Here is a 71,912-nt window from a genome sequence, read left to right as displayed (position 1 = left end):
GGGGAGGGAAGGAATTCAATCCATAATAGTTCATCTTCATAAAAACCTTAGCTCCCGGAACCTTCAGCTCTCTCTCTCTCTCTCTCTCTCCCTCCCTCCCACTCTCTCTCTCTCTCTCTCTCTCCCCCAAAGCCCAAGCTGTAGCCCTCTCTCTGGAGAGAACAAAACCTCCTCAGCGCGCACCTTCAGAATCCGTCACCCGTTGTCCGTGTCTGGCTCTAAAGCTGAACAGAGGAGTAACGGTCGGCTGGCTCGGAATTGGGTGGTGTCTGCTGGCCCCTCTGCGGCCTGGCTCCGTGTCCGGTTGCAATGCAGACTGCCCGCAGCTGTGCGATAGGTGGGCCCAGCTGGCCAGGGCCTAGCAACTCCTTTAGGAGAGTGTGGCGAGGACACAGCCTTCCGCCCCGTTCTCCGCACGCCATCGCCAAGCCAGGCTTCCTGTTGTTTCTGACACAGATGAACCACGCGCATGAGAAGGTGTCTGCAGCCTGAGCGGAGCCAACTTGCCCGCACAGTGGGGCGGAGAGAGGTGCTGGCTTCCTATTTTCACTTCATCCATCAGAAGCAGCTGCACGGGGAGCCAGGCCCCAGAGTTGCCGCTTCTACTGCCTCTCTTGAATTGGAGACTGCTAGTCCTTTCTCGCCATGGCTGAACTGACTGGGAAGTGCCTTGTTAACTCCTCCAACACTCCCTCCTCAAAACTCTCCAAATCGGCGGTGCCCGGAGCGAGGAGGGCATGTGGCACGGCACCTGGCACTGTGGCATGCTTGCTACAGACCGGTGCTTCTCCACCTGCCTCATGCCACCCCTTTCAGGCAGCTCCTCATGTGGCGGTGACCCCCAGCCATACAATTATTTCCATTGCTGCTTCACAACTGTCATTGTGCTCCTGTGATGAATCTTCATGTAAATGTCTGATAGACAGGATGTGTTTTCATTGTTACCGATTGAACATCATTAAAGCACAGTGATGGATCACAAAATCAATATGTAAGTGTGTATTGTGAAATTTATTTCTAATGACAAATAAATGAGATTTTTGTCTCGAAGCATGGTGTAGCATGGGGAACAGTCTTCACACCGGGTACCCGTATGTGGGCGTATCTGCATGTGTGCAGACCCCCCTGGAGATGGATAGAGGAGTGGTATCTCGGTCCCTAAGACCATTGGAAATATGTGTCTTCCGATGGTCTTAGGTGACCCCTGTGAAAGGGTCGTTCGACCCCCAGGTTAAGACCCGCTGTCCTAGCTGTTCTTGTCAGCTGCGGTCCAGACAGACTGCGCGCACAGAACACTGCGCGCACAGAACACTGCGCGCACAGAACACTGCGCGCACAGAACACTGCGCGCACAGAACACTGCGCGCACAGAACACTGCGCGCACAGAACACTGCGCGCACAGAACACTGCGCGCACAGAACACTGCGCGCACAGAACACTGCGCGCACAGAACACTGCGCGCACAGAACACTGCGCGCACAGAACACTGCGCGCACAGAACACTGCGCGCACAGAACACTGCGCGCACAGAACACTGCGCGCACAGAACACTGCGCGCACAGAACACTGCGCGCGGCCGCATCGGGGCCTTCCCAGCTCTCCTGATGTTGGCGCCCGCGTCCACCCCTCCCGTCGAGGGCCTGCCTCCCTTTGCACAAGCGTGGTGTCCTTTTCCACGGTCTATGCCTTCACCGTCCCTGCTTCCACAGGGCACTCTGGAGACACTTCTCAAAGACCCCATATCCACTAGTCTTTACCAACACCGCCGGTCGGTGAAACGCCTCCTGATTCACGGTCCAGCTTTCACAGGACAGACAGGCCACGGCGGGGGTCACATGCACCTCAGTCCTCACAGTGACCTCGGTGCTCTTTGACACCGGACGGGTTTTCTGTACTCCATTTGCCCAGTGTCATCAGCTCCCTGACTTCTTGATCGCTGCTTCCACGAACTTTAATTGTGGATCCAAATCAAATGAAACAGCATCCAATGGGTGGAGTCGGAATCCTGGAGAGCAGTCTTTGCCGCTCAGCGGGCTCCTGCCCTGGGGAGACTCCGAAGAGTTCTGTCCTTCCAGCCCTCCTCCCTTCTTTCTTCCTTGCTCCTGCTCCATGCGGTCCAGAGGCCGAGCAAGCGACTGAAAGCGGAGCCCGTGACAAGCCTTGTCCCTGGCCCAATATCCAACACCGATCGTTTCAGCCACTAACATCAGCTCCAAACTACAAGTTGAGCTTGTTAAAATCTTTCATTTGGCACACGATGGCACGGAATGAAAACGGCCGTTGCCCTTCCTTGCTTCACGGGTGGGGAGTGGCCTGGGATGGTCTGGGATGGTCTCGTTTCTCCCCCAGACTCTTCTCTCCACCCAGCAAGGTCACACCGTCTGCCTTGTCTCTGGGACACTCTCAAATACACAGCATTAGTTTTAACTTGCTGAGTGATCTCTCACAGCTGGTGATGGGCGACGGAAATGGCTAAGCGGTGCCCACCCCCTCTTCAAGTGGGGCACAGGGGACCTGCTGCACCTGGTATTGCTTACATCGCCCTCTGCTGCTGCCCGGGGTCTAGTCTCTTGAGCGCTGGCCTTGGGTTTTCAGGGGGCCCTAGTAGACGGGGGCTTCCTGACCTATCTGCCTAGACTTGAACTTGAGTATCCTTACCATCGTGTTGTGTGTGTGTGTGTGTGTGTGTGTGTGCGCGCGCGCGCGCGTGAGAGAGAGAGAGAGAGATTTAGGACAAATTAACCCTCTGGGCCTCCATTTTCTCATCTGAAACTAAGAATGTTATTACTTTCCTCCTGAAGCTCTTATCTAGATGAGTAGAAATATTCAGCAAAGCCCCCAGGACAGGCGCCCATAGACTGGAGCTCTGCAGGAACGTCCCCGCAAGGATCAGAGGCTTTGGATACAGACCAATTGGATCCAAATCCTGACTCTTCCATTCAGTAACTCACGAGCCAGTAACCGAACGGTCCAGAATGTCCCTTGAACCTCGACCTCCTCATCTTTAAGACAGAGACCGCAAGTGTGGCCAGCTGCCTCGACGTTCAGTGGCTTCCTCTACTGTGAGACCAGAGTAACAGGAGAGTGTGCTGTCGCTCTCACTAAAAAAACAGAGAAGAACTCCGTGGTACATTTTTTGTAGGTGGGGAGAGGAGGGCGGGAAGCAAAAGAGAACTTTAAATTCTCATGGATTTCTCTAGGTTTGGTTTCACGTACACATCGTCTTCAAGCTCAGTCCACCCTGTAGATGTATCATGACTTCCTTTCTCCTTCGGATTGAGTGGGACCCACTGTCGGACACACCACTGACCTGGGTCATTTCCACCCTTGTGACCAGAGCTGCAATGGCTGACCCAAGCCACTGCCATCAGGCCCTTTGGTCTCCCAGCAGCCCTGTGCATGTGATGCAGTAGACCTGTTCTTCGGGGCGGATCTTGAGGTGGGCAGGCAGCCTCGTCTGCCTCACTGCGAGGGAACTGCAGACTCACGAGGTGGGCGGCCCAGCGCGCCGCTCACTCTGATCCTGCCTTCTCCTACCCTGACGAGCTCCCAGGAAGGACACCTTGTGACATAAGCTGGGCCAGGCTGCAGGAGGTAAGAGCAGAGCCCAGCCTCCCTGCAACCTGGCTGTGGGAGGAGCGGGGAGCAGGCCCTCCTTTCTGTGTGGCCTCTTGCCTGGACCTCCCTGCTTTCTGGCCATTCTGTCGCCACGGTCATCTGAGAGCACAAGGCTGGCCACACTCTGCAGACTGAACTCCCCCAGGGGCTCTCCAAGGAAACCCCGCAGCATGCGGCACTGTGTACCCTTCAAGCCCCGCTCCCACTGCCCCCACCCGCCACCCCCAAGGCACCGTTAGCTCTGGTCAGCGGCAGGGCAGGTCTCTCTATCCACCCCCGCAGGCGAAGCAGTTCCCCCCCTCCACCCCACCCCGTCTCCATGCCTTCCTGTCCTTCACCCCTCTGCGGGCACACCCTTCTCTCCAGAGCCCCCTCTGTGGTTGCCCCAGGCTAACGCTTCTCATCCTGAGCTTTGCTTGCTCAGAAGCCGTCCATAGTCTCTGCGGGGAGAGTCGGGGTCAGTTGTTGGTTCTCCCTCAACCTTGCACCACGGGGGGAAAGACAGGGCTTTCGACTCTCATACAGAGTTCCAGTCTCAGAAATTCACAGGGCAGGATAGGATCCCTAAGCGTCAACATCGACTCGATGGCAGTGAGATTGCTTTTATTTTTTGAGTCCTTGTACATCCCTCCCCGGGGACCACCCCAAAACCTAAACCCAATGGCCATCCAACCGATGCTGACTCATCTCGACCCTCTGTTGGGTGCCGAGGCTGTCAATCTTTACAGGAGCAGACAGCCTCACCTGTCTCCCAGAGTCGCTGGCGGGTTTGAACCAGCCACCTTGTGGTTAGCAGTCCCAAGCTTGCCCGACCTAAAACAGAGCCCATCGAGGGGGGTGGGTCTACAGCTGTCGGGACACCTGATGGCCAGCAGGTGAGCCAGCAGGAGCGTTTGCCGAGCTTCGGGTCGGCCAAAGCACCTGCTCTTCACGGCGCTGATGTCTGAGCGGCCTTGTTCAAGGTCAGGAGGTCCAGCCCTATTGCAGGCTTCGCAGGGACAAGAGGTTCACATCGCTCACTTCCTCTGGAAAAGTACTCGCCCCCCTTTCCCCTACCCAGGGCCCCAGGCTCCCACCTGGCCTGTGACAGCAGGTGGACCAGCCACCCCCACCCCCGTCTGTCGAGGGGGGGCCCTTAGCGCAATCAGATGTGAGTGCTGCGTGTTGCCAGGGAGCAGCCGGCAACAGCTGGCGGAGAAATAAGTCGTGTCCTTGGGAAGGCATGTTCCAGGCCGCTAATTAAATGCTGCTGGGCCGTCTCTTCCTTCCGGGAGCTGCAGAAATGTGCTGAGCGAATGCAGGCAGCGGTGGCCAGGGAGCAGCCGGCTCACGGGCCTGTTAAACCTCCTGGGGTCAGGGGGCAGGAATGAAATCGCTACCCGCCTCCCCAGGGGGTTGGTCGCATAAAGAACATCCCTGGCTGCAGGTTACTCAGCTCAAGAGGCCCAGCTCGGCTGTGACAGGAGACTTCTTGGGGGGGGGGGGTGTGAATACTTTTTAAAAGCTCATGTCTTATTAACATGTACTCACAGTATGGAAACTGAACAGGTCCAGTGGAAGGTGGAAAGAAGCAGCCCACCTCACCTCGCTCCCCGACCACACGTTTGTTCTGCTCTCCCCCTTTCTCCGGGGCGGTGTGGGAACGGTTTCCTTGAAGAGTGCCCCGAGGCTCTCTTATCTTCAGAACATACTTGAACTCTCTCGTCAAGTTGCGATGGCCGAGCGTTGGGCAGCTCGGTCCACAGTTCAAAACCACCAGCCACTCCTCGGGAGAAAGATGGGCCTTTCTGGTAAAGAATCAGTCCCAGAAACTCACAGGCCGCTATGAGTTGGCAGCTACTCAAGGAAGTGAGATTTTGTTTGCAGTCCAAATGCTATCTTTAAAGCTAACATATAAATATATAACATATTTACATATATGCATGCCAATAGCTAGACCTCTATAAATAACTTTGGCCGCCTTTATCTTTCCTCTATTTCCTTTCACCTTCCTCCTGTCCCACTATCATGCTCACCCTCCATTCAGCGCTCAGTAATTCCTCCAGTTGGATATTCCTCCACAGAAGAGTTATGATTCAGCCAAGGTGTAGTACAGCACCGACTAATCACACATCACTCCTCTAGGTCCTGAATGCTCCCCTCGCACACACACACTACCATGACCCAGTTCTACCTTACAAACCTGGCTAGACCGGAGAACACACATTGGTACAGATATGAGCTCCAGACACATGGAATTCAGGGCAGATAAACCCCTTAGGGGCAGCAGTGGGAGTAATGATATCATGAGGGAAGGGGGATGGCCAGGGAGGGGGGAAGCGGGAGAAAGGTGGAACCCATCACAAGGTTGGATATATAACACACACACACACACACACACACACACACACACACACACCCCTCCACCGAAGAGGATGAATAACAGAAATGTGAGTTAAGGGAGACAATGGACAGTGTAATAACAGTAACAATATATAATTGATCAAGGGTTCACGAGGGTGGGAAGGTAGGGATGGTGGGAAAAAGAGGAGCTGATACCAAGGACTGAAGTAGAAAGAAAATGTTTAGGAAATGACGATGGCAACATATGTACAAATGTGTTCGATACAACTGATCTATGGATTGTTATAAGAGCTGTAAGAGCCCCCGATAAAATGGTGTGTAAAAATAACTTTTTTAAAATGCTACCCTGATTTGTAAACTCCTGCCGTGCTTGGGGAAGGGCTGGCGTTAAAATGGAAAGCCCTGAAGGAGACAGACGGAGCCCGCGGCTGCTCGGAAACAAGCCCCATAGAGGAGGGCGCAGGACCACGCAGCATTTCACACTATTGTACACCAGGACTGCTGAGAACTGGAGCCAACTCAGTGGAACTCAGCAACAAATATGAAACTTCAGATTTCATATGACTTTCATTTTAACGGTAGTTTTATCATTTATTTGGTCTTCCCTCTTACTGACAGACATTTAGCAGTTTTCTTTTCTTTGGTGGGGCGGGTAATTCTGATAATTAATGGTAGAATTTAACTAGGTTAAAAGTGATGCACATTTATTAAGACTAATGAATCAACCTACTCCCCCCTCAACGGTGGGTGAGAGCAGCCTACATCCTTGATACTGATAGCACTTATCAAACTCCTTAAGCCATTGCTGGCCTACAGGGTGAACTACGATGACATGCATCTGTCATAAGATTGATTTATGTATTTTTGTGCCTATACCTGAGTTAACAGGTGGGCTCTGTAGAGAAACAAAGCCAATGGAGCGTATATATGTATACGTACAGGGAAGTGTATACCAAGGAGATGGCTCACACAGCTGTAGAGGCAGGTAAGTGCCAAGTGCGTGGGTCAGATGGCAGGTTGGAGGCTTCTCCTGGCTCCGGTAGATAGCTACAGGGAGGGGCTGATGAACCCAAGGCTAGTAAGGCATGGCAAGCTGCTGACGGCAACCAGGATCAGCATGCGTTACATCAGAGCCCTGGCTCAAATCCAAAGAGCTGTACGTCGGATGTGAAGCCAGAGCAGGACCCAGACGCACTACAAGCAAGCGAGCAAGCTTTTCCAAAGCATTCACTTCCATTGGAAGCAGGCCGGACCACTAGGAGATTCATCATGAAGGAGCTACTGCATTTTAACCACCAAACCACTGAGAATCCAGGCTTGGCCAAGCTGACGCAAAACCTGACCTCTCACGATGTCCTGGCCCATTCTGTTTCTTTTTGGGTTTCTTGTTTTTCTATTGTGTGTTGTTGTTAGGTGACTCTGTGTTTATAAATTTGCAGTAAGGAAGCCATCCTAAAAAAATTAAAAATTTAAAAAGGAAAAAAATTAAAGATAAAACTAATACATAAAAATGAAAACTAAAAAACTTAAATTAAAAAATGAAAACAGGGTAAAAATCAAAACAATTTCCTTTGTTTTATTTTATTTATTCATTTTTGGGGGTAAGAAACCGTTTTAAAGACCCTCGTCGTGCTCACGTTACAGAACAGTCATAGTAAGAAAATTAGCTCTTTGGTGAATGTGCTGTCATTTGCTTTGTTTTGATTTTTTTTTTAACCGTAAGTTTTCATTTTGATGTGTAAATCTTCTCTAAGACGGTGGTACCTCGGCAATAGCGAGTCCTTGTCCATCTCCATCCGCATCTGCCCCCATCCCTGGTTGCCTGCCCCTCCCTGCACCCTCGTGATTAGATCCAGACAACGGGCTCCTCCCAGCTCTCCCAGTCCACCTCTTTAGGACTCTCAGCCCTTTCTCACACTTTTATCAACCTCCTAAAACTCGCCCCTCCATTTTGTAACCGGGAAAATCTCAGGGTCCCTCCTACATTTGGGGTGAATTATGAATCACTGTGCGGTCTGCACTGCCTCATCAGACACAGTTTTCAAACGCTTTGCAGTTTGTAATATAAACGTAATGTTTTTTCATTTTCTCAATAAAAATCTACTAACTTGTCCTTCAAAAAACACTGCCTTCGGATTTAGCATGTCCATCATTTCATCCCTAATCTACTCTTGAGAAGCACCTTTCCAATAACAAATTCAATTTTCAAAATGGAATGCTTTGTTTTTTTAAATAAAGGGATTGAGTTGAAAGGGAATGAACTAGAAGCCATTTGTTTGGGGTAAGATGTCCCTGCAGAGAGATTTCAAACCATATAACCTCCAATAAAATTGCTTACAGATTAGAGCAAAGGCAGATTTGGAAAGTTAGCACTCGTTTACCTTTTTGTTCCCCCTTCTTTATAATACGCTCATTCCCCCTTTTAGTAATTAATTAAAGCTGCAAGGTGTTCTTTCAATCATGGAAAATTTATTACGATGCTGGGGAGCCCTTGGATGATCTGTGGTCCAAGCAGAGAGGGCTGGGTTAGGCGGAGCTGCTGGCTGAGCAGTGGGTATGGTGCCTGGGCCTCCCACCTCTGCTCATTAAGAGATGATGTGTGCTACAGCAAGGCTCTCAGATGGAGCGCTGGGGCACTGCAAACGCTTCCTGCAGGAGATGGACATTCAACACCCAGGAGTTAATGAAACAGTTTATGGGGGAGCAGTGGGTTTCTACAAAGAAACAGTCAAACAAAAACACAGAGTTCTTTCTAACTTCACATTCAGATTAGCTAGCTGGTAGCTTGCCTGATGTCGAGACTCGTGAGCTACAGTAGACATGCCCTTACATGACTTATATGTCCTTGCATTTCTAACTCCTGGCGCTTAGTGTTGCTGTTAGTGTAGCCAGCTGACTCATAGCGACCCTGTCTACCACAGTGAAACACCATAGTTGGGTGAGCCTCTGCTTGGGCCACTCTGTCGATCCCTCGTCCCCTTTCTCTCTGGCTCTCGACGTCCCCACGCATGATGTCCTTTCCCAGGGACCGGTCTCTCGTAATAACATGTCGCAAGGACTCAAGACAAAGTCTCATCATTCTCCCTTCCAGAGCTTTCTGGTGGCACTTCTTTCGAGGCAGATCTGTTGGTTCTTCTGGCAGCCCGTGGCTCTTTCGATCTTCTCCACCAGCACCTCAATTCAAATGCATCGATTCTTCTGCGATCAGCCTCGCTCCCTGCACGACTGCAACAAGCTTACGAGGGATTGAAATAACCGTGGTTTGGGTCAGGAGAAACTTACTGCTCAGAGTATCACCCTTACTTTTCAACACCTTCAAGAGGTCTTCTGCAGCAGATTTGCTCAATGCCGAAAATGATGTGCCTCTTGACTGCTGCTCCCGTGTCCGTTGATTGTGTGTTAGGCAAGATGAACTCCTTGACAACCTCAATCGTGCCTCGGTTCTCATGTTGCCCAGTGGTCTAGTTGCAATTCACATTGAAGGCTGCAGTCCTTGATCTTCACCATCTTCTTGTTTTCAGCAAAACTGCATCATCTTTTTTTAAAAATCATTTTATTAGGGGCTCATACAACTCCTATCACAATCCATACATACATCAATTGTGTAACATACATTTAAACATTCAATGCCCTCATCATTCTCAAAGCATTTGCTCTCCACCCAAGCCTCTAGCATCAGCTCCTTATTTTTCCCCTCCCTCCCCACTACCCCTCCTTCACGAACCCTTGATAATTTATAAATTATTATTTTGTCATATCTTGCACTGTCTGACATCTCCCTTCACTCACTTTTCTGTTGTCCGTCTCCCAGGGAGGAGGTTATATGTAGATCCTTGTAATTGGTTCCCCCTTTCCAACCCACCCTCCCTGTATCACCACTCTCACCACTGGCCATGAAGGGATCATCTGTCCTGGATTCCCTGGGTTTCCAGTTCCTATCTGTACCAGTGCACATCCTCTGGTCTAGCCAGATTTGTAAGGTAGAATTGGGATCATGATAGTGGGGGTGGGGGTGAAGAAGCATTTAGGAACTAGAGGAGAGTTATAGCATATCGTTTATGTCTTCCTCCAATACCTCTCAGATTATGTGATCGGCGTGCAGATGGAATAAGCCTGACGCACAGCTTTCCTGATTTTAAGTCACTCAGTGTCCCCTTGTTCTTTTCCAAGGACCACCTCAGTACAGTGAAGTGTTCTGGAATTCCCATTCTTTTCAATGCTATCCACAGTTTGTTAAGGTTCACACAGTCAAATGCCTTCGTGTAGTCAATAAAGCACAAATAAACATTTTTCTGGGATTCTCTGCTTTAAGCTAAGGTCCATCTGGTATCAGCAGTTGTTAAATCATCTTCAGTGAAATTTTACTTGCACGTGATTGATATTAATGAAATGGTTCGATAATTGCTCTGTTATATTGGATCACCTCTCTTTGGAATGAGCACCAATATGGATCTCTTCTGCTCGGTTGGTCAGCTAGCTGTCTTCCACATTTCTTGCCATAGATGAGTGAGTGCTTCCAGTGCGCCATCAGCTTGTTGAAATACTTTAACTGATATTCTGTCGATTCGTGAAGCTTTATTTTTCAGTGCTTTTAGTGAAGCGCGGACTTCTTCCTGTGGTACCATTGATTTTTGGTCACATGCCATTTCTTGAAGTGGTTGAATGTCAACCAATTATTTTTGGTACAGCGACTCTGTGTATTCTTTCCACCAACTTTTGATGCTTCCTGCCTTGTCTAATATTTTGCCCATAGAATCTTTCAAAATTGCAACTCGAAGCTGGATAGGTCCTCAATAAATCCTAAATATGCTCATGAACAATGGGCCAATCAACGCATTAGTCTTCAGAAGGAAAAAAAGAAAAGGCATTTGGGGTGTATTAATAAGTGATCTATTTGTTCAGTCATCCCCCTATAAAGAAGAAGGCAGATAGACAGGCACCGACGTTTCAGAATTCCCTATTTGTGTTTTTAAAAATCAGTACAAACCCAGTGCGGGCCAAAATCAATCAGGATTTGCATAAATCCTGCCAAAGTCTAAAGTTTTCCCTGCCAGTAACTACTAGTGTCACTTAGGAAAACTTGTTTGGTTTCTGGGGTTAGTTTTCCTATCTGAAAAACAGGAATAACAGTATGTTTCTCAAAGTGAAAATGTCCTAGTGTAAAAATCCACCATTTTTAACTCTTACTGTGTATTAACTCTATACTAGCTGTGTGTTCGTTCTCTGTTGCTACACGCAAGACAAATTACTCCCAGACTTGTCTTAAAACAATGAACACCTAGCATCACATAATGTCTGAGTCCAAAATCCCAGGGTGACCTAGCTGGGTGGTCTTAGCCCAAGGTTGTTTGCAGAGTTCCCAACAAGCTGTCAGGTGGGGCTGCAGGCATCTGAAGGCTTGACTGGGGCTAGAACATCCTTGACCATGATGGCGCACTTAAAGGCTACTACTGACAGTGACCCCGGTGTCCTATCAGGTGGACGTCTCCAAAGGGCCGTTTAAATGTTTTCATGACATAGGGTGTCTCCCAGTTAGTGATGGGGGAGAAAACGAGAGCAGTAGAGTCACAATATCTTTCATACCCTCTCTAGGTCATGAGAACACTCCTGCCGCCATGCAAGACCACCATCATCCAGAGGCTGGGATCACGGGGGCCACCTTGGAGGGCGGCTTCCAGGGTGGACCACCAGGAAAAAACGAGCGGAGACAATGACACTGTGTCAATGCTTTCTCATCATCTGCAATTATTTCATACTTATCTGAAGGGTGCCTAAGACTTAAAGGCATGGGGAAGGACACCCTGTTTCATCAGCCTTTCTTATTTGACTCAAATTTGAGTTGGCATTTGTTTTTTTTCCCTGGACTGAATCACACGTCCCTGGAAGTGAATCAGCTGCTCTTCAGTCAGCGGGAAGCTTCTGACACACAGCTGCCGTAATGACTGGTCCCTCGCTTTGCAGGAATTGGTCACATTAGGCCTCTTGCTGTGCTAACACGTCTTCCATTTATCCCCAGGGATGTGCAACCGTTCCTTCAATGGGGGCTTGATCTGGTGCCTGGGAGGCACTTCTTTCCCAAGGATCACAGCATGCCTGTAAGCATCACCCACTGATGGGCAGCTTGCTTCTTGCTTATGAAAGGCACAGAGGTGCTTTGTGAAAAAGCAACATGGCCTCCTGCTTACTCCTCCCGGGCAAATGATTACTAATATCACAACGGCTCTTTCTGCTCGGTCTCTGGGCTTTTGAGCACAAAATCAGCTTTCATGATAATGCGGGGCCACAAGGAACACCTTTGTGAGCACATTTTAAACCGCGCTTACATTCAACACACGTGGTACCAACATGGCAGCGACGACGACGACGACGACGACGACGGAAGAGCGTGCCCAATCTGCACGTGCACAGGTGGTGGTGCAGCGACATCCCACCCGATGCCTGGCTGACCGCAATCAGATGCACGCCAGTTTCCAAAAATGCATTCCAGGTTCGACGAAATGAGAGGCAAGGTAGCTTCGTAAGTTCTTAATCAGTGTTAACAGTCAACGACACAACAATAATACCCTCTGCATGAACAAATCACTCCTTCTCCGTGTGCTTGGCTGCAAAGAGGGTTGGGGATGTGGATGTTGGGGATGGAGGCTCAGGCAGCGGCTGCACCACCTCAGCTGTCACGGGCCTCCTGTGCGGAGTGCCGGACTTCCTTCAGTGTGAGCCTAAAGAAGTGTCTGGTCAGCAGGGAATGAAAAGGTCCTCCCAGGACTGCCTGCCGTCTCCACAGCACCGAAGAGGCAGAAGAGTCTGTGGCATACACCGAGATGTAGAAAGAGAAAGAAGGCAGGTCGCATGTGTGTTCAATTATCCTGGTAGGTGCTCTAATTAATACTCATTTAATGCTCCAGCATTAGACTGCTCCTCACAGGGGTGGCAGTTCAATCTGCCAGCTGCTCTTAGGGAGAAAGATGAGGGTACTCTGCTCCCATAAAGATATGCAGCCTCAGAAGCCCTGCATAGGGTAGATGTGAGTCAAAATCAATTCAATGGCAGGGGCTTTGGGTCCCTCCCAGCCCCCCGCGCCTTGAAGATTTACACCAACCTTGAAATGCAGATTTCATACACATTTTACAGAGGAGAAATGGAGACTCCGAGAAATTTCCGTCTCATGTCCAGACTTTCACAGCTAGAAGGTGACCTGAATGAGGTGTTCCATGAAAGCTTAAGCTGTACACAAAATCCTACCAGGGCACTGTGGGCAAAGAATCCACGTCTGACTAGGTATCGCTCCACTTTCTGTGTAATCCCCGCCTCAGAATCAAATGTCTGCTGGAGCGCCTTCGGAACTCGGCTTAGACAGCAGCAGGCTGCAAGGATAAAGCTATAACGGACATATACCGAGCACATTAATGTTGTCAACAAAACTGCCCCCTGGAACTTCAAAATCACTTAATATGCTCACATGCGTTCAAAGCACACATTGAAGACAACTGCTATGCTGATTACCAATAATTAGAATCTACTCATTAAGGAAAAGTCCCTCGGGGCTTCTACAGAAAAACTCTTCATGGCTTCATTGGAGTCACTCTGTGTCCTTGACAATAATGAAGCCACCATTCTTTTAAAAACCATCGAATCTAAGATTTGCACTCAGTTACATTACCCTTCTCTGCACCAGCCCTCAAGGAAAGAGGTTTGGTTTTATTTAAATGGGACTGTTTTCTGAGAGGTCCAGATCATTGACAGAGCAGCTCCCTTTGGAAGAGGGATAAGAGAAGGAAGAATTTTTGTGTGAAAACTATATCCCCTGAAGTCCCTGCCATTTTTAAAAAAATCATTTTTGGGGTGTCTAGTACAGCTCTTATCACAATTCATAATACATCCATTGTGTCAAGCACATTTGTACATTTGTTGCCATCATCATTCTCAAAACATTTTCTTTCTACTTGAATGCTCACTCTTTCCCTCCCTCGTGAACTCTTGATCATTTATAAATTATTATTTTGTCATGTCTTACAGTCTTTTGTCCCCCCCCCCCTACTTTTCAGTTGTCTGTCCCCCAGGGAGGGGGTTATATGTAGATCCTTGTGATCGGGTCCCCCTTCTACCCCACCGTCCCCTTACCCTCCTGGTATTGCTATTCTCATTATTGATCCTGGGGGGGGGGGGCGGGTTCATGTCCTGTATTCCCTGTGTTTCCAATTCTTATCTGTACCAGTGTACATCCTGTGGTGTAGCCAGATTTATAAGGCAGAATTGGGATCATGATAGGGGTGGGGGGTAAGCATTAAAGAACCAGAGGAAAGGTGTATGTTTCATCATTGCTCTACTGCACCCTGACTGGCTCGTCTCTTTCCTGAGACCCTTCTGTAAGAGGATGTCCAGTGGCCTACAGATGAGCTTGGGTCTCCACTCTGCACTCCCCTCATTCACAAGGATATGATTTTTTGTTCTTTGGTGCCTGATGCCTGATCCCATTGATACCTTGTGATCACACAGGCTGGTGTGCTTCTTTCATGTGGGCTTTGTTGCTTCTGAGCTAGATGGCCACTTGTGTACCTTCAAGGCTTTAAGACCCCAAACACTATATCTTTTGATAGCCGGGCACCATCAGCTTTCTTCACATTTGCTTGTACACCTGCTTTGTCTTCAGTGATTATGTCGGGAAGGTGAGCATCATGGACTGCCAGTTTAGTAGAACAAATGGTCCTTGCATTGAGTACTTGAGTAGAGGGAGGCCCAATGTCCATCTGCTACCTTAGTACTAATCCTACAAATATATGCACATAGATCTAGTTCCCCATCATCATATATAAATATATTTACTTATGTACATGCCTGTATTTAGACCTCTATAAATGTCCTTTGCCTCCTAGTTTTTTCCTCTATTTCCTTTTACTTTCCTCTAGTTCCACTATCATGCTCAGCCTTCATTTGGGTTTCAGTAATTCCTCTCGGTTACATTGCCCTTAATTAAGCCCTACCAGGCCTCCGACACCCTCCTCACCATCAATTTTGGATCACTTGTTGTTCCCTTGTTCCTGGGTTTGGTAACACCACTTCCTTTCCCCTGCCTCTCTCTCCCATGCCCCCGGGAACCACTGGTCCCGTACTTTTCTCCTCCAGATTGTTTATCCTACCTATCTTATCTAGATAGATCTGCAGAGATAATAATATGCACAAAAAAGCCAAGAAAGAGCAAAAGAAAGCAACAAAAGAAAACAACAACAACAACGACACACACAAAAAGAAAAGCCTGTAAACAGTTCAAGTCTGTTTGTTGACCTTTAGGAGTGTTTTCTGGTCAAATATGATGGGGTGTCATGCCCAAGTCCCAAAGTCTATTTTTGGTACTCTCAGAATTTCCTTGCTCTGCTCCCCTTGCTGTTCTGTTGTACACCCTTAATGTTTTGCCTTGGTGTGGTGGGGTCAGATCAGGCACAATTCCTGCTCTGTTTCTCCAGTATTGTCCCCTATTCAGTGAGGGATGTCATGTCTCATAGTGGGGCCAGCCAGAGGGTCCTCTCTGTGCATTAGCTGCTCTGAGCAGGGATATCATCCCGGTAGGCCAGGATGTGCTCCACTCTCTCTTCCTCCCCCTTCAATTGCTCCTGTGTGCTCTGATCAGACATGTCCCTCTCCCTGAGCTGTAGCTTCAGTGCTGTCCTCTGAAGTGAATTCTTCTGGGGGGAGGGGTGGCTGTCCACGTAGTTGGGTTTGAGGCCAGACCCTCAGACCTCTCTATTGGTTCCCTGCTTCATGCCAGTATGTTGCATTCATATCTTGGAGCACCGGGTTGAAGTCTGGTCCCTCTTTTCCGGTGGCAATATAAACAATATCCTCTCCTTGAATGGGTTAGTACCCTACTCCCCCATGATCCATGTCTTTTTTTTCTTCCCCGCCCCCGCTCCATTTTAGTTGGCTACCATATGTATCCCTGGATTTGGTCTGGCCCCTGCCACACTACCTGTTCCTCAGCCCAGGAATGTTTGTATACAGTAGCTTTTCCCCTATGCGTTTGTATTTTTTTAAGCTTGCCTCAGCACACTCATGTACTTGTCCTTTTGTGCTTGGCTTCCTTTGCTTAGCATAATTTCATCCAATTCTTCCTGTGCAGTTATGTGCTTCATGTGTTCCTCGCTGCTTTTTAGCAATACGTAGTACTCCACTGTATGTATGTACCACAGTTTTTTGATCCATTCTTCTGTTGATGGAAATTTGGGTTGTTTCCAACTCCTTGCAATTGTGAACTGTGCCACAATGAACACTGGAGCACAGATGTCTGGCCGTGGTTTGTTTCTTGCCTCTTCTGGGTATATGCCAGTAGGGGGATTGCTGGCTCGTATGGTAGCTCAATTTCCATGTGTTTTAGATATCACCAAATAGATTTCCATAGTGGCTACACATACATACAGGTCCACCAGCAATGGATGAGAGTCCCTATCCACCACAGCCCCTCCATCCCTTGTTGCTTTCTGATTTTTTGAATTGGGCTATCTTTGAGGATGTTAAGTGGTATCACATTGTTGTTTGGATTTGCATTTCTCTTAGGGCTATCGATCAGGTACATTTTCTCATGTGTTTATTGGACATTCAAATTTCTGCCCTTGTGAAACTTCTGTTCAGGTCCTTTGCCCACCTCCTCACTGGGAAATTAGTTTTTTACTTTTTGGAAGTTAGCAGAGAATTGTAGATTGTAGTAATAAGACATTTGTCTGATGTGTCATTGCTAAAGATGTTTTCCCAGTCCATGGGAATCTCTTATTACTTTCAATGTACACAGGTGTTTTATCTTCAGTATATCCCACTTATCAATTTGTGACTCATCTGTATTTGTGTCCTTCCCTATTTCCAATCGGCTGTGTATTCCCTGCGCCAAAGTCCTCAGGTTTATCCCAATTCTCTCATCCATGGCCCTAATCGTTTGGGGTTTTACCTAGAGGTCTATGATCCACCTTTGTGTCTCCCCCAAACATATGCCAAACTTAGCTGCTTGCTACACGTGGTAAATGACTATACACTTGGAGGTCAACAAAAGTAAGTCCAGGGTTATTCTCCCTAAGGGTTATCAGCCATCTAGAGCAATCAGACTGTATAGTCTGTCCCATCCTACATAGGACCAGCTCCCTTCTGATAAGGATAGTAGATTGTTTCCCTGAAGGAGAACCCAGGGAGGTCAAGCAAGCCCACTCAAGGGTGACCAAGGTTAGGCCCCTATCATTAATCTAGGGTCTGCCCATCTTGTCACATGTATACCTCTATTCTCTCCCCTTCCTATCACGTGTACACTGTTAGCTCACCCCCTTCCTGTTACGCTTATGTTCATCGTATATTCCCCTCCTGTTGCTCATCCATTGTACAACCCCTTCCTGTGACGTATACCTTTATCTGTAATTAGTAGGCATGCACGAAACAGCATTCTCTCCTGCTCACTCCCCTGCCCTCTCGGCCCATGCTGTGCACGGATCTGGCTGTTGAGATCATGGCCATCCAGGAGGTGAGCATGCTACCATGAAATGTGTCTGACTTCTTTATTTTACTCTCTCTCCTACCTCTCTCATTCTCTATGACTTTATTATAATCTCTATATAGCTCAACCATACAATTGCACTTACTGAACCCATTATTAGTTGTGGGGGGAAGGCTATCCCCCACACACCTTGAGTTTATTCTTGTGCATGGAGTGAGATAAGGGTATTGCTTCCTTTTTCTGCAGGTAGATATCCATTTTTACTAGTACCACTTGTTGAAGAGGGCATCCGCTTCCCATTTGATATTTTTGGGGCCCCTATCAAAGATCAGTTGTCTGTATGCTGATTTTATTTCTGTGTTTTCAGTTCTTTCCCATTGGTCTGAGTATCTTTCATTATACCAATACGATGTGGTTTTCACAACTGTGGTTGTATAGTATGTGCTAAAGTCAGGTACAGCAAGTCCTCCCACTCTGTTCTTGAGGAGTTGTCTGCTAATTCTGGGCTTCTTCCCTCTCCACTAGAGGAGGCAGAGAACTGCACCAGTGACGTGGAGGACAGCCAAGCAGACTTTAACAAACGTGAACAAAAACATAATAAGGTCATCAGAGAAGCTGAAGAAAACCTAAGAGCTATGTCTGAAGCTATGAATTGGAACAACATTAGAATTATTATTAGCTTACCAGAGGAAGGCACAACAAAGACGTCATCTGCAAAAATAATGAGAGACTTCCTGGAGGAAAACTTCCCCAGCTTAAAGAATGAAAACCAGGCAACCATTCAGGAGGCTGCAAGAAGACCAGTTAGACTGAATCCCAAGAATAAGTCACCAAGGCACATCAGAGTTAAACTATCTAACTTTAAGGAAAAGGAGAAAATCATGAGAGCAGCTAGGGAAAATCAAGCAATCACATATAAAGGTTCCCAAATAAGAATATGCTCAGACCTATCTGTGGATACTATGAAGAGGAGAGAGTGAAGTAACATATTCCATAAATTGAAGGAAAATAATGCAAACCCAAGAATACTCTACCCAGCCAAATTATCCATGAAGATAGATGGAGAAGTAAGAGTCTTTCCAGACAAGGAAAAACTCAAAGAATACATTAGAAGAAACCCAGCCCTACAAAGGATCCTTGCCGACCCAGTATGGGCAGAAGAACAGCACTCACCAAGCACAAATAAGAGACCGCCACTTAGAACAACCACATCCAGAGGGCAACAAAGAGAAGACACGCCCCAAGATAGCATTGACTTAAGGGTGGAAAGAAGTCAAGAAAGAAACACACATACATGTACAACACACTGATAAGAAAGGGAGGTAGGTAAACACCCAACACAAAAGGTATAAGATGACATCACAGAGTCCGCAGATGGAGATAATAACCCTGAATATCAGTGGGCTGAACTCAGGCATTAAAAGACTGAGGCTAGCATACTGGCTTAGAAACAACCCATCAATCTGCTGCCTACAGGAGACACATCTCAAGACTACAGACAAAAATAGACTGAGAATCAAAGGCTGGAGAAGGGCATACCAAGCAAACAGCAATACAAACAAAGCAGGGGTTGCAATCCTTATCTCAGATAAAATCAACCTCAAAGTGCAAACCATAAAAAGAGATAAGGAAATGGGGAACTGATTACAAGGATCCACATGTGACCTCCTCCCTGGGAGATGGACGGCAGAGAAGGGGGCGAAGGGAGACACTGGATAGGGCAAGATATGACAAAATAACAATGTATAAATTACCAAGGGCACATGAGGGAGGGGGGAGTGGGGAGGGAGGGGGAAAAAAAAGAGGACCTGATGCAAAGGGCTTAAGTGGAGAGCAAATGCTTTGAGAATGATTGGGGCAGGGAATGTATGGATGTGCTTTATACAATTGATGCATGTATATGTATGGATTGTGATAAGAGTTGTATGAGCCCCTAATAAAATGTTTTTTAAAAAAAGAGATAAGGAGGGACACTGTATAATGCTCAAGGGAATGGTAGACAAAGAACCACTAAGCACTGTAAACATATATTCCCCAAATGAGAGACACCCTGAATATGTCAACCAAATACTCCAAAAGATGAAAAAAGAAATCACAGCCTCAACAATTATAGTGGGTGACTTCAACACACCACTAGATCACAGGGAAAGAAACTCAACAAGGAGGCTAGAGATCTAAACACCACAATTAGACAATTTGACCTGAAAGATATTTACAGAGCTTTTCATCCTAATGTTTTTTTTTTAATCACACTGTTTTCAAACCCACATGGCACATATTCAAAGACAGACCTAATCCTGGGGCATAAGGCGAATTTGCATAAATTTAAGCACATTGATATCATACAGACCTCTCTCTCTGACCACTGTGCTTTGAGGCTGGAAATCAACAAAAGGAAGACAAAGAAAACAAAAGCAAACAATTGGAGGATGAATAACTCTCTACAGCAAAAGGAGTGCATAGTGGCCCAGATCAGAGATGAAATCAGGAAATTTCTAGGAACCAACGAGAATGAGAACATGAAGCACCAAAACGTGTGGGACACGGCAAAGGCAGTCATCAGAGGAAGTTTCATGGCAATACGTGCACACATGAAAAATGAAGAGAGACTTAAGATTGATATGCTGCCACAAAATTTACAACAACTAGAGCAGAGTCAACAGGCCAATCCATCTAATAGAAAAATTAAAGAAATAATGAAAAACAGGGTTGAGATTCAGAAGAGGAAAAATAAGGAAACTATGGGGGAAAATTAATGCTGCTAAAAGTTGGTTCTTTGAAAGGAAAAACAGAATTGACAGACCACTGGCAACCCTAACCAAAGAAAGGAAGGAACAAATTTTAATAGCAAGGATGAAAGAGGGGAAATTACAACAGAACCTAATGAAATCAAAAGGAAAATTACACAGTACTACGAAGGACTGTACTCCAATGAATTCAACAACTTGGAAGACATGGACAAATTCTTGGAAAAACAATCCCTCCCTAGACTATCCCCAGTGGATGTCAAGAATCTCAACAGACCCATGGCAATAGAAGAAATACACAAGGTTATCAAGAGATTGCCAACAAAAAAACCCCCAAAACCCTGGACCAGATGGCTTCACAGGGTCATTCTACCAAGCATTCAGGGAAAAAGTGACACCAATCCTACATAAACTCTTCCACACACAAAAAAAGATGGCAAACTCCCAAACTCCTTCTATGAAGCTAGTATAACTCTGATACTGAAACCGGGCGGGGATCCCACAAGAATCTAGAACTACAGACCAATATCCCAAATGAACATCAATGCAAAAATCCTTAAGAAAATGCTTGCCAATAGAATACAAAAGTATATAAAACAAATAATTTACCATGACCAAGTGAGATTCATACCAAGGATGCAGGATGGTTCAACATACGAAAGACCAGTGGTATCATTCACCACATTGACATGAAAAACTATTAAGAACCACATGATAGTAATGATAGATGTGGGAAAAGCATTTGACAACATCCAACCAATTCCTGTTTAAGACACTCAAGAGGATAGAAATGGAAGGAAAATTCCTCAAGACAATACAAGGTATATATGAAAAACCAACAGACAACATGATAGTCAATGGAGAAAGGCAAACACAATCCCACTGAAAAAGGGGACCGGACAAGGATGCCCCTTGTCCCCACTCTTACTTAATATCGTGCTGGAGGTTTTAGCTAACAGCATAAGGCAAAGAAAAGACATCAAAGGTATTCCTCTGGGGAAGGAAGAGGTGAAACTAATGTTATTTGCAGATGATATGATTTTATATATGGAAAATCCCAAAAGCTTCAAAAGAGAGTACTGGAAGCAATAGAGGAGTTTGGCAGAGTGGCAGAATACAAGATCAACAAACAGAAGTCCATCAGACTGCTATATATGTCGGATAAGACCACAGAAGAGATTAAAAAAGTTGGTACCCTTCACAATAGCCAAGCACAAATTGAAATATCTAGGAATATACCTGACTAAAAGAACAAAAGATTTATATAACGAAAACTACAGAATACTATAACAAGAAACCTAGAGTGACCTCAACAAATGGAAGGATATCCTATGCTCGTGGATTGGAAGACTCAATATAGTAAAGATGTCAGTTCTGCCCAAGGCACTATATAAGTTTAATGCATTCCCAATAAAATTACCCTCATCTTTCTTCAAAGAAATAGAAAAACTGATTACTACTTCATATGGAGAGGGAAGAAGTCACTGCCATTTTAAGCATATCAGTTTCAAAGAACGTGCTTCTCCAATGATTCTTAAGATTCTTTGGACATTTGTGGAGAACACACTAGAATTTCCCGAGAATGGGCTTCAATCCTTCATTACTGTGAGTCAGGGCTGACTCATGGCGATGCCCGGTCCGAAAGAAGGAAATGTTGCCTGGACCTGAGCCAGCTTCCTAGCCATTTAGGATGAGTGCCACCAACGTAGGACCCTCTTCCAGCACTGTGTGAGGCAATGTCCTGTTGTGATCCAGAACGTTCTTGTTGGCTACTTTTTAGAAGTCAATTCTCAGCCCTTCTCCCTCTAGTCTGTCTTAGTCTAGAACCTCGGATGAAACCTGCCTATGGTGCGTGTGAGCGACCTTGCTGCTATTTGAAATACTTGTGGCCCAGCTGCCCACAGCGCAGCAGCACACATCCATGGGAGGACAAACCGACAAAGCAAAACAAAACAAAACAAAACATGTCACCATCAAGTTGAGTCCCACCCCGGGGGGCCCTCTGGGTTTCCGAGGCTGCGAATGTATATGGAAATCAGACTGCCACATCTCCCCCCCAGATTCCTGGACAGGCTGGGGATTTCAAATCCCCACCTGTGCTACTAGCAGCCGACTGCTTCACCTACTCTACCACTGGGACCTTTTATGAACAAACAGACAGACTTCAAAAAGTTCATGGGAAAACTCCACTATCTTTCTTTTTTTTTCTTCCATTATCTTTCAAGTCCACTTTTCAATGAACTTTTTGAAGACCCCACATCTATCTTAATGCATACATACTATGCTATCACATTAACACCGTGCCTCAAGAAAGACCTTGCAATGTTCTGACCGACTGCAGTGCTGTTCCTCTTGAGCCTGCCATTTCCATCATAGTAAGCCATACCGCTGCCTGACTCAAAATGGCCAAGACTAGTCCCTTTCAGCTCAGTGAAGCCTGGGATAGCAATCCTTAAGAGTTTCATTTCATTTTCACCAACTTCCAATTATCCTACTCATACATGCAGATGATTAATGCGTGCTCACGGCTATTTCTTCTCATTTTGAGTCTTTGCCAGCAAATGAGGGCTCTGGAAGCTTTACTCCAACCATATAATTAGATCCCCTCTACTTTGGGCACCAAATTTTATTTCAAGTGGCACGTGAACCGAGGGCCTCATCTTCTGGCACTGTATCAGACAAGGCTTCCCTACTATACCTAAGACTTCCGGGGGCTAATCTCTCAGAATTGGGCAGCCTGTTCTTTCTTCCTTGTCTGTTCTCAATCTGAAAGCTCTGCACCATGGGTGACCCTGGCATTTGAAAGACTGTTGGCATAGCTTCCAGCATTGCAGCAACACGTAAGCTACCACAGTACCACAAACTGGCAGACAAGTGATAGGGCTTAGCAGTGTTTTGTTGTCAGGTGCAGTGAAGTCGTTCCCAACTCACAGAGACCCTATGCACAACAGAAGGGAGCATGCCTAGTCCTGTACCATCCTCACAATTGTTCAGTGTGAGCCCATTGTTGCAGCCCCCGTGTCAACCTGTCTCATCAAAGGTCTTCCTCTTTTTCACTGCCCCTCAGCTTGCCAATGGGTCATCTGAAATGATATTCAGGATATACTAAACAGGATGCTACCATTTGTATCAAACAATTTTCCCTATAGAAGGGACCGTGACTTGACCCGTCACCAGCTGCTCCATAGTGGTAGCACTTTCGACTGACCCTGGCCGATGCAGGCTGGGCTAATATATTGAAGTCTTCTGTTTCGGGAGTGCTAGGTTGAGTATGCGGAAAGAAGACAAGCCAGGGGTCAGGATAAAGTGTACAAAATTGAGACTGGAGATGGGGCACATGTAGAGGACTGTCTTAAGTGTCTTCTTTATCCAGTGTGGCTTTAAAAAAAATACCCAGTGACTGGCTTTAACAAAAAAATTTATTTGTGCACAGCTGAGGAAGCTGGGAGTCTGAATTCATAACACTAGCCTCAGAAGATGGCTTTCCATTTCTATGGGCTCTCAGGTTACAAGTAGAGCCTAATTTAATATGGTGGAGAGTCAACATTTGGGGGCCTTCATTGCTGATGTAGCACAGCTGCAAATTTATTAATAATTGGAACACAGAATGTAAGTATCTAGGAAAAGGAATCATCAAAAATGAAATGGAGCTCATCAAGATCAATATGAGGCTAACATGGCATTAGTGAGCTAAAATGGACAGCATTAAGTTTCCCCTGGGTCTGTGGGATTCTCAGCACCAAGGACCATGGTCAAAGAGGACATAGTTCACTCTGATTATTCTTGCTAGATGGTAGGAGAGTCCTCAATCCCTGCTCACTTAATCTCTTCTATATTGTCAAAGAGATTGACTCAAAATACAACCAATCCTGTAGATTATAACCAGCCTCATTAACACGCCTGCCACTAATCCTGCCATATTAACCACCACAGAGGTGAGGATTTCTGACACTTAGAAGAATTACATCAGATCATGAAATGTAGGCTATGGTGGTGGTGGTAGTGGGTACACAAATCAATGCATACACACTGTCTACCTCTCATAAAGGCTGCTCAAAGCTTACATGTTGACTGCTGAATGGAAATTCACATAGATGCTCAAGATGACGAAAGAGGCAGAACTCTTATTTTTCGAGCTCAGACAAACACAACCCAGCTCTTAGGGTTCCAAGGGAAGTCAGTCTGGGTGGTAGAGGACCCTTTTCACAGTCCGCGTGGATCCCAGGAGTGTAGGGCCATCTCCACGGGCGAGGTCACAAAACAAGCTACTATACGCAGGAGGGATGCCCCACAAAGCTGAAATCTAAGGCATCTGTGAAGCTCCCTGGAGCCCAGGGAAGAATGTGTCAGAAGGGTGAGGGCTAGGGGTGGCAGGTGTTTGTAGGAGAGCTTTGATGGCTCAGGCACCCAGTAACAGCCAGCGCTCTCAGCAGGGACACCTGGAGCTTGCCAGCTCCCACCACCCAAATCGCTGTGCCTGCTACAGTGTTTCCGTCTGCTACAGCCAACGAGAGCTGCTCCCTCTCCCACCTGCCCAAGGCAGAAGTCACAGATGGGGGCATGCTTCCACATGAGCATGCACAATTATGCCCGGCTCCCCCCGCTCTAACAAGGGCCGAGCGAACACCCGAGGGAGGGAGCGGGCCTGGCAGATAACCGTCCTCCATGCTGGCACACGTATGTAGGTCTCCCCGGAGCAGTTGCCTATCTGTGGCCTCCGGTCTTTTTCGCAGGCCTCCTTGGAACCCAGGCAGTTGAAAAGCACTTGGTTTGATCAGAACACAAGGCAGTCATCACACAGGCTATATTTCAGTAAGAAAATAGCAAGGCTTTATTCATTCACCGGTTCATTTGCATATAGAGACAGCCCTGCTTGCTGGCTAAGTGACAGAGAATCTATGGCGCTCGGGAGCGAAAAGGAGGAGGATCCAGTGATGCTCCCTTGTCACAGCAATAAAATGCAAAATAGAACCAAAGTTAAAGGAACTTAATTAATGCTAGGTATTCCCACAGGGAAAAACGAGAGAACTCGCGGTCCCTCAACGGTTAGAGTGTACATCATTTAAAAATTCAGTTACACTGATCTGTCGGGTCCCCACCTCTCCCAACTTCTCTCTTCTGCTCAGTCCCCTTTGATGCATCCCAGTCTGGAACTGCGGGCACAGGACTGGTGGTCAGAGGCTGCTGCTTTGGGGTCGACAGAGATAAGAGGGAGGCAACAGCATCTTGGAAGACAGGTCACCTGGCTTTGGAGACCCCTACGTGCAGCAGTGCCGCATGTGGAAGTTGACGACATACTCTGCGTTAGTCCTCTGCACGGAAATGGCGAAAGGTTCAAAGGGGTGGAATGTGAAGGCCACGAGGCGACGCACGGTGTGGTTGATGGGGCGACCCAGTAAGCCTGCCTGGATCTCGAACTTGAGCAGACCAGAGTCCCGGGCGTAGAACCTGCCCAGAGTGAGAACAGAGAGAGAGTGATGGGGTTAGTCTTCGCCACCACCTTGCTACCTCCGCCATGGAGGAAAGCTGGCCACTCATTATTCTGCCTCATTAATGCAATCTCCTATCGCGCCAACCCCACGTTATTACCGAAAAGTACAGAGTCACCTTGGTCTAATTAGCTAGTTTTAGGGCACCCGTTAACCAGAGTCGTATTTCAGTCCTGAGTCATCAGGTCGTTTATTTTCCTTAAATGACCTTAAATGTTCCTTAAATGTTGTAGTCCAGAGTATCCCGAAAGCTACTGTCTCAAGGCTGTCCGGCTCAGAGCTGGAAGTAAAGTGCCCACCAGATGCATGATCTTGCATTTTCAGGTAGCTACATAATGAAGATGATGATGATGATGGAGGGGAAGCAGGAGGCAGAATAAGAAGAAAGAAACAGATGAACTTAATTTCAATAACATTTGAAAGTATTAACATATTGCCAAGATAAACAAGGGGGTTTCAAAAAGCTCATTGAAAAATGTAATTAAAAGCTAGTGAAATTTTTGGAGCCGCCCCGTCCTATATATTAACAAGCTATTTCTTATTCTATTTATTTATTTACTTGTACTAAGCTACCAGCCACCCCATGGAAGAAAGACGAAGCTATTTCTATAAAGCTCTGTAGCCTGGGGAGCCCCGTGGCGCAGAGGGACCCTGTCCTACAGGGCTATTGTCAACTGGGCTGGACTCACACTTGTGCATCACACAGAGCGAGGAGAGCAAGACTACAAACTGCTGCCTGTGATTGTGGCTGGGGTGAGACACCAGCAAAGGAAATCGACCAAAAGGTTTCCAAGTGATGGCACTGTCTTCTTCAAATGCCTTCAGCAGCCTGACTTTTCTCATTTTAAGTGAAAAATACGCATTATGAGAAAATCCCACTTTGCTCCAATAGCATTTCCAGTTTTGATGCCCGGGTTCGTCTAGGCCAGGGAGCAGGCAAGGAGGGGGTGCTACCTGTGTGCCGGTGCTCTATCAAGCAAGCCCACGATACGCTGGCATGTGCACGGACACGGTAACCTCGCCCAGGTAACTAACTCTTAGCCCACACATGGCTTGTAATTTAAACATCCGTTGTTTGATTGTTCTTACTCTGACTACAAGTTTGTAGAAGAACATATGGGGGGCTGAGACGACGGTCAATTCCACCCGAGATACAACGGGCACTGTTACCCACACTGCAATGAGACATCAAAGTGGAAGGCAGACCCGTCAAGTAACCAAGACTTCCGACAGTGACCTAACGCAACACATGGGCCTGTTGACATCCTGGCTCCCCAAACGACTGTGAAAAGCACACTACAAGACCACGGGAAATGGGGCACAGACTAGTATTTGATGATAGAGTAGAGCTACAGAAGGCAGCTCCTGCATGCGGCTGAGAGGTGTCCTGTCAGAGAAGGGCAGTTCCAGTGCTTCCCGCTGAGAGAGTGTGCTGCACCCTGTCCAAGGTGGAGAGGACCTTCTCAGCTCCAGGTCAGGGTTCCAGGAAATACTCGAGCAGCCCTGCCAGCGTGATGGGGCCATTTCCTCGACCTGCCCACGCATGGAGCCAGCCGGGTTCCAGACCCAGCAGGGAGAAGGGCGGTCATGACTTGTCCAGAGCGATTCTTGAAAGAGGATCGTTTGCAAGGTTCTACTGATAACACGGCAATAGATATTCCCAAACTCCTCAAAGGGAGGAAACACGGGTTTCTCTGAAACCTACTTATTTCCCAAACTGCCTCTGCATCTTCTAGGTAACATGGGGAATAAAATCATTTATGTCAGACATGGTAAAAAGCCTCAACTCCAAGGACGATGGTGGGCTGATATTAGATTATTAAATGGAAAAGTACTGTTTCCTTCCCTGGATACTTTTCAAGAGGACGACAACAACTTGAATTGGATACTTTGATGAGAAGCAAAAGACAGAACTAGTTAACCTAGGAGATTGGTACCTAAGTGGTCAAGAACACCACATCAGAGAGACAGCCTGCCCTTTCACCCCAGACCGAGGACAGGTGGGGAGAGTCTCCATGGATCGGTGTTTGGGAACAGAAAAGGGGAAACCGGGGCTCTTCAGCCTGCAGCAGCTGGCCAGTAGCAGGCAGGCGTACCTGATAGGATGATCACCACAAGTCTTGGGCCTCTCCATGACTGACACCCACTTGTCATCATAGCTGAAGAGAGAGAGGTCGAGGTAGGGGCTCCCACTGTAGGACTGGGCACTGATGGGGAGCTGCCCCAGCAGCCGGCGCACCGCCTCCGTGTGGCCTCCATACTTGGCATTGATAATAGTGTCTTTGAACCTGAAATAAAGCACCGATGAGGAAGGCTTTGTTAGTGGGTGCAGAGAGCTGCCCTGGATCTGAAATGTATGAGCATGTGTCTAAAAGTAATAGACACTGTAAATTAAAAACGAAACTGAATGAAGACAGCACTCTCACTTCACAAGTCTGGTTAGCTACAAATTCCCCACAAAAGCAAAATACGAAATTAGAAAAGGGGCTGGGAAGATGTGCTCCACTCTCTCCTCTTCCTCCTTCATCTGCTCCCGGAGTCCTGACTATTCTATGGTAACGACCCCTACACTCTCTGACAAACCCAGGAGCTCTTCCCCAGGCGGACAGCCTCGCATTGCCTGAACGGAGTGGACGGACAGAGACTCCTGGAAGAGCAGTCCTCTCTTGGACTCTTCTTGGGGTCTGTTCTAAGTCAGCTTCACCACCCCTCTGGACCAATGGCTCCTTCTTTGGGCGACTAGCTTACCTGTATGCCCGTCGGGCCCTCAGCTTCTAGAAGAACAGCCACACAGACATGGAGTCACCCACCTGGCTTCACTGTGGTCCAAGGGATGGAGGAGCTACGAGTCAGAAGTGACTTGATGATAGTCATCTTGGCTTTTGTGTTTTTTTTCACCCATGAGACAAATACTAAAAACCACACCCTTTGGTCAAGTATTTTACTCTAACCTTCTAGGAATTTATCATAAGAAAGCAATCCCAAATGCATAAAAATCTGTTCAGCCTATAGAGCATTGTTCACAACAATGAAGACGTGGTGAAAGAGAAATCTCTAAGGAAACACAACAATGAAAAACTAATTTTCAAGCAATATATGGTAACAGGGGAGATGCATATTAAAATGCCCAGTTGAAAAAAAGCAGGCTGTAGTACTATAAATACAGTATGATTAAAAACACCAGCTGTGCAGCCGAAGAATGCTCAGATGTTGCAGCTGCGTTGGGTAACGGCACTCTGGATGGTCAGTCTTCTTCCCTTTGCTCTGGTTTAAAAGGAAGAATGCCCGCGTTGGTGTGGCCGCTCGCTCTCTTTACAAATCTACATGTCAAACCCATGAACCTCAAGTGCGGCTTACTTTTAAGGACCCACATTTTAAATTTAAGTCTATACATCACTGCTAAGTTAACAATCAAGGGGAAAATAGCACTTTCTTGTTCTCAATCTAGAGAGGGAACTTGTGAAACTGATGGGATAAGAAGCTTGAACGTGCCTAGCTTTTGCGGCTCTCTGGGCTCTGATTTCTCTCTTCTGAGCCGACTGGGGGTGCTTAATGACCACCACTGCTCCGTCCCACAGCCACTCTCAGATGGGAAGTGGCATCCACAGTCTCAGGGGAGATCGCCAAGTTAAACCGTGAGCCACACAGGATTAACTTCTCTCCCGGTCACTAAGGTGGAGTCAAAGACCCTTGGCGCTTTAGTCTTCAGTCCTTTTCAACAAAGATCTAGAACTACCGTCTCTCCATTCATGTCCCAGCCTGCCCCTCACGTCTTCAAAGGTGAAAGGAGGGGGCGGCCCATGCTTTGTGAGGATCACAGGTAAAGGCACCTGGGAGAGTCTACAGGTTGAGGTAGCCCCTCCTCTTCAGCAGCACCACCCCCACTTCCATTTTCCATGCCCCCGCTGACTTTTTTAAAAAAAACATTTTATTAGGGGCTCATACAACTCTTATCACAATCCACACATATACATACATCAATTGTATAAAGCACATCTGTACATTCTTTGCCCTAATCACTCTCAAAGCATTTGCTCTCCACTTAAGCCCTCTGCATCAGGTCCTCTTTTTTGCCCCCGCTGACTTTTATAGGACAATCAGCCACCTCATGACGTCACCTGCCTTACTGTCACTGTCCAACTACACTTGTCTTAATTCCTAGTCATTTCAAAATATTGATCAATAATCCTTCCAACATCTTGACCGCAGTCATCCTGATCACTCATTCCTAGCCTTTCTCGCTTTGTGGCACTGGACTGGAAAAACTGCAACTCTAGTGAAACTGAAGTCCCTGCCTATTCCATGCCCACACCGTGGTTTCCCCAAAGCTGCGGAAAACCGTATGGCAATGCTCACTGAAATTCATGCACTTGAGGGGGAGTGCTCAGCTAGGGGGAGACAGTGAAGGGGAAGGCGAGAGATGGGCTAGGGCAAACCATGGAAAGGTTTAATATGGTCCGAACTGAAAAAAATGCTGATCTGATCTGTACAACCCCACTTAATTCAGAGGAAAAAGTTAAAAAACAAAACAAACTTGCTCCTGAACCTCAAGTGGGCCCTTATAGTTGAGGGAAACTCGGGCTCCATTTCCAGTCTGGTCAGTGTCTGTCTGTCTGTCTCTCTCTCTCTCTCTCTCTCTCTCTCTGAGATGGTGATGTCCCGTGCCCACTCACAGCTAGTGCATTGCTTCCTGTGTCCCTGGCATGTAGATACCAACGAACGAGGACGCTATCAGGCTCCACCAGCACGTCTTCCCGATACCTAGACCTGGACAGTTGCTGTCCATGCTCCCAAAGCAAGCCAGCCCTGCACCTGCGCATCCCCTTGCTCTGACCCCACCAACAGCACCATTCCCACCATCACAGAGACATGTCCTCCCCTCCCCACTGAAGAACAAAACGAGCAGCACTTATGCGTCACCCGCTGGTGCTCCGTTTTCGGCTCCCCTTTATGGCAAAGCCTGGCAACCAGTTGTCCATGCTGTCCCCAATCTTGCCCCATTCTTCTTAGACCCACCCTCACCACTTCCGGGAAGCTCGTCTTGCCAGGGCAACACATGATCGCCACAGTGTGTTACCAGAAATACAAAGGTTCAGCTTACTCGGCCCCTCACGTGGCTGTGGCTGTGACACAGAAACCACCCGCTCCTCCCTGAGCAAAGCTCCCCACTGGAAGGGCTGTTGTGTTCACCTCTCAACCTGCTCGACTCAGTCCTCGCCACGCCGTTTAGCCTCAACTGACACAATCGTCTTTGATGGTGCTCCCTCACAGCCCGTGTCCCAGCTGCACGCCCACTGTGAGCACCACAGAACAGTGAGTTAGAATCCAGTGCTTACTACCCTCGATGCCACCAGTCACTCCCGGGAGAGAGACCCACAGGGCTTGCTGTGAGTCCACCCCACTGGAGGGCACTGAGTTTGGTCAATGCTTCCTACCTGGTAAGACATTCTGCTCACATCAAACATTTACTGAGGGTCTAGGACATAGGTTCCAAACTCATTTGCCCTATTGCCCCACCTGGCAGGGTGGGGAGCAGGACTGCTCAGTGCTTCCCGAGCAATGAAAAACTCCTTGTACAACAGTCCATAATCCAGGATAAAGTTCAGGGAACTACTTTTGCCGCCCTTCCTGCATGGTCCCAACAACGCCGCCCCCTGCCCCACAGGGGCTGGTATCCCCACCCACTTTAGGAAGCACTGGTCTACGAGGTCCCAAGGAGTCCCTGGCTGGAGCAAACTGCTAGGTGCTCAGGTACTAATGGAAAGGTTAACAGTTCCAATCCAGAGAGGTCCCTCAGAAGAAACGCTATTGAAATTCCCATGGAACATTCTTGTCCAGCCACCCAAAATGCCCAAAGAAGGCCAGGGGGAAGAAGGGGGCTCAGGCCTCTGCAGTGGTCAGCAAAAAGGCCCACAATCTTCTACATTGCAAAGGACAGCCAACAAGCCTCCCTCACTTTCTCCAAGGGCCCGGCTGCCCCCTGCTGTTAACTGGGTGGCAAGGGCCTTGGGCTGCAAGGGTGTTCTTCCCCTGCTGAGTCTGGCTCGACAGTACAGCCCAGAGACACAGCAAACACAGCAACAGTGACTAAGCACTCCGAAGGAGAAGACAGGTGCTGACTAAGGGGTGCACCTACTACGAGACCTCCTGGGTTCATTCCATCACCACCCTGATGAAAAGCAAGACCCCGCTGGGTGACTGCCAAGGGTGGGGACACCACTGAGCTATCTTCCTGCCTACCTTGTGCTTTCAAACGGGAGTATCTTCTCCGGGGGCAAAGCCAGACTGGGCTGGCTAACCCACAGAAAGACCTCACATGATGACAAAGGAGCCCTGGATATGTGGGTGGGAGTGATCAGGTCCATATGCAACCTTGGACATGCCGAGGTCTGCCCAGCCTGGGAGGCGGCATCCTCAGAAGCCGGTCTGTGGCTCAGATTACCCAGCTGGAAACAAACTGGGCTCATAGGTACAGAGCTGGACATGAAAATAAAATGCATCCTTCCACCAATGCCCACTTGGCATCTTGGGTTGAAAACATTGATGTTTTCAGGAGCTGTGGCAAGTCTGCATTCAAAGCCAAGCGCCTTTCCCGTCACGAAGGACAGAGCTCCCTGAAACGGACTCTTACCAAATCACTCCATACTGTATGATTTTAGTCAAGCTTGGGAAAAAGAAGCTTAAAACTATGTGGTCATCTAGATGACATCGTATTTGGATTCTCTGAACCAAGCTAGGATTTTATGATCAGTCAGTTATGGAATCTCTCAGATGGGAAAAAGCCAATGCCCAGCAAGGGGGGGGGGGGCTGTTAGAAAGTGAGAGAAAGCCCTGTGGAGTACAGGTCTGCTCTGACATACATGGGTGGTCATGCATCAGAACAGTCAGCAGTTGTTGATTTATTTTAAAATCCACTCCATGCCAAGGCAGGCATTCTTCTTGGTGTTCAGGAGACACCACATCTACAGCTAGTGGCAGGGAAAATCATTAATTTATCGGACAAGTGTGTCCACCCTGGCTCCCTACAGTGGTACCAGCAGCTGGAGTCGCCCTGTCCAACTCAAACCCTGCAGGCCACTCACTCCTCGGATCCCAGCCCACTGCTCCTGTCTCATCTACACTGCAGCCAAAAGCCCGAGAATGCCTCCAGGGCCCTCTGTCTCTGGTGTCTGTCCACGTCTCCTCCAACTCTGCCCCTTTACATCTGCTCTTCCATTTACCTGCTGCACCCCCCACCGCTACCCCCAGCCACCTGATTGCTCCTTGGCCTCCTGCAAAAGCTTCGGCTCAAGGACCGCCTTCTGCGGAGTTCCTTCATCTGGCTCCTCTATGCTCCCTATTCCCACCGCTCACATGGCAGCAGGTCACACTGTGGCAGCTTGGACGCTGCTGTGGTGCTGAAAGCTAAGGCACCAGTATTTCCAACCCCAGTGGTGCCACCCAAGGGGGACGGGTTTCGCCAGAGCTTCCAGATCAAGTGCGACTAGGAAGACCACTTCTGAGTGACTAGCCACGGAACACCTAATAAGCAGCAGCAGATACGCACCAGAAGGCGAGCCCCTCAGGTCAGAAGGCATACAAAATACCCCTGGAGAGCAAGAGCGGCCTCCTCAAGGCAGAGTCCTCATACGTTGAGTGCCGTGGCAGAGCGAGGCATTTGGGACCATCATTTGCTGACGTGGCCTGGCTCACAATGAGAAGAAACTGCATCCAACGCCCTTTACTGATTAAGGCAGAGACTGCACACAGCACGGCTCCAGACAATAAGAAGTCATCCAAAACGAAAAGGAACGCACACAGACCGACAGCCTACACATTAGTGAATACGTTCGTGAACCACAGTGGACCGGTACTGGCCGTTTTCAGTTAGACAATCACGTGGCCCACAACACTGGGGCCAACAGACTGAAGAAGAGTGGGCTAGTAGTCCTCATCATGAAGACCCTTTCGAGATCGCTCCTGAAGCACACCCGTCTGTGAAAGGATGATGTGCACATCTGCAAGGGAGACCAGTGACAGCCAGACTCCAATGTGCACACTAACTTCCACTGCTCACAAAGGAGCAATGTGGAGTGCTGTTGTTGTTTTCAACCAGCCTCTACTCTCTGATGGCGATCAAGCATGTGCTCAAGATGCATTAATAACTACTGGTGACCGGAATATCAGAAAACAAAGAAGGATAAACAGTTTGAAAACGTGGCCTTGGTGATAGAAATAATGCTTGAGATTGCATGATAGAATTTTGCTGCACAAACGTTGCAAATCCTCTTTTCAATAACATTAACAATGTTTATGTATGTGGAGCTCAATGAAATGCCCAGGAATTAAAGCAACAATATCTTTCAAAGGAGATGACGGAGAAGCTCACTATCATCAGTCAGAACATCATCATCAGGCCTCCTGCAGAACAGACCGCCAACTGCTCATCTACAAGATGAAGCTGAGTAAGATTAAAACAAGTCGATCGGGGACAAAGTACAACCTTGAGCATCCCCCACCTGAAGTTAGAGACCAACTCAGGAACAGATTTGACGCACTGAACACTACAGATAAAAGACCAGATGCGCTGTGAGGTATCCGGCACGAAGCAAGCAAATGGTCAGGAAAGTGACAGGAACAGTTGAGAGCAAGCACAAAGAATGTGAGCAGAGACTGCAACGCGCTCTTGAACAAAGACAAGGAACCAGAAGAAGCGAGCATGAGAAGAGCTGGACAGAAATGTCACAGCACAGGTCACGGGAACACAAACAAAGTACCGTGAAACGTACACACACCGGGAGCTAGGAAAGCAGCAGAAAGAGCTGCAGGAACTTGAGAAAATATTCACAGCTCAGGCTGAAATACTTACGAAGTCTAAGGACAAAATACTGATGGAGGGAACACAGTCACGATACCAAAAAGAGCTGGTCGCGGGCGGCTCAAGCCTGTCAGGAGGGAGCGCACGATCAGAACTGATGGTACTGAAGGAAGAAGGCCAAGCTGCACCGAGACACTGACAAAACACGAGACTCTGGGAGCTGAGCGGCTACCGACAAACGTTCCCGCAGCTGGAAGCGACGCTGGGGGGCTCACTTGTCTCTGCCAAGTTCTGAAGACACTCTCTGGCCAACCAATTGAGTGAGACCCATGTTTGTGCCTATCCAGGAAAAGGTGAGCCCCGTGAATGCAGAAATTATCACACAATAGCATTAATATGACACCCAGACTGTTGCTGAAGATACCCGGTTGCAGGGAAACATCAACAGGGAACTGCCAGAAACACAAGCCAGTCTTAGACTAGGACATGGAATGAGGGGTCTCATTGAAGCATCAGATGAGAGAATGTCAGGGCGATGTTACCTGTGCTTTGGCTATAAAAAGGCATTCGCCTCCACACATTCATGGGTGTATTCCAAATAAAATGCATTTATACATGAAAAAAATGCATTCAACACCATGGATCAGAACAAACTACGACTACACACTGTGAAGCATGGGAATCCCACAACCCTTCATTGTGCTCGTGAGAAACCTGTATATACAAAAAGGAGTTATGTAAACTGAACAAGAGAATATGATGTGGTTTCAATCGTAAAGGTGTACATCAGGGTCGTACATGTTCATCAAACTTAATCTGTATGCTGAACAAATAATCTGAGAGGCTGAAGGATATGAAGAAGCAGCCAGCATCGAGATTGAAGGCTCAATAATAACAAGCAATATGCAGATGACACATTTTGCTAAAAGTGAAGATGACTGGAAGCACTTACTGACGAAGACTAAAGACGGCAGGCAGCCTTCAGCAGAGACCCACCTCCACACGAGGAAACAAACATTCTCACCACCGGATCAGGAAACACCACCGGATCAGGAAACACCACCGGATCAGGAAACACCACCGGATCAGGAAACACCACCGGATCAGGAAACACCACCAGATCAGGAAACACCACCGGATCAGGAAACACCACCGCGAGGAGCGGGGAGAGAACTGAAGTTGTCAAGGACTTCATCTTATTTGGATTTAGAATCGGTGCTCAGGGAACTAGCACACAAGAACCAAAGAACGCATGGTAGACATTACGCTGAGTCAAACGAGTCAGCCATCAAAGGACAAATAGTGGAGAAATAAAGGGCAACGTTGTAAAGGTCAAGAACTGGTTTCCACCTAAAAACAACATTCTTTGAGGGGTGGGGGGGGGAGGTGAACTCATTAACTAGAAGGTAGACAAACATGATGGACTTAGGTGAAGGGGACACAAGAGGGAAGACTATTTCACTGGGCAAATCTGCAGCAAAGGATCTCTCTACAGTGTCGTTCTGAGGACTTTAGGTGCGCCCAGGGCGAGCGATGGCGCTTTCAGTCACCTCGCGTGCAAATGTACCACCGACCGCCAGAAGAAGGAACCAAACTGTAGTGGAAGAACATGCATCTTCCCTAGAAGTGAGATGCTGAAACTTCGCCCCCTGGAGGGGCATCACGCTTGGAAAAGTCTTTGTAAACCCCATAGAGTGACTGCATGGGCCTACACAAAATGTGAGGTGCGTGTGGCCCACCTGAGAAATCAGAAAGCTTATGAACAGTGTAAATAACACGCATGACACCCTTGAGGGAGTAGGACCAGGCAAATAAGGTGCCTGAAACACTAAGCGAGGGGATTGGTCAATTTAGCCATCTCACTAGGTTTTAAGTGAGCCAAGCCCCAGGCAGAAAGGGAGCTCTCAAGACCACCAGGAAGAAAAAGCCATCCGTGGCGCATTCTCTATGGACCTAAGGTCCCGCCCAGGAGACAGAGAGAGCTGTAACACCGTACTGAGAGGGCGAGAAGCTGTGGCAGAGAAGTAGAAGCAGCAGAATGTAGAGGAAGCTGACGGGAGACAATGGGATGGGCTTTGGGACCCACAGAGACTTCGGGTAGGAGATTAGCTGGTGGAGCGGGAGCCTCTGAGCACCTATCAGCAGGGCTCAAAGAGCGAGCCCTTTCCTGGGCAGGAAGAGGTGTGCCCGCAGGCAGTTCTGACTGAGGGACTCCATCCTGAGTTGTTGTCCACCCTGAAGAGCAACCTACTGCTTCCTTAGTGAAGCCCTCAACTCTGAGGGCTGTCGGAGAGCTGGGTGTGACCACCGCAGCAGAGAAGCAGTCAGGTGGTGTCAAACTTGGTATACAAAGGTTGGGATGCAGAGGAATGCCTGACTTCTCCATTACAGCAATCAGCCCGAGCTGCTGACTCTGATCCTCCGTTTTCCCCTGGTGAAGTGAGAGGAGGTCAGCCAGGTGCCCCCGCCAGGCCACTTGTACACCTTCTCCATTAGGCCTATCCTTGACTGGAAGGGGCACTCTCTCTTAATACCGTTTTACTTCCAACAATTTAATTTTGTCCTTAGATGATCCCTCCTGCTTTCATCTGGTCCAGCTGGTGGTCTGTCATCCTGAAACCTCCCTTTACCGTCATCCCCCTAATTCTCTTCCCTCCAGTGTTGGGGCCTTTCTTGGTGTAATGGAGAAGTTTGTCTTCCTGAGGCTTCCTTAGAAAGGATACATGGGAGGTAATGTTCTGAAAAATATATTTTTCTAACTTATTGTTTGGATATAGAATTCTAATTTTTTTTCTTTTTTTTTACTCCCCCCAAAAAACAAGCCTGAGGGCTTAATTCCAATGGCGGCTAGCTTTCAGTGTTGCCGATGGTGACGTCTGATGTCATTCTGAAGTCTTATATTTCTACGTAAAATTTATCTTTTTTCCAAAAGTTTTCTCCTTGTCCCTAAGTGTTTCAAAATGTCCTAATGTTAGGTCTCAGTGTGGGTCTGTTTTTCACTCGCCATCCGTAGGTAATCTAGGATTTAAGTATCTTCAGGCTTCATGATTATTTCTCCAGGGTCAAGAAGCCAACATGATTGGTAGCACTTGGCACGGCAACGGTGGCCAATTTCACCCTGCCAGTGTTATTTTCCTTAAAATCTACTTGGCAAGAAATGTGCACCAAAACCCACCCAACGCACCACCATCTAGTCTGTTCTCAACCCATAGAAATGCGTGTGGCATACCTTCATACGAGTTACCACACAGATAACATAGCTATAGCAACCTTGAGAGGACACACCTCAGGACAACAACGAAGATGCAATGCATGTGGAGTATTCACTACCTCTGTTTTTAACATAATTTAGGGTAAGTACATAAAACTCACTCTTTAAAAACGGCTGTGTTTAACAGTCAGTTTGTAAAATAATTGAACAAGAGATCCTTGTAAAGCTAAGACAAGCCAGTTCCTGCACAGCTTCCAGCCTGGGAATCTGTCCTATATTATTCTTTGATCATTTCCTGTGGGATACAGGTCGTTATCTGTAATCAGGAGGCTTGCATGCCCCAAATATATGTAAGCTTTGGTTAGGAAAAACCTCATGCTCTCTCTCTGCCCCCTCATCTCCCACCTGCACATGGACCACCAAGAGGAGCTGAGGGAGCATGCTACCGTGACATGCGTCTGACTCCTTATGTTACTCTCTCCTCTCTCTCCTCTACTCTTTGACTTTACTATAACCTGTACCTATCATAACCGTACATTTGCGCCTATCAAACCCGTGATTAGTGGGGGGGGGCTTGTTTCTCCCCAATTGCCTCTCCATTGCTCCTGCTGCATAATGAGGCAGATACTGGATCTCCTGGGTTGATCTATTTCAGTGATTCTCAACCTTCCTAATGCCGCGACTTTAATACAGTTCCTCATGTTGTGGTGAGCCCCCCAACCATAAAATTATTTTTGTTGCGGCTTCATAACTGTAATTTTGCTACTGTTATGAATCAGGCGACCCCTGTGAAAGGGTCAGACAACCGCCAAAGGGGTCGTGACCCACAGGCTGAGAACCGCTGATAATTAATTCACTCCCATATTCCTTCACTTCTTGGAGAGTTCCTCAAAAATATCTACTATTTTAAATTTCCCAAAGCATCTACTTTGCTAGAAATGGCCCTGGTTTTGTAGTTTTAGTGGTGGTAATATTTCCCCTTATTCTTTAGTCTGTTGGCAGTGGATTTCCCCCCACAGCTACAATCTCATTGGGGAATGGGTTTTCTTTGTTATGGTAATGAGGAAAGATCCTTGTTGGGTGTGTCTTAAACCAACCTCTCAAATACGAGGTTAACTCATCACGCAGACAGAGGGAGGGGGGGGAGGGAGGGAGAGAGAGAGAGAGAGAGAGAGAGAGAGAGAGAGAGAGAGATATTCCACTGCCGGGAGCAGAAGCTCAAGAGACAGGGCTCTCCTCCCGCTGAGAGAAAGCGTTTCTTACAGCCAGTGGCCTCGGCCCGAATTCCGGTGTCTAGCTTCCTAAACTGTGAGAAAACAATTTTCTGCTTGTCAAAAGTGCCTACTTACGGAATTTTCTGTTGTAGCAGCACTCGCTAACTGAGATACTACGTCAGGATACAGTTTTCTAGAGATATGAATTAACAAATTCAAAACAATATGAAATTTCCAACAGCCTGGTGAGAGTTTGCTCTGTACTGTACATGCCCAATAGTCAATTACCTAACAGCTGTGGTATTTAGTTTCTGACACAGACTGACATTTGAGGAAGGCTTAATAACAACCTGTAATATGCAGATGACACAACCTCGCTTGTTGAAAGCGAGGAAGACGTGAAACACGTGCTGATGAAGAGCAAGGCTGGCAGCCTGCAACATGGGCTATAACTCAACGGAAAGTATACCAAACCCTCACACTGGACCAGTAGGTAGCATCATGATAAATGGAGAAAAGATTGAAGCTGTCAAGGATCTCATCTTATTTGGATCTGCGTTCAGTGCTCATGGAAGCGGCAGTCAAAAGGTCAAAGGATGCACTGCATTGGGTGAATTTGCCACATGAGACCTCTTTAAAGTGTTGAAAAGCACGGATGTTACTTCAAGGACTAGGTGCGCCTGACCCAAGCCGCGACGCTTCCAGTCACCTACTAAGCACAGGACAGTTGGACCCTGGATCAGGGAGCCTGAAGCACAGCCGGTAAAGAATGCTGAAAGAACCAGGGACTGTCAAAAGAACCAGCAGATCTGCCTCGGAAGAAGCGCAGCTCGACTGCGCCTTAGAGGTAAGGCTGGCGAGACCTCATCTCCAATACTCTGGACAGGTTGCCGGAGAGGCCAGCGCCTGGTAAAGGACGCTGTGACTGGTGCAGGGAGAAGCAGCAAGTAAGCAGAAGACCCTCAGAAAGATGGACTTGTGCAGCGGCTGCAAGCCTGCGGCCAGACACAGGAACGAGGCTGAGGCTGAAGCCGGGGCAGGAGCGGGCAGGGAGGGGTCCTTCCGCTGAACAAGGGGCTGCTGCGGGTTGGAACCAATTTTACATCATCTCACAGTAACATGGACCGACAGTCCTTTGCTTCATTTAAAAGAGTGCTTAACCATTTTAGTTTTGAATGCTAATGTTTATCATGCACGGGAAAGTATCGCAAAATTACATCCTCTACCAGGGGTCCTCAAGCTTTCTAAACAGGGGGCCAGTTCACCATCCCTCAGACCCACTGGAGGGCTGGACTATAGTCTAAAAAAAACCTATGAGCAAATTCCTAAGCACACTGCACATATCTTATTTTGAAGTAAAAAAGGGGGGGCAAAAACACCTGGCAGGCAGTATAAATGTCCTCAGTGGCCGCATGTGGCCCACGGGCCGTAGTTTGAGGACCCCTGCGTCTACACTTTAAACTTAATGGCAAAAAAAAAAAATGTATTTAAAGATCAATTAAAAATGAGTGAGGTATATGTAAACTCACTCAAGATTCTGACTCACAGTCACCCTGTTGAATACAACTAACCCAGTGGATTTCCTAGGTCGTAAGTCTTTTACAGGAGTAGAAAACCTCATTTTTCTCTCTCAGAGAGTCTGGTGATCGCAAATTGCTGACGCTATGGTTAGCAGCCAAATTCATGACCAACTACACAACCAGGGATCCTCAAGATCTGTAACTTTTCAAAATCTTTGGGTGATAAGGAACAAAATGTGAAGATCACCAAGCTAGATAAATGTATTTGCTCCTCCTTGGGGCTTCCTGTAATTTCTCTGAAGTCAAGTACATTCTGAAATAATGTTCAGAAAGCTAGCTTCCTCTAATTCCTCTGTAACTTTATTCACTCCGTTCCAGGTCTTGTAAGTGGATTTCATACACAAACCCCCCGCCCTCCTGGAGGTGGCTCTCTAGTGATGTGACATTGTGACTTGAGAGTACCCAGCTTTTGTTGTTTGGTTTCAACCTAATCCCTCAATTCTTTGTTTTTTGTTGATAAATATCTGCTTAATTTCAAAGAGAATTTATTCCAAAATGGAAAAAAAATCTGATCCATATTGTTTCTAGTGACTCTCCTTTACTGAATAGAGACGTTAATAATACAGAAGTTGTGTGCGAACCACAGCAAGAAGGAACAGGTCAGTCCAGGTATCTGAAAATCAGAAGCCATCTCTTTGATACCTAGAACCATCTCTATGAAGCCACTGCATGATTCAGAGGTTTTCCTCACTGGCAGTGAAGCTTATTCTGACTTACCCGCCAACTCTGGTCAGGTCTATCTTGGGAGGGAGACGAAAACACTATCCGTCTGAGGTCAGAAAAGTAGGCCTGTGAAACCTGATGAGCACTGGACTCAACCAATCACTTCATAATAATGCACTAAGATAATTTTTAGAAGCCTTGATTCATAAAGGGACTTTGTTGGCTGCTGGTATCAATGTAGGGTGACCTAAGGGTTTTACAAAGGAAATCCAATTTAAAAGAAGGTCTCTTATTTTAAATTCATCAACTTCTTTAAGGGGAAAACTACTCTCTCCTGCCTGGGGAGTGCAAGCCTGGATGTCAGGCATATGGCCAGGAGGACTGGAGTCTCAGCCTTCAGTATGTCAGCTTCCTCTCAATCCCTCCTGCTCACAGCTCAGCTATGCCTCCTGAACAGAAGTCAAAGTTCAGCCTTCGCTGGGGGTGAGGGGGACTGCCATCTGGCAGGTAGGTGAAGGAGAGGGATCCCCAGCGTCTGATGGTTGGTGGTAGGATGTTCACCCAATCCTCCTGATTTCAAACTTCCTCCACCCCTGTCTTCTGAGTCCCCCAGGCCTCTAACGCCCCACCCCTGACAGAAAGCCACGGTGAGAAGCAGGCTTGGCCCTTGGTGGCTGAGCTCTGCAGGCCGAAGTCCCTGTGGTCTGAGGTCCACTAGTCAGCTAGCCCTCATCCGCTGACTTTCAGATTCCAAATCTGTGTTGATGTTTTCTCTCTCCAATCCACTCTTCTCCCATCCTTTGTTCCTTTCTTTACTGTCAGTTTAATAGGGTTTGGGGTTGAGGCAAAGACAAATGCTTTTGTTTCAACATACCAGCCACGTTTCATCAAAAGGTCTAAAAGGGCTTTCTGACTGATTCAATAAACATTCCAGACCTCGACAGTGGCCTGCTGAAGCTAGAGCAGTAAACAACAAAGATGGACACTGGGTCTTACGGCAGCTCACACACAGTCTCAGTCTAGGTCTCAGTGCAGACAATCTGTGACTCCCACAAGTGGTTCCCTAGGTGCTGAGGGAGCAAGCGACCCGAGAATGCCTCACGCGGTTGAAACAGGCACACGTAACCAAGTCCACGTGGACAGAGGGCATGGCCATTAGCCTACTGCTAGCAAATTTCCTACAGAAAAGCCAAGCCTGTTACATCTGGTGGCACAGCTTACCGGCGCTGGATTTGCCTTGCAAAATTGTTGCTGGAAGCTGAGCAGGGAAACTGGACTTCGCTGTGCAGGGTGGCGTTCCGGAAGAGGTCACAGAAGTTCTCGAAGAGCTCCAAAAGCTCATCCGACGTATTCTCAAAGACGGCAATCACTTCTGTTGTCACCATGTTGTACACGACAAAGAATGACGCCTAGAGGAAGAACAGAGGGCCACTTAAGAGTCGGAATGGACTCCACAGCACCCCCACCCCCCACCAACTTAGGTAGCGGGGTGTAAGTCCACGCCTGGCTCGCTCAGTGTTGGGCGGACAGCCCAGGTCCCCAAATAAAAGCAGCAATACCTCAGTGACAGCACTAGGGCAGGCACACGGCTCCGAGGGGCTCTGGGAAAGGAGGAAGCCTAGGTGGGCCCTGCTCATTAACCGAGAGCCTCCGATTGCCGCATGCTCCCGCTGCACAACACTGCGGAAATTGCCGAGTTGGCCGGCGTAGGCGCATGAAAGGGGTTTCCAGCTTTCATTTCTAACAGGGCAAATTCAATACATTTCTTTCCATGTGTTTATTCTTTATTTGCCCATCCTGAGAGAAAGAACACTTTTTTACAAAATGCCAGATTTAATTTTCTTTCCTGCTGAGAAAGTGATTTGCAGCCTGGAGCTGTCGGTTGGCAAATTATTTTCCCCTCAATGTGTACAGTTGAAAGGTCAGTTGGGGTTATTTCTTTTTCCTTCTTAACATTTCAAACCTGCAGAGCGACCCCTTCAGCACCTGGGGTGCTGGCAGGCTGCAGTCAAGCAGGGTTCTGCTGCAGGACAAACAGAAGATTAGAGGACCAGTTTTCGTTGCTTTCTTCACAAATGTGCTTTTGGCCAAATGTACTTGTCAGACACACTGGAGACTGGTAGCAGATAAGATCAGAGGGGGCGCTGAAGCACATTCAAATGCCACAGGTGGCGGGGTGCGGGCTTTTTCTGAATGGGCCACTAGGCACCTGCCCTCTTCCTCGTACCTCCAGTGTCTGGCTCTGCCTAACAAAGGACGCTCCAGCCACCCCCAATTCTGGCCAGTGACCGTGGCCTTGCGAGCTTCCCACAGGGCTGGACCTGTTTTCAGAGCGTCAGGAGTCGTAGCCCCCCACTCCTGGGATGAGGCTTAAGCCCCACAACCAAGCTGTGGAGCCATTCGGCCACCTGTTTTGCTCATAATTAGTCCCTCTCAGAGCTTATATTACATGGCTTTTGCGGTCACCTGGAAATGAAATTTGGCTGTAAATTAAAAAGGGTGGTGGTAACCCGAGAATAATACCCTTAATATTGCACCGGCTTTGTGTTTGCATGCCCTTTTAACGCATTAGCCTTATTGGAGCCTAGCAAATGTTGGGGGGGGGGGGCAAGGAGGAGCCGGCCAGCTCAGAGACAGGGCTTAGAGTTACCAACGTGGCCAGCAGAGCACGACCCTAGTCAGGTTTCTGGCTACAACTTACTGCCGGCACCAGACCAAAGGAAAAGACGTCACGTTTCAGCAAAGGCAACCAGGGCCATCTCAAATACAACAGCTTATTCATAACAAGGTAATTGTAGCGCAAACCTACATGGAAGACTGGCTCATGTCCTTTTATGGACTGCACACTGTGATCGTATCAGGCCTTCACCAGGGTTTCTCATCATTAGGTGAGTATAAAATTACAGACATATTTACTAGATTCGCCCCCCCGCCAGGTGGGAGGAACACAGGGCAGGAGTGCCAGAAGTCAAGCTCTTAGCTCCCATCTCTTGGGCGGCGTGAAAGAAACCCCGTGTTTGCCCAGGGTAGCGCAGGGAAGGACGCCCTCACTGACAGGAGAGATCCAAGGTGAGACCCAAGGCCCACTACCACCAGTCCTATCACCCCACCACTTTATTTCAGGCACACACACACACACACACACAACACACTACAGTACAAAGAAAACTGGGAAAGAACACTCGGCAGCTGGTGGTTGGGGAAGGCTCCGATGGAGCCTCACTGCCCTGTGCATCCCTTAGTGATAGGAGTCGCTGGATCTATGGGAGCATCAGACTCGGCTGACTTGGTGGGCTACTGGCGTGCTGGCCATCTTGAATGTCCGTGTCATCATCTAAGGAGACGAAGTAGAGACAGGAGACGAGGGAGATAAATGGAACAAAGCTGCAGAAAGGGCAACCTCTTGTTTGGTCAACACCAAAGCAGACAACTTCTCAGAGAGCAATGCCCAGCCTCCAACACATTGCAAACTAAGGTGGTCAACCCCAGAGGGGTGGCAGCTTATTCCTACTTCTCCGCCCCGCCGACAATGTTCACGCACGAGGAAGACCTGCACACTGCGTCCCCACATGTGGGCCCGGCTTGTGGACAGTGTCTTATCACTGTCGGTCAAATGAACTTACCTTACAAGTAAAACGTTGTCGAGAAGTGGGTTGTCATAGACCACGTAATCAAGAAAAGGAGAAGAGGTTTTTAGAGACTGCCGCTGTTAAGGTGTGTTCTTTCCCACTGCCAACCTAAAAAGACCAGCAGGGACAGTCCTACAAGCTCTGGACCGGCTTGTCCATGGGGAGTCCAGACCGTGACCTCCTAGCACTGGGCTTTCATCTCGCAGGCCCTCTGCACCTCACCCAGAGGCAGCCATGTAAATCTCCATGACTCGACACAATCTTTGCGGAACTGCCACCGTTTCTTGCTTTGACGGTGTTTGGATGGAACTCCCCCCGCCCCACCCGCGGCTCTAAGCCAGCCTTCCACCACGTCTCACACGACACAGTCACCCAAATCTCTGAAGTCACCCCAAGGCCCCATGGGCCCTGCAGGGCGATCCAGTCGCTGCCATGTCCTCAGCCCACGTCACTCTTGCAGTGCACCAGACACAGAAGCAGCCACGAGCCACCGACGGACCCGAAGCGCTACGCCTCCTGGGCGTGGCTGCCCGTGACCGAGTGCTTTGAAGAGGCCCATCCCACATCTTCACCGCCTGCCTCACGAGGAACGGGAACACCTGGGAAAGTAACGAAGCCGCAGAAGCAGCAAGGTGGACGCATGGTCCTGCAGGAAACCAGGCCAGGGTGACTGGGCAAGAGGGTCGCTGCAGCCCAGTGTGCAGGACAATGGGGAAGGCGCGTGTCAGTCACTACTGGAACGGCACCGAATCCCACTGGCGCGACTGACCCCATGCATGTGACCTCGTGGAGACTCATTACCTACAGGAGCGGGTGACGGCCGGCAAGGAATGGGCCGACCATGTAGCCAACATATGAAGACAGGGACCCCAGCATCGGGCCTGGCAGAGGATCTCTGGAGAAGCACTCCCTGAAGACAGTGGCGGTGAGAGTTAAGCTTCCCCAGCGCCACAAGCAACTCTGAGGTCACCCATGTTGAGAGTGCACCCATGCTGAGTTCACCTGGACCTTCTCTGCAAGTTGTGCCAACACACCCACTCTAGTTCTTTTGTTTGTACCACGGCTCGAAATCGGTGTTTCCCAGAGTGGGCAATACTGCCCCTTTCCAGGAGGGCACGGTGGCGGCACTGGAACGATAAAGCAGACACTTTATCCTGGATGATGGGCTACGGCACCAATGCTGTTCATTGCCAGAGGGGCATCTTTTTCACAACCTTTTCACTGAAAGGGGTGACAGGCCACGCAGGTCTGAGACCCTATGCTTTCAATGAAGTACTCTGGCACCCCTCCCTGCTTAAAGGTCAACAGTTTGGGGGTTAGCTCCCATTTGCCCAAATATTCACAGGGCCACAGGAGAGCAGAGCTGACTTTAAACTTAAGCGAGTCCCCTCAATTCAACTCAACTAACTACCATCAGTCCTTGTTGGCTCCTAGTGACCCTACAGGACTGGGCAGAACTGCCCCTCTGAGTTTCCAAGACTACCGAAAATGTGTATTTCTCGGGGACTGGCCCTACACAGAGAAAGAGGACTTCCCGTCAAAGGACGGGAGAGCGCCCTCCTACCTGTGACGGGTCCGTGACCCGCAGGGTGACAACGTCCTCGCTGGTATATTTGATAAACAGGTGGTTCTCATCCAAAAGCTGCATCTTCCACATGCGCAGCTGCCGGAGTTGGTCAAAGTACTGGAAGAAGCGCCTCTTGGCCATTGCGCTCCCGTCCTGCTCTGCCCGGCGCCACAAGTACACCAGCAGCCGGTGCTTCAGGGAGTTGATAAAAGGGTCCCTGAAGGGATTGGCCATGCCCGTCTGCCGGTCCCGCTGTACCTCTGGGAACACAGCAGAGACCGTAAGGAGGTCATCCTCGTAGCAGAAGCGGCCAATGGTCCGCACATCAATGAACGTGCCCTCGGGGGTCACCTGGAAGACGTGAATGGTCTGCTGCTGCACCGACAGGATGGCCAGGATGTTCTTGTACAAGTACAGCCCCTGGTTGTGCGACAGGACCACCTTATCACACTTGAACGTGCGAGTGTCACACAAACGGCCCGTGTGCAGGTCAATGATGTGGAGGGAGTAGTCCTCCAGAGGGGAGCGCGGGTTGGGCGTCACCGACTCGCTGTTCCGGTAGACCTCGTAGAAAGGCGGGTGTGGCTCGTCCGGGAGGTAGGCAGCGGAGCCCACAATGACGCAGCGGCAGTCGTCGGTGAAGAGGCTGCACTCCCGGTTCAGGTGCTCGCCGTTGGCCGCCACGTTGGTGATGTGCAGCAGGACAAAAAAGCGTTCAAAGAGCCGCCCCCGGATATTGACTGACCGCTGGTCATTGCCATTGGACAGGATCTCCCCTTCATAGCCCTGCAGTAGGTCCTCGGCCGCCTGGCAGCCCTGGTACTCATAGATTTCCAGAGATGTCTGGTCGGAAGAAAAAGCAATGAAGAAGCGCCCGTCCGGTGAGAATTTTCGCAGGAAGCAGGGCGGCTTCTCCACATTGACCACTGTAAAGTTAGGGAAGACGTTCTGGTGGAGCACCCGGACCTGGTGCCAGTGGGCGCCTGCCCTGCCTGAGCTGATCCGTCGGCGTTCCAGGCGGTGAATGACATTTTGGTTTTGGATTCTCCGAGGTTTGATGGTGGAAGCATGGTGATCCATGATCACATCTCTGCACAGAAGAGAAGGCAAAGCAATTCGAACATCGTTTACCGAAAGAGGAGTGCACACACATCCAACGGACTTCCCTCCTTCTCACCTGAACCTGGGAGCTCCCCAGCTCTTCATTCCGATTTCCAGTCTGAAAACAGGTCTGGCTTCCCGGGACTAACTTGTAAGCATCCTTACTTGGTGGGCATGTCCAACAGACGGATCCTAAAATGGCACAGTGAGCGAAAAGAATCACATTCAAGTTGCGTTCATTCAAAAACACTTCCTGGTCAGCGCCTAGACAGCCCTCACTTTAAAGCCTCCAAGTGTTGAGCCCGGATGAACCTGAAATTCAAAGATGAATCACAGGCCACATAGCTCAGTGGCAGTTAATGACAACCCCTGAGAGGCTACTGCCAAGGAAGGGGGTTCTAATAAGCACTGAGGAGAAAGTGGCGCTCCCCAGCGCTCAGCGGTTCATGGATTCCCGGCCTGTCCGCCCCCAAGCTGTACGTGTGCGCGTTGCTCATCGCCACTTACTAGCTTGATAAGTGAACTGACGGAAGAGACCGATACCTGTGTCTCAGACTAGCCACTGAGTGGCACACACACGAGCCTGATCCTCATAGCTCTGGGAAGGCTTTGGAGATGATATGACACTGGAACCTGGATGTCACGTCAGTAGCCTGCCACACCAAAAGTATCACCATTTCCCACCCCACCCCACTGCTGTTGGGTCAATTCCAAATTACACCGACTTACAGGACAGAAGAGAACTGTCCCATAGGATTCTCGTGGCTGCATCTTTATGGAAGGAGCTGCCATGTTGTTCTCCAGTGGAGTGGCTGATGAGTTCACACCGTGCCGCCACCAAGACTCCTCCTATTCCCCACCGGGTGTAAACAAGTCCCATAGTCTCATAACCATCAAAATCGCCAGGATGCAACCCGATATTACTTAGCATACCCTAACTTGGAAAACACAGTCAATTGACCCCAATGTCAATATGCTGCAATGGCGCTGGGCCACTGAGCAGTTCAAACCCACCAGCTGCTCCAAAGGAGAAAGATGAGGCTGTCTGCTCCCATGAAGATTTACAGTCTCAGAAACTCTGTCACAGTTCTTTTCTGTCCCATGGGATGGCTATGAGTCAGAATTAACTCCATGGCAGTGGATCTAGTTTGGGGATGTCGAGTCAGGAAAACTTGACCACAGAAAAAAGTAACAACAGCAACAACATGAAAATGCTAGGAAGGCAATCATGAATACACTTGAAACGAATGGAACACAGAAGGTCTCAACAAAGAAACAGAAGGCAGAAGAACCAGGTAGAAAAATACCATAGCCATGGGAGAGGCCCCAGAGGCAACGGAAGAAAGCAGCAGTCATCTTGAAGAGAGATCAGTACAAACTATTGAATCTGAACAAACAGGACTAAAATAAATAAATAAACAGAGCTTCAAGGATGTACAAAGAAATAGCAAAAGGTCATAAGATGTCTAGAAAGAAGAAGAAATAGCACAGTACTTTGGGGGGAAAATTAAACAATGGCTGAGAATTCCCTAAACAGCAAGACACAAACCGATGGATTTACTCTAAACATGCGAAATCCAAAGAAACCCATGCCGACACATCAATCAAACTGCAAAACTAAACCCAAATCAGATCCATTCCCAAACCAAGTCCATTCTGACTGACAGCGACCCTGTAAGACCCTGTAAGCAGAACTGCCCCACTGAGTTCCCAAGCCTGGATGATGGGAGCAGATAGCCTGGCAGCTCTCCCATGGAGCAATTGGTGGGTCTGAAGTGCCAACCCTACTGTGAGCAGCGCAATGCTGAGTTAGCCCTTGCACAAAATGAAAACAGAGTAGAACCCTTGATAGTAGATAGATCAAAACAAAGCATCAACTACAGAGGAACAATTCAAATGACTGAATTCCTCATCAGAAACTATGGAAGCCAGAAGGAAGTGAAACACTGTTTAAGTACTAAAAGAAAAGCACCCCAATCTAGGCTTCCAGTCCAGCAAAAGCATCCTCCAGGAAAAGGCAACGCAAAGACGTTCTCAACTGAAGGAACTCCAAGAAAATCAATCAGAAGATCTTCTCTGAGAGAAGGGCAAAAGGAAGTTCTCCAAGCAGAAGAGACATTGTAATTATATCAGAAGGAAACCTGGAACAGCAAGAATGAAGAACAACATAAATGATAAATACCTCTTTTTATTTCATAGCTAATTCTCCTTTGAGTTCTTCAGAATATTTGAATGTTAGAAGCAGAAATTATAACACTGTCTGGCAGGCGTTTCAATATATGTAGACAATAAACAAGGGAGTACCCAACAAAACCCAGAAACCACCCCAGCACCCTCAAAGCCGTCTACCATATTTAAAATATTTTACAAAGCCATCTTATCACCTTCAACGTACTCACCAGGACACTTAACACATGTGTCAAATCTGCGATTCCATTCTTGGAAACATTTTTCAATCTCATCTGTTTGGATGGCTGACAGTAGCACCTCCCCCGTTTTCCCTTCCCCTCTTCTCCGTCATCAAATCGCTGTCCTTTTATGTCCCTCTTCACGCAGAGTCAGGTGAGTAAGGTGCCTGGGACAAAACAGGTATGCTGGGTTTTTGTTTTTTTTGCCAAAAACCGACTCACTGAGCTGTCGTGGTGGCAAAACCTGTCCCCCGTCTACCACAAATCAGGCCTTTTTTGTCGCACACTGTTACGCTATCTTTTCGGCGCCTCTAAATAGAAAGTTTGATTAACAGTCTGACCTGGTGGGACGAACCCCAAATGCACTATCCCACTCACATCAAAACAAATGAGCATCAGTTTTGGGGGTACCCCCTTGTATGCCCTGGAAGAAAATCGGCTGCTAATGAATTGCTCCTGACTCATGGCAACTCCTTGTGCTGCAGAGGAGAGCTTTGCTCTCGGCTGCTTTTCAGTGGCTGTGCTCTCTTGGAAGGCGATCACCAGGACATCTGTACCGCGGATCTTTTGGCCAGATCTGAAGTCTTAGCCATTTGGCCTCCCAGGAACTTCAGGTAAAATATAAAAAGTAACTAACTATAATATAAAGAGGAAAGGATAAGATTTCAAGGTGTCACTTGAAGTATTAAATACTAATTTTCTAGCTACACTGTGAAAAGTGTATGTTGCAATGCCTAGAGCAACCACTAAAGAGTTGCTATGAGCCAGAACTGACTTAACAGCAGTGACTTTGCGAGCATCCACTGGGGGGGGAGGGGGGGAAGCCATAAAACGATAGAAAGTGATATAGTAAAAAACACAATAGAGAAACAGAATATAAACAAATGTTCAAATAACACAAACATCCAAACTCATTGCCATCTGGTCAATTCCTACTCAAATAGAAAAGTGGAAACAAGAATAAAAAAGAGTAAACAAACAGAAAAAGAAATTGTTGGGTGTCACTGAGTTAGTTCCAACTTGCAAACCTAAATCCAAACACATCAATTCATTTAAGTGTAAGCAGTCTAAACACACCTATTAATAGATGGAAATTATTAGAATTAGTTGGGTTTTTTTAAGCAGGAACCCAATTATACTCAGTGACAAGAAACTCTTTTCAAATGTAGGCAGAATTAAGAGTTTAAAAAAAATAGAAAAGGGTAGAGTAGCTATTTAAAGAAAAGTAGAATAGCTATATTAATACTTTGTTTCATATCATATTAAATAAAGAACAAAGATAATTATAAGGGATAAAACATAGTAATAGTAAACTCACCAAGAAGAAATAGCAATCCTACATGTATATGCACAAACAATAGAACTGTATTATTTGGGAAGAAAAACTGAAAGAACTGAAGAGGAAAGAGATAAATTCACAATTATAGTTTTCAACAGTCCTCTCAGTAATCAATAGAGCAACTAGACAGAAAATCAGCAGGGCTAGACAAGAACTGAATACTATTATCAACCAACTAGATCTAACTGACATCTACAGAACACTCCAACCAGCAGTAGCAGAATACAAGCTCTTTTCAAATGCACAGAGAATATTCAACAAGCTATAGACAAAATCCCACGTCATATAATAAACCTGAAGCAAGCTGTTGACATGGGAGCCTTTGCGAATGGAAAGCACTGGTTTGTTTTTGTTTAAAAAGAGAGAAAAGGAAGATTAGTGAGTATCACTTTCTTTAAATCTATACTTTGCTGAATTAAATCTAGTATCACACAATTTTGTTTAAACTGATGCCTTTCATCCCTTGCTGTTCGCGGGGAACTGGTTTCAGAATCCCCCCACCTCTGGAGATATCAAAATGCACACATGCTCAAGTCTCACCTAATAAATAGGGGTAGTACGGCATCTACCTTCTGCACATGCTCGGTCCTGGTGTGTGCCATCCTCACAACTGGTCTCCTGCCGGAGCTCATTGCTGCAGGCTCTGCGTTAGCCCCTCGTGTCAAGAGCCTCTCTCTTTTTGCACTGCCCCTCCACTTTACCAAGCAAGATGGCCCTCTCCAGGGACTGGTCCCTCCTGATGACATGTCCAAATTATATGAGACCTAGTCTTGCCACGCTTGCCCCTTAGGAATAGTCTAGCTGCTCTTCCTCCAAGCACATCCATTCGTTCTGCTGCTAGGCCACTGGACTTTCAAAATCATTCAAATGCATCAATCTTTCTTCAGCCTTCCTTCTTCAAGGTCCAACTTTCACATATGCGACAACTGAAAATATCAGGGCTTGGTCAGGTGCACCTTAGTCCTTGCTGCGCAGCACTTTCAAGAGGTCCCATGCGGCAGATTTCCCTAACGCAACACCACATCTGCCTGCTGCTTTCACGAACAGTGACTGTGGATCCAAGCAAGATGAGCCCTTGACAGCTTCAATCTGGTCTCCACTTATCATGTTTCCCCCCCAAAGGGCCAATTGTGAGGTTTTGGTTTTCTTTGCATTGTTTGCGATCCATACTTCATAAAAGCTGCGACCCTTGATTTCCGTCAGTAATTGTTTCAAGTCCTCCTCACTTGCAGCAAAGAAGGTGTGCATTTGCATATCAAGGGTGTTGTTAACAAGCCCTCTTCCTTCCCATCTTGGTGCCACCTTTTTCCTCATCTAATCCAGCTTCTCTGATATTTGTTCAGCATACAGATTTATTATGGTGAGAGGATACCTTGATGCACACCTTTCCTGATTTTAAACAACTACCTGTGGATCCATGAATAGCACAATTAAGCTATTAAGCTTATTAGTCATGAGCACAATGGAGTGTTCTGGAATTCCAATTCTTCTTAGGTTATCAGCTGAATGCCTTTGCATAGTCAATAAAATGCATGTAAACATCTTTCTGATTCTCCCTGCTTTAAGTCAAGATCCACCTGACATCAGCAATGCTATCCCTTGTTCCACATCCTCTTCTAAACCTGGCTTGAGCCTCTGGCAGCAACCTGTCAATGTACTGCTGCAACCATTGTTGGACGATCTTCAGCAAAATTTTATTTGCAGTATGTTAGCAATCATATTGTTCTATAACGGCATCATTCCCTTCGGTCATCTTTCTTTGGAATGGGTATGAATATGGATCTCTTCCGGTCAGTTGGCCACGTTGCTATCTTCCAAATTCCTGACATAGACAAGTGAGTGCTTCCAGTGCTTCCCCATGTGTTGAGCCATTTCAATTGGTGTTCCATCAATTCCTGGAGCCTTTTTTTTTGGCTAATGCTCTCAGTGCAGCTTAAACCTCTTCCTTCAGCACCATTGATTGTCGCACATATGCTACCCTCTGAAATGGCTGAATGTCAACTAGCGCTTTGGGTACGGTGTCTGTGCATATTTTCTATCTTCTTCTAATGCTCCCTCCAACATTCAGTATTTTTCCCATAGACTCTTTCAATCTTGAAACTCTAGGCTTGATTTTTTTTTTGAGTTCTTTCAGTTTAAGGTATGTCGAGCACATTCTTCCTTTTTGATTTTCTAACTCTAGGTCTTCGCAACTTCCATTAAACTATTTTGTCTTCTCCAGCAGCCCTGCTATCTCTCCAGCCTTTGGACTTCATCATTCCTCCAGCGTGCCTCAGCTACTCCAGCAGCAAGTTTCACAGCCTCTCCTGACATTCCGCGGAATCCTTTCTTTCTTCCCTGTCTTCTAAATGGCCTTTGGCTTTTTCGTGTATACTGTTCTGCATGTCCTCCCACAGCTCATCAGGTCTTCTGTCTTTAGTGTTTAAGGCATCAAATTTGTTCTTACGATGTTCTTGAAACTTGGATGGGAAATACTCAAGGTCATATTTCGGCTTTGGTTGACTTGCTTTCATTTTCTTAAACTTCAACCTGAACTTACATATGAGCAATTGATGGTCTGGTTCCACAGTCAGCCCATGGCCTGATTTTAGTTGCTGATATTGAGCTTCTCCTACATCTCTTTGCACTGAGGTAATCAATTTGACTCTGTTTATTCCAACTGGAGAAGTCTACAGCACCTTCCTGTGTTTTTGACAAAAGATATTTGCAATGAAGAAGTCACTGATCTTGCAAAATTCCATCATGTGATCTCCAGCTTCATTTCTATCACCAAGGCAATATTTTCCAACTCCTGTCCCTTCCCGTTTTCAACTTTTGCAGTCCAATCACCAGTAATTACCAATGCATCTTGATTGCATAGTGAATCGATTTCAGACGGAAGCTGTTGGCAGAATTCTTCAATTTCTAGATCACCAGTTTTAGTGTTTGGTGTACAAATCTGAGTAATCGTTGTATTGGTTGGATTTCCTTATCTGCAGATAGACATTATCCTATCACAGACAGCTTTGTGCTTCAAGGTAGAGCTTGAAATGCCCTCTTGATGAATGTAACCCCACTCCTCTTGATTATGTCGATTCCAGCTAAGTAGAACATATGAGTTTCTGATTCAAAATGGCCGGCACCATTCCACTTCAGCTCACTAGTGCTGAGAATATCGATATTTAGATGTTCATTTCATTTTTAACAACCTCCAATTGTCCTAGATTCAGACGTCATACAGTCCAAGTTTCCAATTTAACTGATCTGCGGCTGTTCCTTCTCATTCTGAGTCGTGCATCCTGCTCACACTGAGAGCTCTCTAAGCCGAGAGGCTCATCTTCCGGCACTATCTCTGGTCAATGACTGACAGGTTTGGGTTGCTGTCCATAGAGCTTCAGGGGCTCACTCCTCTGAAGTGGACGGCCTATTCCTTCTTCGTAGTTTGTGCTTAGTCTGGAAGCTCTGCTGACACCTGTTCACTTGGGGTGACCCTGCTGGCTTCCAGCATCACAGCAACACACAAGCCACTGCAACACGACAAAGTGACAGACAGTGGTGGATCTTGTGCACCACAGTCCTACAGCCTTCTTTGTAACCAAGGCCTGCAGATTTGCTGTTCCCTCTGCCAACAACATGTTCCTCACTTCATAGAGCTACTACCTGTTTCATCATTCAAGGCTTAGGTGAAATAGCAAGTCTTCAGAAGTTTCTCTTATCACCCTTGCACACCTCCATTTAATTTTTTCATAGCCTTTTTCCATTTCTGAAATTATCCTATTTATCTGCTTACCTTTTTAGCATGTGTCCCCATACCAAAGAGCAACGATGTCATCAAATTTATGGCCATAGCCCCAGCACCCTGAGCAGTGCCGGTGGCACGGGGAGTGCTCTTAATTATGCTAGGTGAATGAAGGTGAGCAACTCCTGACACAGGACTTAAAGAGGTAAAAAAAGAAACATCAGGCAAAGCAGAAGAGGCACAGCCAGCAGGAAAGCAGAGCCCCTGTGAAAGTGCGCACCCTGGAAACAAGCGTGGTGTGGCCCGTTTGGAAACTAACTGCACGTGGTGAGCACACAGAAAGCAAACAAGTCTAGGAGAGTAGAACTGACCAGATTGGAAACTCTTTGTAGGAGGGGGTTTCCAAATGTGTGTGGAAAAATGGAACTGAAAGTCATTGAATTTCTCCACGAACTTTGTGAGCTCTTCTTGTATGTCCAGGGAGTGATGGAGTCCAATCTGTATCTTAGAAGTGAAAGCAGGCCCACAATGAAGGGTTCATTGATACCCTGCCTTCCTCTGACCGGAATCTGAAATGCGCTGCGCAGACATATTACAGCAGATCAAGTTAAAGTGTGCGTACCTCTAAGTGGCCAAATCACGTCGCTCAACTGCCAATCACAACCCATTAATGGAATCTTGAAATCAATTTGGTAGATACATAGCCTGGCAGTAAAAAAGATATACAACAGAAAATATCAAACTATATCACACCTAGTAAAGATGAGTACTATCTTGTGAGACTTTTGATTCAAATATATATAATTTATATGCTTAAGTTGAAGATATAAATGTATTTCCTACTGATCTAGACCATAGTCTTCAAAGTGCTGCCCTTAGGCCACATCTAGGCCAAGTTAATAGAACCTCATCACCCCTGTGGCTGCCTTCACTCTACAATGGTAGGCTTGAAGTTTCCATGGAGACCATAGGCCCCACAAATCCTAAAATATTTCGTTTCTGGTCTTTATAGAAAATCACTACAGACCTCTGATCTTGAGCAGTGGTTCTCAACTGGAGGTGAATTTGTAATATCTGAAAACATTTTTGGTTGTCCCACTGGGGTAGAGGTGCTATATGCAGAGAGAGACTGGAAAATGTTGCTAAAGTAAACAGCATAGGTTTTCACAACAACAAAATACTTGGTCAAAACTGGCAATCCTGCTAAGTTTGAGAAATCCTCCTGAAGAGAAATGTCACATATAGCAGTAGACCTATACTAGATGTCTACAGCAAGCATAAAGCAAAGGCACAAACGGGCAATACCCCAACGGCCATTACCAGTGCATGGCAATCATTCACTGAGGCACATCCATGTAGGAGAATCCTGTGGAGCAATGAACTCATAAACCACAGTTACACATGAAAGACTCTGAGAGTACAATGTTGAATGAAGAAAGCAAGCTGCAGAGTTTACTTGGCATCAAAAAAGCTCGTGGAAAAATGAAATGAAGAGAATGGATTTTTCCCACGGACTTTTTGAAGCCCCCCCATCACACAAAACAATTGCATTCACCGTATATACTTGAGTACAAGCAGACCCAAATATCAGCCAAGACATCTAATTTTACCACAAAAAAACCACATTAAAAATATGCTGAAAATCTCTGCTTATACACCAGTATATAAGGTATATACATTCAAACAACTTACAGTTCAAGAGATATAAATGCAGTGTACAATTAAGAAAAGCAAGACAATCATAAACAGAAAGGTCAAACAGTGGTTGTTTCTGAGGAAGGAAGAAACAGGAGGGAGGACACACACCTTGGGAACCCCCAATTCTTTCCCTAGTGGCACACACTGTCATTTTCTCCTTTAAATGGCACGTGTGTTTTTTAAAGCATTATTTTGTACTTCCCCCTAATCTAATGGAAAAAATTCAAGAACAGGCTTTGGGAAGAAAAAACAAAGGCAGAACAGCTTAAGGAGGCGAAAGGACACAAAAAACGCAAACCATGGAGGCCGGCAGAACTGCCAAGCATCTAATTTGGTTCTGTTTTCCGGCAGACAAAACAAAGAGAAAAATACAGTCCGTTGAAGAACCTGTGCTGCCAATAAGATGAATACACAGCAGTTTCTTGGAAGAAGCACAGCTTTTCCAGGCACTTGAGCTTAAAAGAAATCTCTCCCTGGAGTCTTCTGGAGAGGACCTCAAAGTGATAAAGTGAGCAATCCCCTGCACAACATCCAAATAATACATGGAATATTGATTTTCACACAGCTACTCCTGGTAATGGGGACATTCTTTCATGCGGCCTAAGAAACACACTATTAAGGTTTCTGCATTTTCAAACATCAATGTCCAAATCAGCCTCTCTGGATCCCTGCCCGGGACAGCTCTGCCACTGGCACCTTGCCAACCTAGGATGAGGAGAGAATCAGAGGACAACCTGAATGGGGCACAGGTGTCTGAGGCCACGCAATGGGCACTGGGAACCATCTAGCAGACTAAGGCCATACAACTAAAGAGTCTGATACAGTCTAATACTGATACAGTTCAACTTGGAAAGTGCCAAAGATGATTGTTCTAGAAAATTAGCCTACAACTGGAATACCCCATCCACTGCCACCTAGTAGATTCCGGCGCAAAGCGACCATATCGGGATTCTGAGACAGCTTAGCCTTTCTCTGAGAACAGCTGATGGGTCTGAACCGCCAACGTTGCTTACCTAATAGTACCACGAGGGGTCCTTGTATCTTCCACACCCCCTCCTCAAAGAAAACGCCAACTACTACCATCAAGTCAATTCTCACTCATAGCAACTCTATAAGGTTTCTGAAACAATAAATTGTTATGGGAGCAGACAGTCTCACCTGTCTCCAGTGTAGGGCTGGTGGAGTTGAACTGTCCACCCTGTGCTTAGCAGTCCAACACATAACCCACTACAACCCCAGAGTGCCTTTGCATCATGAATAGTCCTAGCTTCAATTCTGATTTTTCTTTTAAAGGTACAGACTCTACCAGTGGGGGGAGGAAGAAAGGCCTGGAGCAACAGCTACAGACTACAAGGGGTACCCAGTGTGCTAACACCCCTCCCACTGACACCCATGCAGCACATTCTATATCACATTAACGGGTTTTAGGAATGATGAAGTTCTACAAGAATTTTTCAATCTGTCCTTTTTTTCTGGTGATAAAAATAGAACATGCTCATAAAAAATGCAACCACAGGAAACATGGATTATGAAAGTCTCTCCTCGTCAACATGGTGCCCCTCAGCCCTACCAAGGATGATGTCATTCTCCAGGGACTGGTCTCTCTTGATGACATGTTCCAAGTAGGTAGGGGGTATTTAAAAATGTAGCCCATGCTATTTGCCCCAAAGCCACCCCTCTTCCATTTTCCCTATTCCAGTGAATGCCAAGGCCACGCAGCTGGCAACATGAGCTAGAAACGTCAGTGCTTCCCTTCCCTTTGATCCGACAGCGGATTAGGAGACTTCGCCTCCTACACAGAATGCCTCCCATTCTTTCTGCTAGGACGTGCAAGCACCCTTACCAGCTTCTAATTCCCAGGTCACCACAAGCTTCCTCTGAGTCCATTCTTGTTCACCTCTAGCACATTTCTGACGTGTCCTTTCACCTGATTAAAACAGCTACTCCTGGTGCTGTAATGATAAGGATCATTATTTTTTATAAGGATCAGCAGCTTGTAGGGGTAAACTAAGTGCTCAAAGATCTCAACTCTCTGCTGTCCGTCCCTCCACTCCTATCTTCCCGCAATGACCTCTACTCCACCCCTCTCAAAAGGTATCCTACCTTCATCAGGAGACTCTTGGAACTTGCTGTTACACTCAGTCTGGAAGGCTTTTTTGCTTTGCTAAAGCCCAGTAAGGTACCATTCAAACACCACTTCCTCGGGGAAGTCTTCCTGATTTCTTCATTACGTAAAATCCCAATATAGTAGCACAGGGGTCCTGGTGACACTGTGGGTTAGGTTTTGGGGTACTAACTGTGGGGTCTGTGGTTCAAAACCACCAGCTGCTCTCCAGAGGCAATACGAGTCTGATGCAAAATACGTGCTGTTTGCTCCCACAAGGAACCACAAGGGTCAGAATGAGAATTGATGGTGTGGGTTTCTGCAGTATGTTAGTCATATCCCTCCGTCACAGTGCTTCTTACGCTTGCATCTTGGCCTCTGTATTTTCCTTGAGGGAAGCACTAGACTGCTAACCACAAGGCTGGCCATGCAAACCTACCAGGCACTCCTCACAAGGAAGATGGGGCTTGTCTGCTCCTGTACCCATCTCGCTGGCAGCGGGCTCTCTGTTGTTCCTGTTTTAGTTTTTGTTGTTCTTAGTAGAAAAGTGGGCTCCCCATGGACCAGTCCAAACATGACCCTGCACCCCAACCCCCATCACAGTCCTCTACACACGGCCCTTCCTGAATACTGAGCACAGAACATGGCAAATGCCAACTCAAGCATCCGAAAGGGCCACTCCCTGTCTGGAAAGTGCTTCTGGTTCCAGACCTACCTTCCCAGGATAGAGTTGAAGTGTCACTTCTTTCAGGAATGTTTTCCTCCATATAACTGTCAAAATCTGCCTTCATACTTCAATGCATCTAATGCGTGACTTGCCCACTAAACTATATTCACCTGGAGGGCAGTAACCACGGTCACGGCATAGTCTCAAAGCCTAGCACCGTGGTCAGCAGTTCAAACCCAGCAGCTGTTCCCCAGGAGGAGGCTGCTCCCATAAATTTTCGCAGTCTAGGACACCCTAGACATGGTCACTATGCGTAGGAATCCACTCAGCGGCAGAGAGTTTGGTGGCTGTTTTTGTTGTTCTCCAGCACTGAGCAAGTGCACAGCTGGCGTTTTTTGTAAAGCGTTACTGTAAAGCCCGGCGGGATTGGGCAACAACTCACGCTGTGGCCTTAAGCAAGTCCATTCCCCCAGGAGGGTCTGTTTTCCCCACGGGGGAGGGTGTGTCCCCCCCACCCATTCCAGATGACTGCTTCTAACCAGAGTGGAATGGGCGAAACTGCCTAAGGGGGCAGCCAACCTGCCCACGGGGGCGCCTCGGGGAAGAAAGCACGGGGGCGGGGCCGCAGTGGAAAGATCAGTTTTAGGGTGGGCGGGGGGTCCGAGAGCCTTCGCGCCAGCAGGGAGGGGGCACCCCATCTCAGTAACCCGCGGAGGCCTCCCGGGGAGGACCTGGCGAGCTTGGAGACTGGGCCGAGGAAGGGGAAGGCCTCACCTGTCCGGTACCGACTCAAAGGACCGGGGCGAGGGGCCCCCCAGCCGGCTTGGTGCGCGCCTTCCCCGGCCCCGCCCCCACCATGCCTCGAACCCCGGCTGGGTGCCGCCGCCCCCGACTTCCGCTAAGCACCGGAAGTGCGGTGCAGTGAGACCGGAAGTGGGGCAGAGCGCCGAGCGATCCGGCCCCTGCTGGCGGCTTCCACAGCGCACCCTGGTGGCGGGAAGGAGGTGGCCGCCCCGGGCACGTAGAGGTTCCACTGTGGTCCCTAATGGCACTCACTTTGTGAGGCTGCAGGGCGCTTTCATTTTTCACCACGACTTCCTTAGACACACCGCTTCATCCTCGAGGATCCCAGTCTGTACTTATTATATCTCTGAAGACTCTGCCCAGCAGAGATACCGGCACACAGTGTGCACGCAGTCCAGTGGGTGGCATACAAAGTTATGAAAGCTCTTTAGAGACCCACCCTATGGGGTAGAGTTGAATGGTCCCATAGGGTTTCCAAGGCCGTAAATCCAGGTGAACCGTTTGCCCGATTCCTCATGGAAGTGACCACAAGATCACATGTGTCAAACAACATCCCCAATCGGTATTAAGAAATGCTGCTTTTTGTGACTTGGCTACTGAATGAATACCATGCTAAAACCAGAGCCCACTTCCAGTTGTCCTGGTCACCGCTGCTCCATTATAGCTAGAGTTGGGGGAGGGGTTGTGTAGAGGGGAGGGCTCAGGAGGCATATGGAACAGCATGGCGGAGAGAGCAGAACTGAGAGCTAGAGGAAGTGAGCGAGATAAGAGCACCCATCTCACCCACTGTTGCAGCCCCCCACCCCCACCCCCACCCCCACCCCCGCGCAGCAAGAGCAGTCCAGGCTCCTCGGCCCCTGCTGCCACCTGCCTACCTGAGACTCAGCTGGAGAACCAGCACCCAAGCCATGTTCTCCACCTCCCTGCCGGTAGCTTGATTGTAGTCCAGTGCTATAAGAATCTAGGTGTGTGTGTGTGTGGGCGGGGGGGGGGGGGGGGGGAGGGGGGGAGGGTCTTGAAAACCTTAGGGGGGAAGAATAAACAAAAGGGTAGCAGCTTCCCTTAAAAGTTTTTGGAAAACCATACAGAGATTTTAATAGAGATTACTCACCCTCCAAAAAGATAGAACCAGTTTACACTCTACTCTCTTATTTCTCAATATCCCTGTCCACACTTTCTCTCATTTATCTTTTTATTTTTGCCAAACACATTATTAGCAAAAGAAATACTTCACGGTTTTAGTTTGTATTTTCCTGACTACTAATGAGGCTGGCTATTTTTTCAGCTGTTAATGTGCCAATTTCTATTCGTGCTGCGAGTTGCCTTTGCTCATTCTACTTGGATATTATTTCTTATAAATTTATACGGGCTACTTATATATTCTGCCTATTAATTCTTTATTGGACTACAGACTGTTTTTCTATGTGTGAGGCCTGTCCCTCACTTTCAACTAGATTTATAGTGACAGCTTTACAATACTCTGACATCCCATTTCCTGTCCTTGATGTTTGTGAACTTAACGCAGGGGTCCAGGGCTCTTTGTGGAAAAGCTGCTGGTGTGAAAGGAGCCCAGGGTCCTCATTCCCCCTGCCTTTTGCAGAAAGTGGGTTTTATTGCATCCTCCCGGCTGTTCCTGCTATCATTGAATCAGACTGCAGAGAAGGAGGCACCCAGAGAGAGAGGCAAGAGCATGGGGGTCTTGTGGGCCACTGTAGGGTTTGGGGCTTCGATTCTGAGGCTTCAAACAGAGGACCAGTCTATGCAGACTTCTGTTGTGGAAGACTCACTTCCTGTCTTCTGGATAGGTCTACTGAGAGATTAGGCTGGATGCCAGGAGACCACCCAGGAAACCATAAAAGATGACGAGGGCCTGCGTGATACACGTGGCAGTAGAGAGAGGCCAGCGGGGTTGGTGTCCAGAGCGAAGGGTCAGCCAAGGGCTGGATGCCCAGTGGGAGAGAAAGCTAGGAGGCCAGCAGACATTTTACCTACAAGCTCAGAAAGTCATCAACTCAAGTCCAAGTCCACGCCAGGACAGGGGCCGCTTCTGGTTGTAACTACCCGTCAGAAGGGTGCAAACAGTTAGTGTGTAGCTCCTAACGGAAGATTTGGGGTGGGAGTCCACCCAGAGGCCCTCTGGGTGAGAAATGCCTGGCCATCTGCTTCTACAAGGTCACAGCCAATGACAAATCGACGGCGAGCAGTTCCTTCCGACACACGTGGGGTTTCCACGAGTCGGGATTCACGCAATGACCACTCATTTGTGTAAGGAGCCTGGGCAGCAGTTCGTGTTCGACAGCTAACTGAAATGCCGCAGTTTCAACCCACCCAGAGGTACCACAGGAGACAGGCCAGCGCCTGCTTCCATGAAGATTAGAGGCATGAGGCAGAATCAAGTCGCCCTGAGAAGTTTGTTTGCTGGCTGGTCTTCCCGGGCATGTTTCATGTGATCCCCAAGGCCTCACAAGGAGCCAGGCATGTGGGCATGCCATGAAGGCATGCTGAATAGTTCTTTGTGTAGAAGGGGCGAGTGTCAGCTGAGTCATGTTCATGCACATGAGCAGACCTGTTTCATGTCCATAGCTCTTCAGCCTCCCTCTCCCAGAGGTTCCAACTCCTGATTCCCTGTCCTCCCGCCCCCACCTTCCATTCACTTTCACTCCTGGAACACCATTAATTCCTGAGCCCTTACTCACTCCTACCCATTCTTCCCTCTCAGAGTGCCTCCCACACACACTCGGGGCTCCAAGTGAGGGGCACACTCAGGGGCGGGGCTGTCTGAAGGATGTGAGAGCTTCCTCTCCAGCTTCCAGGGGATCTGCGGGCTCTCTCCTTGGGCAGCAGAGGGGGTGGCTGGGCCCAAGAGCAGGTGGAGAGCTCTTGTTCCTCCTCCCTCTCCAGAAGAGAAGAGGCTGGTGGAGCGCTTTTTCCTCTCGGCATCCACTGGCAGCTACTTCAAGTATTACCTCGCAGAGGAAAGTAATTCCTTTTAAGAAGTAAACCAACACCCCCAAGACTGCCACCTTCCTCCCCAATCCATCAGTCAAAACAGTCGCTGCAAATACCAGATGCTCTGCCCATTGTTTCCACCTACAGTGTCGCCCTGAATCCCTCTAAGGACCATTGATATGAGTGAATATTTCCATTTTACAGATTTCAAAGCTGAGGCTCAGTCTCTCTCACCTTGTCTTTGGATTCCCCATTGTTTTCATGGCTTCGAGCTGAGAGAACAACTCTGTTCTCACTGCCATTCCGTCAGTACTGACTCATAGCGATCCCCCCCCCCCGGGGGGGTGTCTGAGAGGACAGGTACAAGAAGCCCAGTTTTTTTCCTGCAGAGCTGTTAGTGGTTTCGAACTGCCAACCAAGCGGATCACAGTCGAATGCTTAACCACCACACCACCAGGGCTCCTATGACATAACAAAGTGCCTTATGATGATCATGTATTTTAGGTGACTTATTTATTTTAACAGAGACTTATTATCTCACAGGTTAGGGGGCTCCAAGTCCAGAAACGAAGTGCTGGCAAAGCCATGCTCTCCCTGGAGTCTCTAAAGAAGAGCTTCTTGCCCCTTCTAGATTTCAGTGGCTCCAAGCACCTCTCGGTTTGGACCCCACGATCCCCATCGTCTGCTGCTGTCTTCCTGCGTGCCTACCTCTGTTCCCCTTCTTATAAGGACACGAGTTATACTGCATTAGTATAAGGAGCCATGATGGCACAGTGGTTAAAACACTTGACTGCTAACCAACGGATCGGCAGTTCAAACCCACCAATCACTTGGCAGGTGAAAGATGTAGCAGCCTGCTTCTATGGAGACTTATGGCTGTGGAAACTCTATGAGGGCTGTTCTACACTGTCTTGTACAATCGTCACGACTTGGAATCAACTTGATAGCAATAAGTGAGTTCCGCCAGTAAGACCTCATCTAAATACTTATAGCTTCAACGGCCCCATTTCCAAATATGGCGGCATGAATAGTTGGGGGGCATAATTCTACTCAAACTAACTGCCCGGTAATTCTACCAAGGCTGTTTATAGTAAGTCCTTTGTGACGACAGAACATACTCAGATTCTGGGCGCAGCTGCTCGGCCTTCAGAGTTCACATTCAAATCCTTTCCTACTGTTTGAAGAGGTAGCTTCCAGCCTTGCTCTCAGCTAAATGGTTACCACATTGGGTGTGACTTCTTTTGACCTTCCGTGACACTGCGGGTCTCGATCTTTCGCAGCCACCCCACCATCTGCATTTGGCACGGATCGCAGTGCTCAGGAAACAGGAGGAATCAGGTCCAGAAAAACATGGCGGCAGCTATTCAGAGCCCGAAGTCACATGCACAGCTTTCTCGCATCTCAAAAATGTTTGGGGATGGATTGTTCTGGTTCACCTGCTGGAGAAGAAAAGCATGCGTCCCAGTATCATTCTGTCTGTCCCTCGTTGTGCCTGAGCTGGGATGCCTGTCCAGGAAGCATGTCCAGGGCTGACCTCCAGTTCTTGCTGGATCAGCCAAGCCCTGGGACCCTAGCCACCGGCTGGGCCAGCCCAAGGACCCAACCGATTGCTACCAAGTCAACTTGACTCATGATGACTCCCTGAGCTGTCAGAGTAGAACTGTACTCTACTGGGGTATCAATGGCTGATTTTCTAAGGACGTTGCCAGGCCTTTCTTCTGAGGCACCTCTGAATAGACTCAAACCTCCAACCTTTTGTGAGCAGCAAAACTCATAAGCATTTGCATTAGCCCCGGGAAGGAGGGTCTTTTCCCAACTGGTCCACTCAGAAGATTTGCCTTTGATCTATTCAGAGGGTACCCCTCTTCCCCTTTCACACAGAGATGGCTACAGCACGAGTGGCCCACTCTGGTTGAAATCTCATTTTGCCCTAGGCTAACAATGAGAGTTTGGACAAAGGAGTTCACCTGGCTTTTCTGTTCAGCCGTTATTTTTTAGAGCAGTGAATCTATGCCGGGCACCAGGCCACGTGTCGGAGGGCCAGGCTGCACACATCTTAACTGTGGCTTCAGGGGAAGTTACAGTCCAGTTAGAAGGACATTGTTTTTTACCCCAAGGGCTGTGTGGTAGTTACACAATCTGATGTCAGTGAGAGGATTCAGAGTGAGGGGGTGGAGTCTAGCCTGTCAATCAGGTCACAGCCAATGAGGCCTCTGTGTGGGCATGGCCTTCTCTTGAGGACTCTGGGAACTCCTTCATTCCTCCTTGGAAGCAGGAGACACACCCTCTCTCTCTGCTGACTCCCCAGGAGACCCTGCAGCTGACAAGACACATGGTACTACTCTAGTGCCCTGAGCTGGAGGAGCCAAGTGGAGACCCCTGCCAGCGCTGAGATGCTTCCACGGCCACTGGATCCACAAGACGTTTCACCCACTGGCCTGTGATCTACCTGCATTCAGCATCATTGCATGGGTTGCGTGAGTCTGAAGAGGACTTTATAGACTTTATAGACTTTATAGTCTGAAGAGGTCTTTATTGGACATATGGCCTAATATAGGACTTATGGACTTGATCTGAACTGGGCTGGGATGTTTTCTCACTATTCAATTGTTCTTGTATATAAATATTTCTTATACAGACACGAGTGTCCATGAATTTGTTTCTCTAGTCGACCCAGACTAATACAGGCTGCAAAACCAAGCATCACACACTGGATGCATTGTAAGAAGAGATTCATTTAGTCTCTCAGTCCTGGAGGCCAGGAGTTGAAAGTTGGGCTGTTGATTACTTCTGAAGAAGGAGTTGGCCCAGGTCCCTCTCCTAGCCTGGTGACCACCAGCAACCCTCAGGGTGCTTCCATTGCTCCACTTAGCCTCTGTCTTCATGTGGCTGCCCTCCCTCTGTACACCTGTCTCTTCTCCTAAGCAGGACACCACTCAACTTGGATTACTCACTCCCTGCCATCGGGGCAATGCTGACTCAGCGACCTCTCGTGGGTCTCCAAGACTAACTGTTTATGGGAGCAGAAAGCCCAGTCTTTCTCCCGAAGAGCTGCTGTTGGTTCCAAATTGCCAACCATGCGGATCACGGCCCAATGCATAACCATTACAACACCAGGGCTCCTTCCTACGTCGATTTCAAATTTCTCAAAGGCAACTACCGTGTCTTAAAGTTATTCCCGTGACTATATTCCACATGGCACTGTGCTGAGAATTATGTTTAACTGCATAATACTAAAGACCTAGTATAAGGAGCCCTGGTGGTAGATTGGTTTCTGAATTGGACTGCTAACTGCAATTGAACTTATTAGCCACTCTGCAGAGAAAGATGGGGCTTTCTGCTCCTGTAAAGAGGTACAGCCTCAGGAGCCCAAAGTGGCAATTCTGTTCTGTCCTGTAGGGTCAGAATGAGTTGGGATGCACTGAGAGTGGCAGTGAGAATGAGTGCCGTCAGTGTACATTAAATCACAGAAACCCTATGAGTGACAGAGTATAACTGTACTCCACTGAGGTTTGTTTGTGGGTTGCTTTGTTTTTCTTAATCATTCAAACTGAAGACTAGTTGTTGTTTTTTAAACTTTTTATTGTGGATTAAGTGAAGGTTTACATTTCAGATCAAAAATTTTGTGTGCAACATCTTAAACGACTTATTAACCCTCCCAGTAGCTTGACCTGCCTGCCCCTCTCTTACATAGGGTTTACAACGACTAACTGACTGACTGTGTGTATTAATGGGAGAGACTTTATAGGAGCCTTTGTTTCTTTTTTTTCCTTCATTATTAATTTTGTTTCCTTCCCCACATTCTACCTTAGTAATCATCAAAGTCTGTTTCTTTTGGTATAAAAACTTTTTTCCTTGTTTTTTCTTCTTTTATAATAGTAGTCTGATAGAATATTTGTCTCTTGTGATTGACTAACTTCATTCAGCAGAATATCATCCAAAGCCATCCATGTCATGATGTGCTTGAGTTTCTGTTACTATTCTTTAGTGGTGTGTAATATTCCATTGTCTGTATATACCAAATCTTGCTTATTCGTTCTTCTACCGACAGGCATTGGGTTGTTCCCATCATTTTCTAGTGTGAATAAGTCTTCAATAATTATGATTTGTACACAACTGTTCCTGTTTTGCCCCTTGGTGCCTGAGGGTCTATATTGAATAGAGCAATTGCTGGGTCTATGGTATTTCTAATCCCATTCGTTTGAGGAGGCGCCATATTGACGTCCACAGTGTTGGTACATGTTTACAGCATCAGCAGTGTGTCAGGTTTCTATCTCCACATCCTCTCCAGCATTTGCTATTTTCTGATTTTTATACCATGCTGCTAGTTCCCATGAGGTAGTCATTCATCATTGTTTGGATTTTCATCTCTTGACTGGCTAGTGATCTCAACCAGTTCTTCATGTATTTGTTGGGTGCCTGGATGCCATCGTTGGTGAACATCTATTGGTGTCCATTTCCCATTGTTTAATGGAATCATTCATCATATTCTTGTGGAGGCATTGCTGTTTTCTATAGATTTTGAAGATGGTGCCCAGGCTGTGGGCTTTCATTTGATGAAGTTTTTTTATGCACTGAAGTGTCTTGCTTGTAGAAGGTTCCAAGCATCTCTTTTGGCTTCAGTTGTTTGCGTGTTTTTATTATGTTTGATTGTTTTGATGCTGTATTTGAGGGCCCTGTTGTGTTCATTGATGATCTTTATAGTTCTAGGGCTTACAGTTGGGTCTTCATCTTGAGTTCATTTGAAAATTTGGAACAAGGAACCAGTCCTGTCTCACCCCCACTTATCAGTGGTTGATTCGGGGAAAGCACATCCCCAGACCTTTCTCCCATTGCATCTGCAGAGACTTGAACTGCCAACCTTTGGATTAGCAGTTGATTTCTTAATTGTTCACACCTCCCACAGACTCCTAATATATACACGGGTTTGTTAGACTGAGTTCTCTAGAGAAACAAATCCAGGACACTGATGATTTTATATATATATAGATATGTGGTAGTTATGTAATTTGTCACTTTGAGGATTAAGAGTGAAGGGGTGGGGTCTAGTCTGTCAATCAGATCACAGCAACCGAGGCCCTTGTGTGAGTATGGCCTACTCCTGGGAATTCTGGGAGCTCCAGATTTTCCTCCTTGGAGGTGGGAGAAACCTCTCTCTCTCTCTCTCTCTCTCTCTCTCTCTCTCTCTTTCTCTCTCCCCCAACCCTTGGAGACTTTCTACTGACAAGGCTCACTCCCTGGAAGACACTGCAGCTGACAAGACACATGGAACTATGACAGTGCTCTGAGCTGGAGAAGCCACATGGATCTGCCCTGATGCAACCAGACCTCTAAAGCTGGAGAAACCACGTAGAGACCCTTTCCAGCACTGAGATGCTTACAACGCCACTGGATCCAAAGACTTTCTACCCACTGGCCTGTGATAGCCCTGTATTCGACATCATTGCAGGTGTTTCATGAGTCTGAAGAGGACTTTATAGATCGGTTTCAGAGGGCTAATATGGGACTTATGGGCTTAGACTGGACTGGATTGGGATGCTTTCTTAAGTTTTATATAAAACTCTCTCACACACACATATGAGTTTCTATGGATTTGTTTCTCTAATTCTCTACTCTACCCAGACTAACATATTAGATAGATAGATAGATCACACAGGAATATAATAGTTAATTAGTCTGCACAGTAGTAAAGAGGGTTCAGTTAAACTCACTTCCATGGAATAGTTACTATATTGGAAGTCCTTCAACTCACAAGGGCTGCTGGGTCCAAAGTCAAGGAAGCAGACAGCTGAGTCTTCTGTAGAGCAATGCTGGCAGTCTGGCCACAGGCAACAAACAGTCACCAACAGTCAGCTAGACAACAGGATCTGACAGTCCCAAGCTCAAGTGATGTATACACCAGCAGTGTGGCGAAGCAGGTCTTGGAGGAGCCTCAAACTCTACTGACATAATCCACAGGTTGGCAGTCCCACAGGTAGTGTAGCTCACAAGTTGAGGCAGCCACATGCTGGTCGAATCACCAGAGAACAAGAGAGAGAGAGGTGGGGCTTGCTGAGCCATTTCTCTCTTTGCCCTCCAATCAAACTGTGGCCTTATTAATCCCACATGTTCTTATTGGCCTGGTGGGCACCATAAACCTACCTATCATAAAGAGGCTTCAAGAGTTTATGGGGAAATGGATTTTGAAGGTCATGGAATCTTTACATCAACTCTTTGATCCCCCTCAACCCTTCCTATGTATTTGAAAAACAAAACACTTAGCCTGTGGCCATCTAGAGGATCCTCCCTCATGGTGAGCCCATGCATTACAGATTGGAACAGCTCCATAGAATTTTCCTGGCTGTAAGCTTATGGAAGCGGACTGCCAGGCCTTTCTTCCACACCACTATAGGGCAGTTTTGAATTGTTGGTACCCCCAAAGGAACTTAGTATATATTCTTGCTGCCATACAGCTGTTTCCAACTCATCGTGACACTATAAGGAGGGGTAGAACAACCCTTTGGGTTTCTGAGACAGTGACGGTTTATGGGGGTGACAGTTTATCCCAAGGAATGACTGGTGGTTTTTAACTGCGGACTTTGAGGCTAGTAACTACATGTATAACCACTACACACTAGGGCTCCTAATATATATTATAGGCTCAACACGTTTTATTGAATGAGTTAGTGAGTGAAGCCCAACCTAAAGCATGGTGTGTCCCTCCTCTAGTTCTGCTGTGAAGTAGGGTGGAGGAGGTCTTTTGAGAATTAGGAAACACATCAGTTCTTTCTCCTTTACAGTCGGTGTGGCTACTTCCTTCTGTTTAGCAAGGTCAAAGTGTAGAGTCCTATGGAGCAAGTTCCTTAAACCGGGATCCCTGGGGCATCCAAAGGCCTGACCTTTCCAATCTCCACTCTCACTTCAAGACAGGAGAATATGCTTGGGGTGTGAGTGGCTGGCATGGGGGTGCAGACGGAGCCACTCTCCCTGGCTGGGCCTTTCCCTAGAAAAAAAAATCCTCTTGGCACCTGCTGGTAAAGAAATAAAGAGACTGAAGATAGGGAGAGCCAAATGCAGGGCAAAAAAGACCATAGCTGATACATGTGATAAATACAATGAAATCAGAGGTAACTGTGAGGCAGAGATTCGATAAACCCCAGGGAGACTAGCTGGTGAGGGTGTCTAGGGCAGGCTGGGGACATGGAACATGCCCCTACCTTGAACACTGGCAGTCCTGCCTCTGTTGTGATAAATGAGCAAACAGTCCTTCCTGGGTCGCATCAGTGCTTCCTTGGAATGGGGGCAGATGGAACTTCAGGAGGTGTGGGGATGACCTGGCCACCCACATGGCAAGAGCCTCCTTTCAGCTGCCACCCCATTCAAGAGTCAGGTTGGCCTGCTCTGAGGACTAGAGGGTCACGGGGGTGACTACACGAGGACTTGTCCCTCTCTACCTGAGTACCCACAGGACACCGGGGCCCAGATGAGAAGTCAATCCGAGGATGCAGTGGTGAGTAACTCAGATGAGAAATCAGAGGTGGGGTTCAGAGTCATGATGGCGTCCAGGTAGAATCACCTGTCCGGTGCGCCTGTTGCTAGACCAGAACATTAAGAGGTAAGGAGGCCAATACTGGGAGGGTGAGGGCTAAAAATTAGGTTCAGTGTACGAGGGTCTGGTTCAGACCTCCCCTGTAATTTTCCCCCACGAAGCAACTTGAGAAAAAAGCTGAAATACTCTAAGTCCACTGCATCTGTCCACAGACTCTGCCAACCCCTTGCCAGGTCCAGAAGGATGGTATCTGCCATTCTTCCTGTGCCCCAAACACTAGACCTGAAGCAAGCAGTGATTTCTCAGGCTGCCGTCTAAAAGTGGTCATAATCCCAGGCTCTCGGAGAGCCTCTGCGAACTAGCCACAAGACCTCACACCAGAATCCCCCTGTCTGATACACTCCCTCCTCCTGCAGTCCAGGAATGGATTGACTACACCAGCCACCCCTTTCCCCTCTCTCCAGCTCCACGCCTGCCAGCATGGGTAAACATAGGTAATTAGATAATAATTTGCAGCAATTGAAGAGCCGCTGAGATATTTACCTGTGACAGAACACAGTTCCCCAGAGCACAACCAGCAGGGATGTGCATCATAGAGACGGGAGTGACACAGGAGTGCAGCCTGCGTAGAATTCAGTTCCAGTTAGTCCTAAACCCACTCCGCTAATCTGGTCCCCTTCCCTGGAGGAGAGCATGGCACAGGGCCAATACCAGGGAACCCCACAAACCCATTATAAAAGTGGGGGAGGTTAAAACAAACAAAATGCTCTTAATGCCAGGCTTTGGTCCTTTGAATGTAAGCTGCCTGGACTCTGTCCTTTAGCATAACATTAACATAACAACTCTCATTACCAGAACACAGCCTAGGACTTTAACATAACAAAATGAGGAACTCTAAGACGTAGGGATAACCAGAGCCCAAGCCCCAAACCGGCTCTATCAGTCCTAGGCTCCACAAAGATTCTTTGTGCCTGCACTACAGTCCTGCCCCAACCAGGCCAGTGGCCAACCTACAGCTGCCTGCCTCAGCCCAGACTCTGATACCCCTACACTGCTTGTGGCCACTGAGGTATTCTGCCTACATAGCAGTTCAACCCACCACCATAGTAGGCCACAGGTAGTCCCCCAAAACATTATTAGCTGTCAAGCAGAGAAAGAGTTCAAGGCTCCTTGGTCTCCAGAAACATGGCGCCCAGTTCCAAAATGAGACGCAAACAGCAACATACTTCTACAACATCAACAAGAAAAACAAAACACAACAGCAGAGGAACTT

The 71,912-nt window shown here is 47.6% G+C and overlaps 1 protein-coding gene across 8 annotated transcripts; it reads right to left on the bottom strand.

The window, feature by feature from the left end:
* Positions 1–24,991: 24,991 nt before the first annotated feature.
* On the bottom strand, positions 24,992–60,258 carry DET1 (DET1 partner of COP1 E3 ubiquitin ligase). 8 transcript variants are annotated; one of them, XM_075557854.1, is made up of 9 exons: positions 60,133–60,258; positions 58,431–58,539; positions 55,512–55,594; positions 49,824–49,999; positions 47,501–47,616; positions 46,321–47,413; positions 42,349–42,536; positions 27,759–27,950; positions 24,992–25,621 (listed from the first exon to the last, which is right to left on the bottom strand). In XM_075557854.1, the coding sequence occupies exons 5-9, from the start codon at positions 47,527–47,529 to the stop codon at positions 25,432–25,434; spliced, it is 1,692 nt and encodes a 563-aa protein (XP_075413969.1). In that variant the 5' UTR covers positions 47,530–47,616; positions 49,824–49,999; positions 55,512–55,594; positions 58,431–58,539; positions 60,133–60,258; the 3' UTR covers positions 24,992–25,431. The 8 variants fall into 8 exon arrangements, with proteins under 8 accessions (XP_075413969.1, XP_075413971.1, XP_075413970.1 ...); XM_075557856.1 differs by lacking the exon at positions 60,133–60,258 and adding an exon at positions 59,407–59,989; XM_075557855.1 differs by lacking the exon at positions 55,512–55,594.
* Positions 60,259–71,912: the final 11,654 nt, after the last annotated feature.

This window comes from Tenrec ecaudatus, chromosome 9 (genome assembly GCF_050624435.1).
Source record: "Tenrec ecaudatus isolate mTenEca1 chromosome 9, mTenEca1.hap1, whole genome shotgun sequence".
NCBI classification, from domain to species: Eukaryota; Metazoa; Chordata; class Mammalia; order Afrosoricida; family Tenrecidae; genus Tenrec; species Tenrec ecaudatus.
The sequence above is the reverse complement of the archived record's forward strand: the minus strand, read 5'-3'. Positions and strand labels throughout refer to the sequence as shown.

Excerpts from the sequence above, each read along its gene's own strand:
- DET1 (XM_075557854.1), bottom strand. The coding sequence starts at position 47,529 with ATGAAGAGCTGGGGAGCTCCCAGGTTCAG. Across the intron at positions 47,414-47,500 it reads TGGGGAGCTCCCAGGTTCAG|AGATGTGATCATGGATCACC; the intron begins GTGAGAAGGAGG and ends TCTTCTGTGCAG. Across the intron at positions 42,537-46,320 it reads GGGTCACGGACCCGTCACAG|GCGTCATTCTTTGTCGTGTA; the intron begins GTAGGAGGGCGC and ends TTCTTCCTCTAG.